This window comes from Peromyscus leucopus, chromosome 1, assembly GCF_004664715.2.
Source record: "Peromyscus leucopus breed LL Stock chromosome 1, UCI_PerLeu_2.1, whole genome shotgun sequence".
NCBI classification, from domain to species: Eukaryota; Metazoa; Chordata; class Mammalia; order Rodentia; family Cricetidae; genus Peromyscus; species Peromyscus leucopus.
This window is the reverse complement of record NC_051063.1, coordinates 184946504-185018592: the sequence shown is the minus strand read 5'-3', so window position 1 is coordinate 185018592 and position 72089 is coordinate 184946504. Positions and strand designations below refer to the sequence as shown.

Here is a 72089-nt window from a genome sequence, read left to right as displayed (position 1 = left end):
TCAGTGCTGATTTTGTGAATTTGGGTACTCTCTCTTTGCCTTTTGGTTAATTTGGCTAGGGGTTTGTCTATCTTGTTGATTTTTTCACAGAACCAACTCTTTGTTTCATTGATTTTTTTTTGTATTGTTCTCTTGCTTTCTATTTCATTGATTTCAGCCCTCAATTTGATTATTTCCTGGCATCTATTTCTCCTGGGTGAGTTTGTTTCTTTTTGTTCTAGAGCTTTCAGTTGTGCTGTTAATTCATTGGTATGGGATTGCTCCATCTTCTTTATGTGTGCATTTAGAGCTATGAATTTTCCCCTTAGCACTGCTTTCATAGTGTCCCATAAGTTTGGGTATGTTGTACTTTCATTTTCATTGAATTCTAGGGACTCTTTAATTTCTTTCTTTATTTCTTCCTTGACCCATTGATGTTTCAGGTGGGCATTATTCAGTTTCCATGAGTTTGTGGATTTTCTATAATTTTTGTTGTTGAGGTCTAACTTTAAAGCATGGTGGTCTTATAAGATACAGGAGGTTATTCCAATTTTTTGTATCTGTTGAGATTTGATTTGTGTCCAAGCATGTGGTCAATTTTTGAGAAGGTTCCATGGGGTGCTGAAAAGAAGGTATATTCTTTTGTGTTAGAATGGAATGTTCTGTAGATATCTATTAAGTCCATTTGAGTCATAACATCTGTTAGGTCCTTTATTTCTTTGTTAAGTTTCAGTCTGGTAGATCTGTCTTTTGGTGAGAGTGGTGTGTTAAAATCTCCCACTACTAATGTGTGGGGTTTGATGTGCGTTTTAAACTTTAGTAGTGTTTCTTTTATGAATGTGGGTGCTTTTGTATTTTGGAGCATAAATGTTTAGAATCGAGACTTCATCTTGGTGGATTTTTCCTGTGATAAATATGTAATGTCCATCCTGATCGCTTTTGATTGATTTTAGTTTGAAGTCTATTTTGTTAGATATTAGGATAGCTACACCAGCTTGTTTCTTAGGTCCATTTGCTTGGAAAGCCTTTTCCCAGCCATTTACTTGGAGGTTATCTGTGAAGTTAAGGTGTGTTTCTTGTATGCAGCAGATGGATGGGTCCTGTTTTCTTATCCATTCTGTTAGCCTGTGTCTTTTTAAAGGTGAGTTGATACCATTGATATTGATGGATATTATTGACCAGTGATTGTTAATTCCTGTTATTTTTTGTGGTTGTGTTGTGTTGTCCTTCTTTGGTGTATGTTGGTGTGGGATTATCTATTGCTTGATTTTTCATGGATGTGTTTAGCTTCTTTGGGTTGGATTTTCCCTTCTAGTGCTTTCTGTAGGGCTGGGTTTGTGGACAGGTATTGATTAAATCTGGTTTTATCCTGGAATATTTTGTTTACTCTGCCTATGGTGATTGAGAGTTTTGCTGGGTATAATAGTCTGGGTTGGCATCCGTGGTCTCTTAGTGTCTGCATAAGATTTGTCCATGATCTTCTAGCTTTCATAGTTTCTATTGAGAAGTCTGGTGTTATTCTGATGGGTTTGCCTTTATATGTTACTTGGTCTTTTTCCTTTATGGCTCTTAATATTTTTTCTCTGTTCTGTGTGTTTAGTGTTTTGATTATTATGTGGTGAGGGAACTTTTTTTTTTGGATCCAGCCGATTCGGTAAGCTTCTTGTATCTTCATAGGTATTCCTTTCTTTAGGTTAGGAAAGTTTTCTTCTATGACTTTGTTGAATATATTTTCTGTGCCTTTGAGTTGTTATTCTTCTCCTTCTTCTATCCCTATTATTCTTAGGTTTGGTCTTTTCATGGTGTCCCAAATTTCTTGGACGTTTTGTGTTACGACTTTTTTGTCTTTAGTGTTTTCTTTGACTGACAAATCTATTTTCTCTATTGTGTCTTCAGTGTCAGAGGTTCTCTGTTCCATCTCTTGCAATCAGTTGGTTATGCTTGTTTCTGTAGTTCCTGTTCGTTTAGTCAGGATTTCTATTTCCAGCATTCCCTCAGCATGTGTTTTCTTTATTGTCTCAAATTCATTTTTCAGATCTTGGAATGTTTCTTTCATCTGTTTAATTGCTTTTTCATGGCTTTCTTTGACTTCTTCCCATTTTTTGTTCATTTTTTTCTTCCATTTCTTTAAGGGAGTTTTTTATTTCCTCTTTAATGGAGTTTTTCATTTCCTCTTTAAGTGAAGTTTTTATTTCCTCTTTAATGGAATGCTTTATTTCTTCTTTAAGGGCCTCTATCATCTTCTTAAAGTCATTTTTGGAGTTGATTTATTCTGTTTCTTCTGTCTTGGTATGTTCAGGTCTTGCAGGTGTAGAATCACTACATTCTGATGTTGCCATATAGGTCTTTATGTTGTTGCCTGGTATCTACTCATCTCTTCCTCTGCTCGGTGCAGGTGGTGTCTGTGTCTGAGAGCGCCTCTCTTGTTCTAATTTTTAGTCTTGGTTTAGTAGGAGTTCTTGGTTAAATTGGTGATATTGGGCTATTTCTTTAGGGGAAGCTGATCTCAGTCGGTGAAGTATATACTTATGATTCTGGTGATCTGGTTTGGTGGCTGGGCAGCACCTTCTTTTGTGTTCCCAGGTCACATTTTGTCAAAGAATGTGGGTTTTAGCCCTTGTCCAAAATAATCTGCCTGAGGATAAATTAAGGACTTTTGGAGTTTGTCCTGTTGGTTTTAATTCTTGCCTTGGTCTAGTATTTCCTTACTCTGGTCTCTTTTCTCTCTTTGAGAATGTTAATGTGTATTCTGTGCCATTGTATGTTGGACGTATATGATCTGATTTTTTATTTAAGTTAAGAGATTACCATGCATTTCAGAAGAGACTTTGAACTTTGGACTTTTAAACAATGCTGAGACTGTTAAAGACTGTGAGGACCATTGGAGTTGGATTGAATGCATTTTTGAATTGTGATATGGCTACAAGCATACATACAAGAGACAATGCAGAAGTCCAGCTCCAGTGGAGTTCAGGTTCCCAAAGAGGAAGTGTGGTGTCCATAAAGTGAAGGAGAAGACTGACAGGATCTGATGGGGGAATCAGAATGGCTGCTCATTTATTGAAAAAAAAGGCTATACTTTTTTTTTCTCTTCTCTGGGTTTTATTGATTATGTTATTTTATGACAGCAACAGAAAATAACTGAAACAGCTGTCCAGCCACATGGTTTTTAGTAGTCAAGAGAAATAGTAATAGCCATTTGACAAACAGAGAATCGATGAACAAACACCTCTTCGAAACCACTGATAAGCATAGTAAAATTGCCAATAGCAAACAGGCAAGCTCGATTTAATAGGCATATATAAACTTCTCTGGTGAACAGAGAAAACACTTTCAAGAATTGACTCCAGGTTGGGCTGCAGAGCAAACTTGTTGGCCTCAAAGTTTCACCTTCATATAAAACATTTAAATTTTTTTTTCCCCTTTGGGCCTGATGTGATTTTTTTCCCATCACAGGCAATTTATTTTGTTCTAGTCATTCACAGTTAATACAGAAGATACTTGGAAACATTTCCATATAATGTTTGACACAGAAATCATCAAATAGAAGTATACAATGTTGACAGGAGGCAGTACATTTATAATTTATAACCCCAAATGTATTTATAAATTAGAAATGGAAAGATCTACAAATGAAATTATGAAGGTTCACCAAAGTCATTTAATCTGTCAGTTTCTCATTCATTTTTATGTCTTAATAATATTCTATTGTATGAATAAGCCAAACCAGATCACCAGAATCATAAGTATATAATTCACTGACTGAAATCAGCTGTCCCTGAAGAAACAGCCCAATAGCACCAATTTAACCAAGAACCCCTACTAAACCAAGACTAGAAATTAGAACAAGAGAGGCATTCTCAGACACAGACACCACCTGCACCGCACAGAGGAAAAGATGAGTAGACGCCAGTGCAAAAATACATGCAACAACATAAAGACCTATATGGCAACATCAGAACCTAGTGATTCTACACCTGCAAGACCTAAACATACCATGACAGAAGAAACAGAAGAAATCAACCCTAAAAATGACTTTAAGAAGATGATAGAGGCCCTTAAAGAAGAAATAAAACATTCCCTCAATGAGGAAATAAAAACTTTCCTTAAAGAGGAAATGAAAAACTACCTTAAAGAGGAAATAAAAACTTTCCTTAAAAAGGAAATGAAAAACTCTCTTAAAGAAGAAATAAAAACTTCCCTTAAAGAGGAAATGAAAAACTCCATTAAAGAGGAAATAAAAAACTACCTTAAAGAAATGGAAGAAAGGCCGGGCGGTGGTGGCGCACGCCTTTAATCCCAGCACTCGGGAGGCAGAGGCAGGCGGATCTTTGTGAGTTCGAGGCCAGCCTGGGCTACCAAGTGAGTTCCAGGAAAGGCGCAAAGCTACACAGAGAAACCCTGTCTCGAAAAACCAAAAAAAAAAAAAAAAAAAAAGAAATGGAAGAAAAAACTAACAAAAATGGGAAGAAATCAAATCAAGCCAAGAAAAAGCAATTAAACAGATGAAAGAAACATTCCAAGATCTGAAAAATGAATTTGAACAATAAAGAAAACACATGCTGAGGGAATGCTGGAAATAGAAATCCTGACAAAACGAACAGGAACTACAGAAACTACAGAAAAGTATAAAAGAGTATACTTTTATACTCTATAATTGCACAATAGTTTAGCCACAGGCAATATTGAAAACAGACTCAGTGTATTACAACATCTTTCCTGAGACAAAAGCAATAAGTTCAGCAAGTATCTAAATGTCTATTGTATTCTCAAGTTCAGCTACTCCACCAGGCACCCTCTTACATCAATGGAAGGGCCACATGTTCCTCCTACCAGAGATTAAAAAAAAGAATGACTGCTTTAGGAACAGGAAATTTCCTCAAGCCCCTGAAGGAATGGAGGCCCTTTCCAAATGCCTGACCTTAGGAAAAGGACTTCCTCTGGGATCAGAGACTCCACTACAATTTAAGAGCAATATCCATTCCCCAAGAGGCATGATGCAGCATAAGAACTGAGCTGTTTCCTGATGGTCTTCCTTTTGGTCTTAGTCTTGCCATTTGGGCCTGTCCCCCTCATAGGCTCCCAAAAGAGAAGGTCATGCTGTCTTACCCTTTTTCCATTATAGCATACCATTCTAGATAATGTGCTTTTTCATTGTGGTCAGATGTGTCCACTTAGTAAATCTTTAACTTTTCTGTTCTTGGTGTAATGGAGGAGTCACAATTGGGAGTCCTGTGTGCAGAGTCATCATGCTATATGGTTCCACAGTGGTGGGGAATTTTTCCAAAACATTTTATTTAAAGAGGTTGCCATTTGGGCCAAGATACACTTCAAGAACTGTTCAACATCCTTAGGCATCAGGGAAATAGAAAATCAAAACTACTCTGAGATCTGATACATGTCAGAATGGCTAAGATCAAAAACACTAATCACAGCTTTTGTTGGAGAGGATGTGGAGCAAGGGGAACACTCCTCCACTGTTGGTGAAAGTGAAAACTTGTACAGCTGCTTTGGAAATCAGTATGGCGCTTTCTCAGAAAACTGAAAATTAATCTACTTGAAGACCCAGCTATACCACTTTTGGGCATATACCCAAGGAATGCTCAATCTTACCACAAGGACATATGCTCAACTATGTTCATAGCAACATTGTTCATCACAGCAAGAACCTGGAAACAACCTAGATGCCCAGCAACTGAAGAATGGACAAAGAAAATGTGGTACCAAGGACACATGCTCAACTATGTTCATGTCAGCATTATTTATACTAGCCAGAACCTGGAAACAACCTAGATTCCCCTCAACTGAAGAATGGATAAAGAAAATGTGGTACATATACACAATGGATTACTACTCTGCAGTAAAAAAACAATGATATCATGAAATTTGTAGGCAAATGGATGGAACTAGAAGATATCATCTTGAGTGAGGTAACCCAGACTCAGAAGAACAAACATAGTATGTACTCACTCATAAGTGGATACTAGATGTGAGGGAAGGGATGGCCAGACTGCAACCCACAACTCCAGAGAGGCTAGCTAACAGGGAAAGACCCTAGGAGGGACACATGGATGACACTAAGAAGGAGAAGTGGATGAGATCTACATGAGCAGACTGGGCAGGGGGGTTGGCGGAGGGCGAGGAGTGGGGATGAGAACATAGGAAAATGGGAGGATCAAGCTGGAACAGGGACAGAGTGGGAGGGCAGGGAGAAAGATGCCATGATATGTGAGGATATCATTGGACAGGAAGAGGCAGGGTGCTGGGGGGGCTCTCAGGAATCCACAAGGTTGACCCCACCTTGATCTGCTGGCAGTGGTCCAGGGGGTGCCTGGACTGGTCTACTCTGGTGACTGGCCTAGCAAATAACCTAGCTGTCACCATAGAGCATTTGTCCAGTGATTGATGGAGGCAGATGCAGAGATCCACGGACAGGCACCAGGCTGACTTCTGGGAATCCAATTGATGAGAGAGAGGAGAGACACTGCAGGTGAGAGACATCGAGATCATGATGGAAGGATGTGCAGAGATGACCAGCCACACTAGTGGAAGCCCAGGAACTGTGGACTGGTGGCTGTGGAGCCCCCATTGGACTGGACTAAGCCCTCTGGATATGCAAGATGGTTGTTTGCCTCAAACTTTTTCGGGGACATCCAGGCAGGGGGATTGGAATCTGTCCCTGGTCTATGGGTAGGCTTCTGGGAATCCAGTGCCTGTGGTGAGACGCCTTGCACACCCTTGGTGCAGTGGGAAGGGGCTTGGACCTGCCTAGGCTCATTGTGCTGGGATCTTCTGACTCCCCATTGGAGATCTTGATTTGGGGGATGTGGGGATGTAGGGTGGCTTGGGAAAGAGGGCTGGGGGTGGGAGGAGGGAAGAAGGGGAATATGGGGATGGTATATGGAGTGAGTAGAAAATTTCTTAATAAAGAAAAATGAGAAAATAAAATGTGGCACATTTACACCATGGAATATTACTCATCTGTAAAAACAATGACATGATGAAATTTGCAGGCAAAGGAATGGGACAAGAAAAAAATCATCCTGAGTGAGATAACCCAGATGCAGAAAGATAAGCATGGTATGTACTCACTCATGATATAGTTAGTGTAAAGTAAAGGATAACCAGGCTACAATCCACAGCCCCAGAGAGGCTAGGTAACAAGGAAGACCTAAAGAGGGATTCATGGATTTCCCTGGGAACAAGAAATGTAAGAGATGACTGGGCGGTGGTGGTACACAACTTTAATTCTAGCATTTGGGAAGCAGAGGCAGGTGGAACTCTGAGTTCGAGGACAGTCTGGGCTACAGAGTGAGTTCCAGGAAAGGTACCAAAGCTACACAGAGAAGCCCTGTCTTGAAAAACCAAAAAAAGAAAAAAGAAAAGAAAAGAAAAACCAAAATCAAAAATCAAAAAAAGATCCCCTGGGTAAACTGAGGATACACAAGGTGGAGGGGTGGGTATGGGAAGGATGGGGACAAGAGATTGAGGTGAGCAGATTACGGTGGGATGGAGGGGGAAAGTAATAAGAGATGTCTTGATTGGGGTGGGGGGGAGGCATTTCCAGGTTAGAGAGAAACCTCGTGCTAGGGAAACTCTCAGGAATCCATAAGGATGACCTCAACCAAGACTCCTAGCAATGGTGGTGAGTGTCCTGAACTGGCCGTCTCCTGTAATCAGATTGGTGACTGCCCAAATTGTCATAGAGATCCTTTATCTAGTAACTTATGGAAGGCGATGCAGAGATACAAAACCAAGTACTGGGTCAAGCTCCTGGAGTCTTGCTGAAGTGAGGAAAGAGGGATTGTATGAGCCGGGGGTCAAGATCATGATGGGGGACCTACAGAGACAGCTGACCTCAGGTCATGTGCTGCGAGCTGCAGGAAAACATAGTGGAATTCAGCTATTATCACAAAAGCTACTACTTGGAAAAGTCAAGGACTTCTCCAAAGGTCAAGCCATGGCTTAAAAAGTCTTGGTGATATTTTAACTTTTATATATATATTAGTTGGTTCCTAAAAAGAAACATGATTTTCTTGTGTGCTTCAAAGAACTCCTAACAGTGTATTTATCTAAAATGCCTATCAAGCATCCTAGGCCAAGAGAAAAAACACATGTCTCCTAGGTCAGGTGGATAGCTTTATTTCTTGTGCAATTTGGGGTGAGACCCTCCTTTCTTGTACAACCTTACTAATAGACCCCTAACTTCTTACCTAACCACTTCTCAGAAAGTAGACTGAGTACATAGATCCCCTTTTTGATGTACTAACCAGACATTAACACTCAGTTGACGTCTTTTATCACTCCCATTTTGAATGTAAAAGAAAACCTGGTGGTCACTGCCTGAGGACACTTCTTATGACCCCGTAAAATTCAAGCCTGGTGACCTTGCTCAGCCAGAGGATTGCTATTGCTTGGGTTTATTACTGTATTCCAGGGAGACTTAGGAGGAACATAGAGAACTGAGAGAATAAGGAGACAGAGAATAGAAAAGAGAATGGAAGAACTAGATGGGTAAGAACCTGTGAGGTACAAACTGAGAGGGGGAAGAACTAGATTGAAGGGCTAAAAGAGAATACTAGAGGGACGAGATGGAAGATGAGGAAGAGCCAGATGGGGAGGAACAAGATGAGAGAGAAGGAGATGGGAGAGGAGCTGAGATGGGAAAGAACTAGGTGGATGAGAACCTAGAAGGGGCAGAACTAGATGAAGGAATTTAGATAGAACCTAGAGGGGACAGCAGATAAATATAGAGAGAAATCAGGCAAGAAAGGAGCTAAAAATGAGAGCAGAACAGAAGCTGTGTAGAGAGAGAACTGACACAGAATAATAAAGTGCATGGACTAAGGAGTTTCGTGTACATAGATCCATGTCTTTTCATCAAAGATTAATTATCATCTGATTGTAGATTCTTCCCAAACCCTGGGAGACAACTATCGAGGGGCTGGACCCACAGAGTCCTCAATACTCATGGCAGCTCAGGAACTCTCCACTGACAGCTAGGGAGCCAGCATGGGACCAAACTAGGCCCTCTGCATGTGTGTGACACTTGTATAGATTAGTCTTTTTGTGGGACTCCTACCAGTGGAACTAGGACCTGTCCCTGGTGCTTGAAATGGCTTTGGGGAACCCATTCCCCATGCTGGGTTACCTCGCCCAGCCTTGATGCAGGGGTAGGAGCTTGGTCCTGCCTCAACTTGATGTGCCATGCTTTGTTCACACCCATGGGAGGCCTCCCCTTTCTGAATGGAGACTGAAGAGGAATGGATAGAGGTGTAGAGCGGAGGTGGGTGTGGGGACAAGAGGGGAGAGCAACAGGAAACTTAAGGCAGGATGTAAAATAAGTGGAAAATTAATAATTATTTTAATAATAATTTTCAAAAAAGAATCTGCCATTTTATACAATTTCATCCTTCAAAACCTACACAAAATTTCCCAAAGAAAATGCATAAGGAAACCCCCATAACACATCAGGAGAACCACTGAAAATGAAACTTGAAAGGTGATGGAGAATTGTGATCACAAGGTCAGAGTGCTGCAGCTTTGCACAGCCTCGGTGACAGCCATGTGGACAAATGCCAAGAGAAGGGAATGGATGTGCTGTTTGAATAAAAACAGTCAGCATGGGGGGCTCAAAAGATGGCTCAGCGGTTAAGGGCACTGACTGCTTTCCCAAATGACCTGGGTTCAAATCCCAGCACCCACATGGCAGGCAACAACTGTCTGTAACTCCAACCTCTGACACTCTCACACAGACATGCATGCAGGCAAAAAAAAATTTAAAAATTAAAAAAAAAAAACAGTCAGCATAGGCTCATCAGTTTGAAAGCTCAGTCACCAGGAAGTAGCATTCTTTGAAAGGATAAGGAGCTATGGCCTTGTGGGAGGAAGTATGGAGTAGGCTTTGAGGTTTCAAAGGCCAGGCCAAGCCCAGAGTCTCCCTCTCTGCATACAGATGAGGATCTAGTGCTCAGCTGCTGCTCCCACGCCTCCCTGTGTAGCACCATGCTTCTGTGCCAGGAGGACAATGGACCAAACTCTGAAACTGTAAGTAAGCCGCCAATCAAAAGTTCCCCTTCAGAAGAGTTCCTTTGGTCATGTTGTCTCTTCACAGCGATAAAACAGTGACTAAACACAGATACCTGCAGACGATGGGATTTCACTCAGCTGCAACCTAGAAAACTGCAATTTGCAAGTGTGCGGTAGAAGGCGGTAAACATTGTACTGAGTGAAGCAGGGCAGACCCGAAAAGACACATGTTGCATGTTCTCCCTCACAGGTGGATCTCAGTGCTGAGTATTTAAATTTGTGTGTATTTATTTTGAAGAACCTGAAAAATCCAGAAAACAAGAAGGGGGCCATTGGTAGAGTGAAGAGGAAAAACCTTAAGGGAGACAGCACAGTAGAACACAGGTGATATTAAAGGGAACATGGAGGAAAGAGGAGGGAGGTCTGACCAGGGAGAGCATGGGAACATGGGGCAGAAGCAGAGCAGGGGAGCGGATAGCTAACAATAAGGATGTCCTTAAAAGCCACATGGAAATCAGCTATTTTATATGCTTGCTAAATATTTTGTGTATATAGGCATGTGTATAGACATGTGTGCATGTATATGTACACATATTCATATAAAAATGTGTAAGTAGAGTTACCCTACACATGGAATTATTCTAGTAGGAATTAAATGTGATCAAAACTGATAGTATGTACATCTCAAAGGTCTTAGGGGAGGGAGAAATAGGAGAGATGATAGAGGGTATGTCCTAAGATACCAGTGGAGGTAGGGAGAAAATGAGCTAGACGAGCAAGGAGGTACAGGAAAGGCACCTGAAAAGGGATCAGTCTAAAGGCCAATGCCACAGATGTAATAGAATATCTCAATTAAACACATTTTCTGATCAAAAGATAAATCAAAAGAAAGAAGATAGGTGCTGTGCTTGAGAAGGAAACATACACTGGAGGATGGATGTTGCTCACAGGGTCAGTGGTAGAGGAGCATTGTAAGAAAACAAGACAGAGTAGGGGACTCTATGTATGAGAGGGAGTAGAGATGCAGCACATGAAGCTGAGTTTCAGACTCTGACTGGGAGGAAAGACATTAAGAAAGAAAGACTCAAATGAAATAAACAAAGCTGGGATCAGGTAGATAGTTCATACTCTGTTGGAGGTGCACAAGCAGACCGGAAACTCACTTAGTTGCAGGTGTTATATATGGCAGGATGAGGGGATGGGTTAGCTTGTGCAATAGGGGGTCTTGGAGAAGTCCAATGCTGCAGTCATCATGGATGAGGAAGCTGCAAATGACACTACCCTCACTATCAATATCTACACAAGGACCAGAGGAATGCTTTGGCATTCCCTTGTGTGTAGAATCATAGTCATCCATGGCATGACTTTGCTCAAGTCAACAATTCAATTCAACTGCATTCCAAAGTAGCATGTCCACAGGCTCACAGGGAAAATGAACAGGGAAACAACCATATGCAGAGAAATAAGAAATGAGGGATGGGCACTACACAGAGATATCCCACAGGAGACAGAAGAGAGAAATAGGAATCTACTACTTGGGGACTACGCCTACAAAACCACAAAAAGAATTGGGAAATTCCAGTCACATCACAGATGTTGCACCACATCCACAGGCACTGAATACTCAGCAGAGAGATCACAACACCTTCTAGACTCTTCATTGCCGGCATGTCCCAGCCAGCGGAATCTTCAGCAGAGACACTAGAAGGGGGAATGGCGAATGAAAGGGACAAGAGACACAAAGAATTGACAGCAAGACAGTATTCTGATCAAGCTGCAAAATTTTTTATTTTGCTCAGGCAGGTTTTATAGTAAGCTGATCAGGGAGCTTTCTTTCGGAAAAGATCAAGGGACTCTTGAGTTGCGAAGCAATCCAACCAACAACCCAACCACAAAAACATTGTTACTCATGGTCACTGTAGCAGAAAGATAAGGAAGTGTAAAGTTATTTTCTAATAACTCAGGACTTGTCCAGGCATGTCAAAAGTTTCTGGTTAGTGGCTAAATTCTGGAGAACAGAAACTTAACTCAGGCAGGCAATATGGCATGGCTCTTGCAATGGTCCTAGGCATCTCCTCCCTTTATTTTATTTTATGAGGAAGTGTGCCCACCTGAGGTGGCAGACCTTAACCAGCTGGAGCTGACTCCTCCTAGAGCTGCTGCGGGCTTGAGAAAAAGGGTACCTTTTGGGGAGGAGAGGGCTTAGGCATTTTGGTGCCTCTAGATACCAACCTCAATGCAAGTCAGGTTTGTCTCTCAGGGAATCTGAACCAAGGGCTATTCAATCAGCCTTCCCCTGCAGTGGTTGGCCTTGCACCCAGTGGTGTCCATACTGGCTGATGCCAATAAGCATAGGTTCGGGCTTTATGCTGCTCCTAAAGGAGAAGGGGACTGAGAAATATCATAGGGACCACATCCTCGATCCAGCATTTCGAGCCGATGGTAATGAACCTGTATAGGTTTTGATGCCAGGGAGTCTATTTGTTTTTGTTTTTGTTTTTTTTGTTTTTGTTTTTTTTTTTGATGAATCAGATTAGCCTGCCAATTATAAAGGGACCCAAAGTTACTAATAACAAAAGGCTGACTAATGGTCCTGTGAGAGCCATCAAAAGGGAGAACATGGATGATCTCCACCAATCATCTGCTGTGGCAGAGAATTGCTGCTTATGTAGCTCTAGGATAAGTTTATGTACCCTATTTATCTGAGTTTCTACAATTCCAGACTCATTAATATAATAACAACATTCTTCCCTCAGAAAAAGGCATGTCCCACCCTTTTCTGCTGTCAGCAGGTCCAAGGCCCATCATTTTTGTGGGGCAACCTGTTCAAGGGAAGTTAACTGCCTCTGGAGGGAGGATGGGTGGGTGTGGGGATGAAGGATGCAAGAGGGAAGGTAAATCCTGGAAAAGCAAAAATCAAACTAGGAGCGGCCTTGATCAAGAAACGAGGGTACTTAGGGATGGGGTGGATGTCATGAGAATTATCAGTGGTGGTGCAATTAAGGGCTCGAGGCAGGGGTACTGCTATCAGGGGAGGATGTCCCAGGGCAACACTAGGAAGCATGATGATAGATTCCCAATGCCAGTAACAGACCTTCTCAGAGGAGGGAAAGCCAAGAAAATGGACAGGAGGGGGATGATAGTTGTGCCATTAAATTTTTTTCTTGTATAAGGATATTATGATGGACCACAGATTGTACTTGTACATAAGAGTTCCAAATGCAGAGTCTGGAGCTAAGTCATATGGCCGTTCAGACCATATACATGGCTCCTTCTACTGAATTAGTCCCACGGGTCCCAAACCACTAGGGAATATCCTGCAGATGTCTTATAAAATTTAGAGCCATTCCATTCTCTCCCATTACCTGTCCCTTAGCAGGAGGAATGGCATCATGAATTTTGCAGTAAGAATAGGAGCATCCTACGCTTTTCTCCTTCAAGTAAGTTTTCCAATTGTGGACAGTCTGACCGTACAAAAAACAGATAGCAGGGACCACCTTGCAGGGGGAATTATGGAAATCAGTAAAGTTGAGTAAAATGGGATTCTGACATCCTTGCAAGGGGCAGTCAGAGGCAGCCAACAGGTGGCCAAAGGTCTGCTTTTTAGCATAAATAATATAATTTTCGGTCAAATAAAAGCACCATGCAAACGGGGATGTGTTGACTGGTCTCTGGTCCTGATAAGAAGGTACAGGCAGCTGCAAGATCCAGAATAGCCAGGGAAATTCTCCCAGTTCTTTCTTCATTAGCATCTGTAAAGGAGAGGGAAAGGGAAACACCTCAGGGGCTATCCTTTTCCCTGTGTGATTGGTTAGAGTTGACTTGTTTAACTAATCTCTCAGGGAGCCAACCAGGGCCTCCCTCTGTTTGGTCATAGATGCATGCTGACCCTCGACCTTTTCAGGACCAAAGGTCTGAAAATCATTTAAACACTCACCAACCCATCTCCAGTGCTTTTCATCTATGGTCCCTTCTTGGGGTAACCAAGGGCAGACATCTCCAATATAGTCAAGAAAGTTTTTAAGTCTTTCTTTTTGACCCTAGTTCCTCATGTCCTGAGAGACTGTTTCAGTCCCGAAATAAACAAATCCTGCTTACTAAATGCTTGTTCCGTGGTAAACTTACCTTGCGTCATCATGTTGCAATTCCTCCGGATCTGTCTCACGGCCGGGCATTTCTGTGGTGATCACTGACCGGACCTTCGCTCGTGAAGCCGTTTTCCATGGTGCCGTGGTGTGTGACAACGTTCAGTGCTCCTCCACATCCTTGAGTCTCACTTGTCCTGGCCAGCGAGATCTTCAGCAGAGACCCTAGAAGGGGGGATGGTGAATAAAAGGGACAAGAGACACAAAGAATTGACAGCAAGACAGTATTCTGATCAAGCAAAAATGTTTATTTTTCTTAGGCAGGTTTTATAGTTAGCAGAACAGGAAGCTTTCTTTGGGAAAAAATCAGGGGACTCTTGAGTTGCCAAGCAACCCAACCAAGCAACCCAACCACAAAACATTGTTACTAATGGTCAGTATAGCAGAAAGACAAGGAAATGTTATTTTCTAATAACTCAGGACTTGTCCAGGCATGTCAAAAGTTTCTGGTTAGTGGCTCAATGCTGGACAACAGAAACTTAACTCAGGCAGGCAATATGGCAAGGCTCACAATTGTCCCTGGCACCGGCCTTTAGATGAGATCTGAGAAGGGGTAGCTAGGCTCTCAGCTTAGGGCTCCTGAAGGCCCCATAGGCTCTCTTCTGCTCTTCCAAGCATGCAGCAATAGAGCGCCAAGGCCCAACAGGATGATGATAGCCATGATAAGCCGGATTAAATTCTCTAAACTGTTACCTAACAGATTAGGAGGTTCTGTGGAGAAAAAAAAAAAGCAAACTTTAAAGTGTTTATATCAACAAATATCAATTTTTGGCTGTTTTTTATAAGACCACTACATTTTGGTCTCAGAATCAAATGCATCTCTACATGAAATATAGAAAGACCCCTTCTGACAAATACACAGAACTGTAAGGAAAGCAAAGGAGGCTTTTTGGTTGGATGAGCTATGGCCAAATAGATATCAAAATGCAGCTACTGCACTTTCTACAATGTCAGATTCATACAAGGATCATTTTTCTTTGAAACAAAGCACAAAAAGAGATGCATGCTGAAGCTGTACCTAAATCATTACAGACTATACAGATATATGTTTTGTCTCCTGTGTGGAATTAGTGTATACATATATGTGTGTCTGTCTGTCTTTGTCTGTATGTATGTGTCTATGTGTGTCCGTGTCTGTGTGTGTCTGTGCTTGTGTTGTGTGTGTGTGTGTGTGTGTGTGTGTGTGTGTGTGTATTTAATACACATATTCATCAGATAAAGAAGAAAGAGACTAGGTTAGAATTGAAGACTGGTGGGAGTGAGAACAGAGGCAAAAGAGTAACAGAGGTGAACATGGTCACAGTACAGGATGTACCTGAGGAACATGTCATTGTAAACTCATCACTTTGTGCAATGGACAGAAACTTACAAAAATGTTTGATGTGAATTTTGTGGGATGAACAGATATAAAATATCAGGTAGAAAGAAGAAAAATAATAAGAAGGCTGGGTGAAAGGTGATCTTGGGGTGACAGAGATGATGTAACAAAGAAGGAACAAGACTTGAAAAGTGTTTTCAGGACACAAATGAGAGTTTGATAATGAGCCATGTGAGAACTGAGGGCAAAAGAGGACCCTGAAGAATTCTGGTTCAAAGGGGACAGATGCACTCTCTGTTGATACAAGGACTTATGTGAGGAGAATGCAAGGATGCTTTCCAATCTGGGGCTTTGTTGAGATGTGTGATAAATGTCTTCAAAGATAAATTTCAAATATCCCATTGGATATATAGTTCTGAAGATCATAGAGGATTTCTCAGGTGCAGCAGTAAAATTAAAATCCATCATCAAATTGTTGCATAGAAGTGGATGTCTAAGTATGAGCAGACCCCTCTAAGTATGAGCAGACCCTACCAGCACTCCTGTATGCCACCTGCTCACATAAAAGCTCATCATGGGCCATCCCATTTTCTACCCTACACGGGATTTTTTCCTCCTGCCTCCTCATGTCCATCTTCCCATCTTTAACCCATGCACACTTGATGTTTTCTATGCCAAGTTTTCTATCTCAACTATGTTCCCAACTGGAAGTTCCATGGCCCTGTGCCCTTTGTTCCCCACACCTGAAACATGTCCCAACTCTTAAAACCCCAAGACATCCCTAAGGACCAGAAGTTCTAAGATATAAAGAAATAAGTCCCCTCCACCAAGAAATCTGGCACTGCTGTTTCAGAGTTCTCTTGTGTTAATGTTTCCTGCATTCTCCACTGGACTGATGGCTGTTCAGAGGGGGCACTCTGATGACAAAGGCTGATGGGACAGATAAGAGTAGTACTCGTCCCTCACCAAGGAAACTTCATGACACAACAGATGAAGACCATTACACATCACATCACATCACATTATCTCATCACATCACATCACATATGACATTACAAACACAACAAACCAAAATGCAGACAACCAATTACAAAACAACAAACCAAAATGCAGACAACCAATTACAAAACAACAAACCAAAATGCAGACGTGTGAAAGTGGATGGGAGAAAGTCCACGAGGCCTCGACCGTACATAAATAACTACAGGGAACTAGGAATGCTGAGAGTGAGAGAAATGGTCTTCCCCAGGGAGGAGAACACCAGTTGGTTATCCAATGCCAAACGGTCAGCACTGGAAACACACAACAACATTATACAGACTAAGGAGGGTATATTAGAAATATATACATGCATCTACATATACATAAATGCATGTAGCAACAATTCATGTAAAAGGAAGCCATGGATTTGAAAGAGAAAAAAGGGGTACATGGGAACATTTAGAGGAAGAAAAAGGAGGGATGAAATGACATATTATATGATAATCTAAATATCTTCATCCTATTAGAGTTACAAGGTGAGACCCTGTCTCAAAAAGTTTACAAAAAGACCCTTGTCTTAGTTAGGGCTTATGTTGCTGTGATGAAAGACCATTACCAAAAAACAAGTTGGGGAGCAAATGTTTTATTTGGCTTCCCCTTCACCATTACTGTTCATCACCAAAGGAAGTCAGGACAGGAACTCAAACAGGACAGGATCCTGGAGGTAGGAGCAGATGCAGAAGCCATGGCGTGGTGCTGCTTACTGACTTACTGGCTTCCCATGGCTTGCTTAGCCTGCATTCTCATAGAATCCAGGATCCAGGGTGCCTCCAGCCCAGTAATGGCACCACCCACCATGTACTAGGCCCTCCCCCATGATAACTACCTGAGAAAATTTCTTACAACTGGATCTTATGGAGGCATTTCCTCAACTGAGTCTCCTTCATCTCTGATGACTCTAACTTGTGTCAAGTTGACACCAAACCAGACAGTGCAGCCCTGTTGTTTAAAACATGATGAAAGATAAGCCTACAACTCACAGAGTCTGACCAGAGAGAAGAAAAGATGAAGAGAAAGGAGACTCATGCATGGCCGATCTATACAGATCACAAAGTATGTTTGAATTATTCCATGAACAAAGACCATAGAGACCATCTATGTATGACAGGAGGCTGCTGTCAGTTTCCATGAACTCCAGCCCTTACGGGCTATAATCACCATTCTGGAGGGAGCCTAGAACAAGGTCAGCACCGAGGGAGGGTCATAAAGCAAAAACAGAGGGTCTGGGGATGAATCATAGATGGTGGAATTCTTCCCTAATATACACAGTTCCCTGTGCTCTATGCCCATCACCATATGAATGGTGTCATTGTCCAGGTCAACAGTGCTAGTACTAGGAGAGTAGAAGCAGAGGGAACATAAACTCAAGATTATGTTTGGATACACAGCAAGTTCAAGGCCGTACTGAAATGTTTGTCACACACAAAAAATCAAGAAAAATGGAAATTGAAAAGGAAAGGATTAAATGAGAGAAGAGGAGGAGAGGAGGGGAGGGGAGAGGAGGGGAGGGGGAGCAGAGAGGAGAGGGGAGAGAAAGAGAGGAAAGGAAGTGAGAGGAGAGGAGAAGAGAAGGCAGGGGAGGGGAGTAGAGGGGAGAGGAGAGAGGGAAGAGATGAATATATGGGAGCGGAGATACAGGGCAGGGCCTGTGATAGGGCAAATGTGGTTCAGTGAGATAGGCATCAGAGGCTGAGTCTGAAGGACAGTGTGCTTGGGCAGTTTACTCACCTGTCACCACCAGCTCCAGTGTGTCATTATTTTGTAACCATTCACTTCCGTTGAAGTAGTCACAGTAGTAAAATCCAGCATTTCTGTGTGTAATATTCTGCAGATTGAATTCAAACACCTCCTGGGCTCCTTGTGGGGTGCAATCAAACCAATTTCCACCCGGTACATAATGGATTAGACACACTCTGATCACTCCTGGAGGAGCCCTGCAGAAGATGGTCACAGCACTGCCTGTGGAAATCACAGCTCCTGGAACTGCCCAGATGGAAGGCTGGGGTGGTGGCCCTGGAGAGACACAGGAAAAGAGAGCTAGTCATTTGATGTCGAGAGGACCAGGTTCCCAAAGAGCTATAGAGTAGCTCCCACAACAATTACTAACTAAGAAAATGTCCCACAGACATGACCACAGGCCAATATGGTGGGGACAATTCCTCAGTTGATGTTTCTTCTTCCCAAATGACTCTAGTTTGTGCCATGTTGAAAGAAAACTAACCAGCACACCTCCAGAGAGAAGTCTCACTGCTTTCACAATTGTTATTGTGCCACAGTTCCAATGGCCTAATCATCTTTACTGTCCCCCAACAATGTCAGAATAACTCACATACCTTAATGCTATGAGTGGCTTCATTCCTTGTTTCCTGCCAGCCCAGGAATGGAACCCTGTAGGTTGCCATTCTTATCACCAAATCTTTCCACTTCCTTGGGTCAATCAACATGAAATCCCATTAAATCATTGACCTATTTCTTAGTTTGTCTCTTATTTCCACGTAAAACCCAACCTCTTCACTCACTTCCAACACACACAGACTCGAAGCCTGTGAAAATAAATGAATCCCACCTGTACTGAACCCACACAGACAGCATTTGCTTGGACTCTGTCTCATGAGTGATGTGTCTCCCCAAGGGCAGAACTCAGTAAGAAAGCCAGACACAGCCCAGGTGAGAAGAGATGGGAAGAAAAGGAAAACAAACTTGAAAGCAAATGTCTGTATCCTCAGGAGGAACCATGTGTGTGAATGTCACCCCCTCTGTGCCCTTGTTTCCAAATCCTTTGAGCCAGATCTCATGTGGACATTACTGGAGCACAGTCAAGAATCCCACCCCAAAGATGGCTGCAATAGTAAGGACGAATCATTAAGTAAGTGTGTCAGTGGCTGCCAATGAATATCTCATCTCCGGATCTGCTCAAGAGACTTCAGGCTCCTCCCATGCTATTCCCAGCCAAACTCAGTTTCCCATGGCTAATACAAAGAACAGACTCACCATATTGTGCCCAAATCTCCTGTGCCATTAAAAACCCTGAAAATAAAACAAATGATCTGATAAGAGAAGTCTATCCTGTTATACACTGATCTCGACCCCAGAGCTCAGATCAAAAGACCAAGACCAGACAAACAGTCTGAGGCCATGGAAAACTCCTCTGATGCCACCAGGCCAGGTCTTCAGAGAGGGAGAGTTCTATGAGAGGATCCTAGGTTAAAAATCTGGGATTCTGTATTCATTACCACTCTGACTAAAATAATGACACCTGTCTCACTTACCAAGTCCAAGAAGAGCAGCGCCAAGGACCATGGCAGAGCCTCATACCAGATCTCCACATAAACAGCAAACAGAACTGGTGATACAGTCTGCACAGCAGGACACACCCATGGGATAGACCAGACTGCAACCCGGAACCCCTGTCAAGGATGAAGACATCCAGTACAAAACAGAAAGAGGATATGCTCTTGCTCAAGACTTGTCTCTGGCAACTCAATTCTATACCAAAGCTCTGGACAAGGCAATGCTTCCTCCATATACTTCCTGTAACTGGCTTCAATTCTCAAAGATATTGTGGGTAGGAGTGATGCTGTTTCCTGCTGAACCCAAATCCTATGTAAGAGACTTGTGGCCAGTGTTTCAGAGAAAACAGTGAGATGCACCCAGAAAACACTGAGCCCAGCAGAATCTCCTGGATCAGTTAGATTTTTTTGATGTACACAGGCTAACATCATATCTGACAACATGGAAGATGGGAGAGGAGGACCAGGGAAGATGCTGGGAACCTGTAGTATGTGGATGGATGCTCTCAGTAAATTCCCCTGACCATCTAACTACATAACCAAGTGCCTACAACTGACTGACAATACAAAAAAATGATTTAAAAGCAGGTTATACATAAGGTCTTTCCAGAATCTTCTGGCTTTCAGAGTCTATATTGAGAAGTTGCTTGTTATTCTGATGGATCTGCCTTTATAAGTTACTCAGCCATTTTCCCATGAAGCGCATAATATTATTCTTTATTCTGTATGATTAGTGGTTTGATTATTATGTGTTGAGGAGATTTGGAGGGGGGGTGTTCCAGTCTATTTGATGATCTGTAAGCTTCATGTATCTTCATAGGCATTTCCTTCTTTAGGTTGGGAAAGTTTTCTTCTATGGTTTTGTTGAATATATTTTCTGTGCCTTTTGAGCTGATGTTCTACTCCTTCTTCTATCCCTATTATTCTTAGGTTTGGTCTTTTCATGGTGTCCCATTACAGCCCATTTGAAGGCCAGCACGTTATTCCCTGGTATCCCCTTTTCTGATGGAGGAGACATGTGGCTGATGTTTAAGCAAAAACAGTGAAGTGCAGCCAGAAATCATGGAACATAAACTACTGGGACAGTTAGACTGTTTTAAAAGGGACACAGCAGGCACCAAATATGACAACACAGATGGGAGGGAGGACCACGGAAGATGCTGGGGAACCATGCTTCTGTAGTATGTGGGTGCTCTCAACAAATTCCCCCAACCAGACAACTACAAACCCAAATCCCTACCTCTGACTGACCAAGCAAAAACAAAAAAGTAAAAGCAGGCTGTGGAACTAAACACAGAGTCTCAGAAGAAGAAATACAACATGGCTATGGGATATTTTCAAAAGTGTGCACTATCTTGAGCCATCACAGAAATTCAAATTGAAACTACTTTGAAATATCATTTTGAGCCAGGCAGTGGTGGCAAACACCTTTAATCCCAGCACTCAGGAGGCAGAGCCAGTCAGATCTCTGTAAATTCGAGCCCAGCCTGGGATACAGAGTGAGTTCCAGGAAAGGCACAAAACTACACAGAGAAACCCTGTCTCAAAAAAACAAAAAAAAATTCATTTTACTATAGTCAGAATGACTAATTAAGAAAACAAAAGTTGCCATCCAAGCCTCATGGAACATGTGCTAGGGACAGAGAAAGAACTGGAGATGATAGGTGAGAGACAAGGCTGAGGTCTACATACTGTCATTGTCAAGTAGGGTCAGCAAGATTGTATACAACACTCTGGAGCTTATGCACAGACTCAGCCCCCAAACCTGCAAGCCAGCCATGGGATCCCCCTGGCTCTGGGCAATGATGGAGGCCTGAAATGGGGAAAGGTTCACTTTCTGGATTGTACCTCCTTAAAGGTCCACCGTGGTCTGAGATGACTCAGGAGGCCATGTTGTTATTGGTTATCCATGCTTCTGCCCCAAGCTACAATAAAGCCTGAGATCTATGTGAGAACATTTGCAGTCTGTTCCATTGACTAGTGCCTTGGTCCTCAGGCTTTGCTGCCTCAGGGAGCCATGCTGATGTGAGTGGTATGTGAAACCACCTTAGACCATGTCGTGGTCTCTGCAGCCACTGAGAGTCATGACGGCTCAGTAATCCATGTTTATGGCTGTGGTCCATATTACCACCAAAGCTCAAACAGATGCCTCTGTTGAGACTGGCCCCTGAAGCCACATTGATGCCTCTGGGTGAGGGAGAGCAGGTTCCAGCAGGACCCTTTTCAGTTGATGGCTTCTGGAGTAATGCAGGCAGAGACTTACCCTCCCTTGAGAAGTTTGCCATTGGAAATCTATGTTCCAGTGAATATATGGGCAACACAAAATGTATTTTTTTCCTTTTATTTGGGGGCAGAGGTCACAGGGGAGGGGTCAAACATGGGAAGACTGGGAGGTGAGCACAATCATGGCTTATTATTATATGAGATTCCCAATTTATCAATGAAAACATAATTTAAAAAAAAAAAGAAAACAAAGGACATTCACTGGAAACACACCAGGCTAGCAGAACAAGAAAGCAGCCCCCAATTTCAGCTGACAGCCCCAAGCTGACCCACAGGCCATGCTTGCCATAAAACTACATAGGCTACCCACAAAACTTCTCTCTCTCTTCCCCCAGATTGAATCCTCCAGTCTTATCCCCAGCTCTGGAGCAGAACACCCTTGGCAATGTTCCATTCCCAGCATGCTCCCATCTCCTGTGAATGCTACAAAGCTTCCCCTTCTAACCTCCCTCCACCAACTGATCATTCTAGACCAACTCACAACTCCAGCAGCCTCCCCCTGGTAACCTACAATCTATGCCTATCAAAAAAAAACAGATAGGCTGTTTCCTCAGCTCCAATCCCCCAGGCTCATCCCCAACTCTGTAGCAGAACACCAGTGGCAGCTTTCCCTGCCAATCCCCCACCTGACTCCCATCTCCTGGGGATCCCACAGACTTCCTTTTCTATCATACCTCCCCCATTGCTTTTTACCAGACCCCAACAACAGCAGGCATTTCCTGCTAACTCACAGGCCACACATGCAGAAATCCAGGGAGGTTGCACTCAGAACTTATTCTCTCTCTCTCTCTCTCTCTCTCTCTCTCTCTCTCTCTCTCTCTCTCTCTCTCTCTTCCCCAGTTCCAATCCCCCAGTCTCATCCCCAGCTCTACAGCAGAACACCCTTAGCAACCCAACCCATGCCTCCATCTCCCTTAGATCCCAAAGATCTCCCCCCTTATAATTACCCTCTTCCCACTCATTGCCTTGTCCAAGACCCAACCCAAATGGTGCCCCTGCTAATACAAGGGCATCTCCTCACAGAGCAACAAGTAGACTGAAGGTAGACCCATACCTCTCCTACTTCTGCTGAGATCCCATTCCCCCAGTTTTATTTCAAGCCCAGTGGCAGGAAATCTACTATGGCTTCCCTTTCCTCTCTGACCTCATCCATAATGGATCACAAAGACCTTCTCCTCCAACCTACCTTCTCCTAACTAATCCCACTACCCAAGCCTTCTACATGAGCAGCAATTCCCTGTGAAGATATCAGCTAAGCAGGCCAGAAAAAGAGGCAAAGGAGCCATCACACTCTCCAAAATTCTAGACAGGAGACAGAAACCAAGGAAAAAAACACTCACCAAAAAAAAGACAAATAGAAATTATCACCTAGAACTACCTCCCCAAATTCAAATGCCTAGATATGAATGTAAAAAACACAATCAATAACAGCCAGGACAACATGTTACCACCAGAGCCTAGCTATACGACCACAGTAAGCCCTAAACGTTCCAAGACAAACTATGAAGATGATAGAGCTCTTTAAAGAAGAAGTGAATCCATTCTAAAAAGCCAAGCAAAAAAAAAAAACAGTTGCAGGAAACAAATAAAACTGCTCAAGACCTGAAAATGGAAATAGAATCAAGAAAGAAAACTCAAATTGAGGGAATCCTAGAAATGAAAAACTTAGGAATATGAACAGGAACTAGAGAGGCAAACTTCACCATCAGAATGCAAAAGACGGAAGAGAAAAATTTGGGCATTGAAGATGCAAAAGAAGAAATGGATATATTGCTCAAATAAAATGTTATATCTAAAAAATTCCTGACATGAAACATCTTGAAATCTGGGACACTTTGAAAAGACCAAACCTAAAAATATAGGAATAGAAAGAAGGAGAAGAATCCAGCTCAAAGGCTCAGAAAATATTTTCAAAGAAATCACAGGAGAAAATTTCCATAACCTAAAGAAGATGCCTATGAAGGTACAAGAGACTTACAGAGGCCAAATAGATTGGACCAGGAAAGAAAGTCCCTTTTCTGTATAATAATCAAAACATTAAACATACAGAACAAAAAATATTAAAAAGGTACAAGGGGAAAAAAAACAAGTAACATATAAAGGTAGGCCTATTGGAATTATACCCAACTTCACAAAGGAGAATCTAAAATCCAGAAGGGCTTGAACAGATGCTCTGCAGATACTAAGAGAAGATGGATACCAGCCCAGACTACTATATCCAGCAAAAATTTTAATCACCATTAAGGGAAAAAACAAGATATTCCATGATAAAGTCAAATTTAAACAATATCTATATATAAAATCAGTCCTACAGAAGGTACTAGAAGGAAAACTCCAACTAAAAAAGGTTAACTACACCCAGTAAAACAGGAAATAACCTCACACCAGTGAAACAAAAGAAAGGAAACACACACACACACACACACACACACACACACACACACACACGCACACGCACACGCACACACACCCATACATACACACGCAACACCATCAACAACAACAAAATAATAGGAATTAGCAATCATTGGTATTTGATATTGCTCAATATCAATTTGACTCAGTTCACCAATAAAAACACATAGACTAACACAATGGATGCAAAAACAGGATAAATACTTTGCTGCATGAAAGAAACACACCTCAACATCAAAGATAAAGATTATCTCAGAATAAAATAAGAAAAAGTATTTCCAAGCAAGTGAACCTAAGAAGCAAGCAGGTATAGCCATTCTGATATATAACAAAATAGACTTCAAACCAAAATTAATCTAGAGATAAAGACACATTTCATACTTATCAAAGGAAAAATCCACCAAGATGGCATTTCAATTCTTAACATCTGTGCCTCAAATGCAAGAGTACACGTTTGTAAAAGAAACAAAGTTTATTACACATTGATAGTGTAAGACTTTATAATTCCACTGTCCCCAACAGAAATGTCAACCAAGCAAAAACTAAACAGAGAAGTACTGGAGCTAGCAGACTTATAAACCAAATGGACCTAACAGATATCTACAGAATATTTCACCCAAACAAAAAAAAAATAATATACCTTCTCAGAAACTCATGGAACCTTCTCCAAAACTGACCATATGCTCAGTCACAAAGCTAGTCTTAAGAGATAAGAGAAAGCTGAAATAATACCCTGTATCCTATCAGACCACCATGGATTAAAGCTGGATTTCAACAACAACAGAAATACTGCAAACTCGTGGAAACTGAACAACACTCTACTGAATTACCAATGGGTCAAGGAAGAAGTACAGAAAGAAATTAAAGACCTCCTAGAATTCAAGGAAAAAGAATGCACAACATTCCCAAATTTATGGGACACAATGAAAGTGATGCTAAAAGGAAAAATCATAGCACGAAGTCCTGCATAAAGAAATTAGAGAATTCTCATACCCGTGACTTAACAACACACTTGAAAGCTCTAGAACAAAAAAAAAGCAGACATGCTAAAAAGTAGTAGAAGGCAGGAAATACTCAAATTCAGGGCTGAAATCAGCAAAATGGAGGAAACAAAGATAACAATACAAATAATCAATGAAACAGAGCTGGTTCTTTGAAAAATCAACAAGACAAACCCTTATCCAAAATACCTAAAAGGCAGAGAAAAAATACCCAAATTAAAAAGAAAATAGGAAATGAAAGGGAGAATAACATCAGACACTGGGGAAATCCAGAGAATCATGAGGACATGCTCTAAAAACTTGTAATGCTCTTAATTGGAAAATCTAAAAGAAATGGATGATTTTCTCAATAAGTACCACTTAACAAGATAAATCAAGATAAGATAAGTATTTTGATACATCTATAAGCAAAGGGACACATGGTTTCAGTGTAAAATTCTACCAGACTTTCAAATAAGAATGGACTAAACTTCTGAAACTGTAGGTAAGCTCCCAATGAAATACTTCACTTTGTCATGAGCTATTGCGGGCCATAATGCAAATACAGCTTATAGCAAATGATAATTCAGATGTCAACCCAACAGATGAATGATTCTCTGATGGAGAATCCCATTCAGGAAGGCTAATGGAACCACTGACTCTGAACATTTTTGCTCCTGTCTGCAATGTCACATGTACAGAAACAGCTCCGGTATCTCCCCTGTATCTGCACTAATTTCATATAACATGTATATTAATCTCACAATTACATCTCAATTTAATGGGCACATACATTTGTGGGTGATCAGGAAGGTGACTTCTCATCCAACTGTATAATTTTGATGAGCAGAAATATAATAAAATATGCTTCATAACTAGATCTGTTGTTCCATGTGGACTGTAAGACACTAGTTAGCTTACTGACAGGGCAACTTAGCCAGATGAAGAGACTCTGAAGATAGATCACAAGCAAGACTTTCACAGATTATACACAAGTACAAAATTATAAGTGTCTGGCTTTGTTGAATTAAGGTCCTTCAGAGACTAAATTGCACTGAGCTTCCCCTGCCAGAAGCTGATAATGAGACTCACAGAGTTCACCTGCTCTGACCCTTCACCAATTAACACTTTGTATGAACATTCTAACCTCAGTTCATGATACAAGCTTCAAGGCTCAGTTAACCAACTGTCTAGGTTGAAGTCTTGAAATTTATGTGACTAACTGGCTAACCAAGTCCAGAGAGAAACAGTTTTTGTTCAGCTAACTGTGGATGCCACTGCCCAAGAAAGTGCCAAGCAGCATGTCCCCACCTGTGCCTTGCCATGGTAAATGGCTTTGCTCCTTATCATCTCTCAAGGAAGGTGCTACTGACCGTGAGAGGGCTTTGTAACTTTTCTGAGTATTGCAAAGAGGCTCCTATTAGAAGTGTGTATACAACCAGATAGAGAGGGGAGCTGAGAAGAATGAGAGCTGAGAAAAACTAGAGGGAAAAAATAGAACTTAGGTAAAATCAGAGCTAAAAACAAGCTGTAAAATTAGAGCTGAGAAAAGAAGCTGCAGAAATAGAGCAGAAGAATAAATAAGAACAAGACCAGAGCTGGAGAGATGGCTCAGCAGTTAAGAGCACTGACTGCTCTTCCAGAGGTCCTGAGTTCAATTCCCAGCAACCACATGGTGGCTCACAACCATCTGTAATGAGATCTGGTGCCCTCTTCTGGCCTTCAGGGATACATGTAGACAGAACACTGTATACATAGCAAATAAACCAATCTTTAAAAAAAAAAAAAAAAAAAAGAACAAGACCCAAACAGTTTGTATGTAAATTTATTTAGTTTCTGAAAATACCCTCAGATTAATAAAAAGGTTCTTAATTAGATTTCAATATGCTGTGCTTTATTCTATGAACCTTGTGTATAACCTTGGAGCTGGATTTCATGGCATACATTATTGCTTCATAAGAGTTCCACTGGTCATGGTATCTCTTCACAGCAATGGAACAGAGACTAAGACAGATGCCTATACAAAATGGGATTTTATTCAGCTGTAAAGAAAACTGCAAGTTGCAGGTAATCAGTAGGAGTTGGAAAACTTTATACTGAGTGAGGTAATCAGACCCAGAAAGACAAAGGTTGCATATATGGATCTCAGTGCTAAGTATTTAGATGCGTGTGTGTGTGTGTGTGTGTGTGTGTGTGTGTGTGTGTGTGTGTGTGTGTTTAATTTGAAGCACCAGAAGAATCCAGAAAAGTATAAAGGAACCATTGGTAGAGTGAGGGAAGAAAGATCTTAAGGGAAGCAGAATAGTAGAACAGAGGTGATATTAAAGAGAAACATGCAATCATTGGGACTAAGGTTGGATCACAGTGAAGGCAACATTGTAGGACAAAAGAAGAATAGTTAAAGCATAGCTGAAAATAAAATGTGAAAGCTGCATGGAAACCTACTATTTGATAAAGCTTCCTAAATATTTCATATATGAATGAATGTACATGTGTATGTATATGTATGTACATGTATCCATATGAAAGAATTTAACTGGAGTTACCCTACATGGGCAATTATGCTCTTCTGGCAGTAATTAAATGTGATCAAAATTCATTGTATGTTACACTTAAAGATGTTAGGGGAGGGAGTAACAGACAGGATGATGGAGTGTATGTGCTAAGATATCAGTGGGGGTAAGAGGAAATGAGCTGGAGGAGTGAGGAGGTATGGGAAAGGCTCTGGGAAAGGGATGAGTCTAAAGTCTCATGTCACCAATGTAGTAAAATATCTCAATTAAACACAGTTGCTGATCAAAAAATAAATCTAAAGAAAAAAGATATGAGCTCTGCTTGACAAGGAAACTCATGTTGAAGTACGGAAGTTGCTCACAGGGTCAGCGGTAGAGGAGCTTAGTGAGAGGACAAGACAATGGGGGACTCCTTGCATGAGATGGGGTAGAGATGCAGCACATACAGATGAGTTTGAAAATCTGACTGGGGCAAAAAGACATTAAGAAAAAAGACTCATGTGAAAGAAGCAAAGCTGGAGTCAGATGGACAGTTCATACTCTGTAGGAGGTGCACAAGCAAACTGGGAACTCACTGAGTTGCTGGTGGTATACATAGCAGGAATGAGCGGTTGGGTTAACTCGTGTCATATGGGGTCTTGGAGAACAGTCTAAGGCTGCAGTCATCATGGATGAGGATGCTGCAAATGATACGACACTCACTTTCAGTATCTACACAAGGACCAGGGAAGGCTTTGGCATTCCCTTGTTTCTAGAGTGTTGGCCTCCATGGCAGGGCTATGCTCACATCAACAATGCAATTCAGTCACATTCCAAAATAGGATGTCCACAGGGCAGGAGGGAAAAACAAAGAAGAAAGAAATCATATGCAGAGAAATAAGAAATGAGGGATGGGTACCACACAGAGATGTCCCACAGGAGACAGAAGAGAGAAACAGGAATCTACTAAATGGGGATCTTGCCTACAAAACCACACAAAGAATTCTGAAATTCCAATCACATCAAATGTATTGTACCACAACTCCAGACACTGAGTACTCTGCAGAGAGATCACAACTCCTTTTAGACTCTTATTGCAAGCATTTTGATGAGGTATAGAAAGAGGTATCTAGGCTCTCAGTTTAAGATTCCATGAAGGGCCCATGGGCCCTCTTCTGCTCTTCCACGCATCTAGCAATAGAGCCCCAAGGCCTAACAGGAGGATGATTGCCAGGATAAGCCGAATGGAATTCTCTAATCTGTAATCTGATGTAGAAGACTCTGTGGAGGAAAAAAAAAGCAACATTTAAAGTTTTTATGTCAATAAATATTAACTTTATTTTCAGCTATTTTTTCAATAACGACCACTGTATTTGGTCTTAGAATAAAATACATCTCTACATGGGTTATAGAAAGACCACTTCTGACAAACAGAACTGTATGAAAAGCTAAGGAAGCTTTTTGGTTGGATGAGCTAGGGGCAAGTTATATTACAAAATGGGACTAATGCACTTTCTACAATGTGAGACTCATGCAAGGATCATATTTCTTTGGAACAAAGCATAAAAAGAGATGCATGTTCAAGCTGTACCAAAATCATTATAGACTAAATAGATTTGAATTGCTGACTATTAGGATAATGTTTTGGTGGCTTTTCTGGTTCTAGTATATTCACTAGAATCAGTGGTACAACCCAAACAATTAACTACTTAGGACCCAGTTTGTATTTACAAAGTGAAAGTTCACACTTCTGCAAATATGTCTCTTAGCTTCAATTTCACAATACACATAGCAATAATTTACTCAGTTTGATCAATATTAGATGTCTCTCTGTACTTGATTCTTGGACAATGCATTCTGATTATTCTGGCTTTCTATACTTCCCTATCACCTTCCAACCTCTACCCACACTCATCCTCTCCATAAGTCCCTTTTCTATAATCATATGTTTGATATTCTTTAGTTTTGAGACCCAATGTGTTTGACCAGGGACATCTGTGTGACCACGAGTGTGCAAATCTCCATGAAAGACTAGTGGGCTCACAAATGGTTACACAGTCAATGGCAGTGATGCCTCAATTTCCAGAATCAATCAGTGGTGACTAGCTCATCAGGGGAGTGTCAGGAACTCTTGAGCCCTTCTCCCAATCAGAGTTGGCTGTTGACAAGCTCAGTCTGAGGCAGCCTCAGTGGCCAGTGCAGTTTCACTGAGTTCATAATGGAATGAATATATCGTGTCCAAAAGTGGCATTCTACACCCCTTCTAACCATCCCCAGCTTACTTTCTCTTCCCATCTGTTTCATCACACACAGCATGAGCATATGAGCATGGGTTGAATACAAATCAAACTTCAGAATATGCTTGAAGGAAAACATCACTTTGTACGATGAATACACACTCATATAAAATTCTATGTGCTAGACAAAGAGCTATAGGCAACTAGGGAAAAGGAGAGCAAGACAGGTGGTATTTCAGAGGGAAGAGCACATCAACTGATTGTCCAGTGGCAGGGAGTCAACCTGAAAACATACATACAAATAACATTCTACAGACTTGCGGGTTATACTTAGACATATATACAACCATAATAAAAAAAAATTGGTGAAGATAGAGACCATGAATTTGAAGGAGGGCAGATATAAGAGGGTTTGGAGGGAAGAATGAACTTGCTGGGTGATAAATGGACATGAGAGGCCAGAAGAAAATGGAGAGACAACTAGTGACCGTGATAGAAGGAGAAAGGTGATGTTGGCATGATGGGCAAAGAAGGGAAGGAGTCTGAGGGAAGTTTTAAGAAAGGATGGGATATGGTGAAGAACCATGTAGAAATGGCACAAAAGACACCCAATAAATAATACATGTAAGAAGGCAAATGACATCTCCTGCAATGGGAACATAAGGATGAGAGGGATGCTTGGATATTAGTCAACCAGGAGCTCTACTGAAATGTTACCAGGTGTCTGAGCTGAGAGCTGTTGAATACTCCTTTAGCTACACAACCCAGGCTCATGCAGGTGTCTTCACTACAGCAGCACAATTAATGGCCATCAATCAGAACATAGTGCACTTGAGCAAGTGTCTAAATATGTTTATCACTATTCCGGTTTCTTTTCTGTCGCTGTAATGACATGATATGACCAATCCCAACTTGGAGAGAAATGCTAATTTATCTTAGACTTCTAAGTCACATTCTGTCTTTGAGGGAGGTTGGTCAGGAACACAAGCAGGAATCGGAAGCTGAACTGTGTATGGATGCTTTAGCTGCCTCCCTAACTGGAGTCTTGCTTAGCTAGTGTTAATGGGGGTACTGGCAGTCATACAGGGGACTGCTAAACTCATTCCATGACACTGACCAAGAACTGAATGACATCTAGGCATAGCAGTGCCCACACCTCTCATCACAGCACTTGGGAAACAGAAGCAGGTAGATCTCTATGAGTTTGGGGCCAGACTGGTCTACTTACAGGGTTCCAGGACAGCCAGAGCTGCACAGTGAGGTCATGTCTCAAAAAAGAATGTTGAAAGACAGATCAAGTATCAGATAAAGAGAAATTGACAGCTTTACCCATTCTGGATAAGAGAAATCTAATGCTGGAAGTCCCTTAAATGGACACTGGCTTGGGTATTTTATAAAGCCTCTGGGTCATCTCTTTACCTTTCCATCCTGTTTGGATACCCACCTATGCCTTCCCACCTTCTCTCCTCCTAATGCCTTTGGAGAATAAGAAGCCACCATCTAAGGGAGCCTGCTCTCATTTCCTTTTCTACCATTGTCCTTCTAACATTCAATAACATTCTGCCACCTGCTAATTAATGGAACTGAGGACAGTAGGCTGGGCTCTCCCACATCGGCTAATGATCAAGAGACTACCCCACAAACATGCCTACAGGCCAATCTGATCTAGACAATTCCTCACTCAGGGCTTTCCTCTCAGATGACTCTAGGCTATGTCAAGTTGACGATCAAGCTAACTGGTGCAATCACCAGAGACTCCCATTTGATGACTGATTACACACAAGCTCATCACACACCGTCCCCTTCCTAGCTCTACCTGGGACATTCACATTCAGTGTTCTGCTGTTGTATTTAGCTGCCTGACTTAGTGGAAGCAGGGTTGTGCACTTGGGTAAAGGAAGCATGCTATTAGTTTGGTTTGGCTTATTTCTTAAATGTTTTTTCTTTGAAGTTTCATAGATATATTCAATGTGCTTTGATTCTTTTCATATCTCATTTCCCACGCTCATCCCACGCCCAGCAATACCAACTCCCTCTTTATCCAACAAGTCTCACTGTATCTTTCATGTGACATTTCTTCTTTCTGCCTCCTCAGGTCTACCCTTCCATCCCTAACCCATGAGCATCCACAATGTCCCATAGTTCTTAAAGAACACATTTGTGCCCCTCATCTCCTTACCTAGAAGATATCACCTCCACTGGAACTCTGAAACATACAAATAACTGAATGAGCTAAGGATACAAAACTGAATCTTAACCATCATGGAGGCTGGATTTGCTCTCTCCCTACATAATCCTACAAGGTCCTGATTAAAATTCCCCTTGTTCTCTTCAGAAAATGTCTTCATGCTTTCTCCACTAGTGTGATGGCGATTCAGACACAGCACTGCGCTCACAAAATACGTTGTGAGGCAAAAATCCAAGTCTTCCTGAAGGAAGAAACTCGCATAGATCCTTTTAAATTCTCCATCACTATTAGCTAGCAAGGGGTATGTGTGTTTCTGCATGTGCAAGCATGCACACACCACAGTAGGTTACATGGCCAGAAACTGTGTGGAACACCACATATCATGATGGGTAATGACATCTCTTCTCCAAAAGAATACACCTGCATATGCCCTCATTTCACACAATTAGCAGATAATGTTCAGATTCCAGAATGCAAATGAAGTGACTCAAGACAGCAGAGTGATGCAGTGTGGAACAGTCAGCACACCGCTGACACACAGTGGAATTGCTGCATCCCACCTGACACATTTTTGAGGCTTCTCTGAGCATGGACTTAAAGACATAGTATAAGACAGGAACTCACCTGTGGGCTCCAGAGGATCACTAGGCAGTGACCACAAGTAGGAATTCTGTTTGTAAGAACCAAAACATACGTAGGTCCTCCTGTGCCCTGGGCTCACGGAGATGAGGAATGTGTTGTGGTCCTGATGGGAGCAGTTCTGGTTCAAGGAAGCATTTCCACCTCTGCAGAGGATGAAGAGGTCAAACAAATGATGTGTGTGACAGAGGAGAGTCACTTTTCTTTCTAAGAATCCCTTGGGTCTTGAATCAACAGTAAGGGATGGCTTGATTTTGTAAACACCTAGAAGAGAAAAGACCCTGTTATTATCTGGTTGTGGTGGCACTCAGGATCAGAGGGAGATGGATCTCTGTTAGTTTAAAACCATCCTTATATATACCTGGATTTCCAGGCCACAGAGGTAAATGATCAGAGTCTGTCTCTTAAAATATCACAGAAAAATGTTATTTAAAATATTATTAGTGTACAATTCAGAGTCTGACCACAGAGTAGAAAATATAAAGGAAAGTAAAAATTTATCCATTGCTAATCGACAGGGATCACAAAACATGTTTGTATTCTTTTCCACGAACCAGGACAATAGAGATGTTCTACGTGTGTACAGAAGGCTGCTGTCAGTTCTCATGAACTCCATCCCCTAGGGGCTATAGTCACATTTCCAAAGAGAGCCTAGAACATGGTCAGCACAGAGGGAGGGTCACAAACCAAAACAGAGGGTCTGGGGATGAATCCTAGTTGGGCAAGTTCCTACCTACTATACACAATGCCCTATGTTCTATGCCCATCACCATATGAACGGTGTCACCTTTCATGTCTATAATGATATTATTAGGATAGTACAAGCAGAATGATCAGAAGTTCAAGATTATGTTTGGATACACAGTAAGTTCAAGGCCAGACAGAGATATTTGAGAACCTGTCTCAAAAACAGTCAAGAAAAAATGGGAATTGAAAAAAGGATGAGATGAGAGAAAAGGAAAATAGTAGAAGAAAGGAGAGGAGAGGAGAGGAGAGGAGAGGAGAGGAGAGGAGAGGAGAGGAGAGGAGAGGAGAGGAGAGGAGAGGAGAGGAGAGGAGAGGAGAGGAGAGGGGAGAGATCCATATATGGGAGCAGAGATACAGGGCAGGGCCTGTGATGGGGCAAATGTGGTTCAGTGAGGTAGGCATCAGAGACTGAGTCTGAAGAACAGTGTGCTTGGGCAGTTACTCACCTGTCACCACCAGCTCCAGTTTGTCATTATTTTGTAACCATGCACTTCCGTTGAAGTAGTCACAGTGGTAAGCCCCAGCACTGCCTTGTGTCATATTCTGCAGACTGAATTCAAACACCTCCTGGGCTCCCTGTGGGATGCAATCAAACCACTTTCCATCCTGCACATAATGGGTTAGACGCACATAAGTCACTCCTGGAGGGGTCCTGCAGAAGATGGTCACAGCACTGCCTGTGGAAATCACAGCTCCTGGAACTGCCCAGATGGAAGGCTGGGGTGGTGGCCCTGAAGAGACACAGGAAAAGATTGCTAGTCATCTGATGTCAAGAGGATCAGGTTCCCAAAGAGCTATAGAGTAGCTCCCACAACAATTACTAACTAAGAAAATGCCCCACAGACATGCCCACAGGCCAATATGGTGGGGACAATTCCTCAGCTGATGTTTCTTCTTCCCAGAGGACTCTAGCTTGTGCCATGTTGAAAGAAAACTAACCAGCACACCTCCAGAGAGAAGTCTCATTGTTTTCAGAATGGAGCCTATGGCATAGTTCCAATGGCCTACTCATCTTTACTGTTCCCAAACAATGTCAGAATAACTTTTAAACCTTAATGCTATCAGTGGCTTCTCTCCTTGTCTCCTAGCAGCACATGAATGGACCCTGTGGGTTGCTAATTCTCATCATTAAACCTCCCCACTTCTCTGGGCCAATCAACATGAAATCCCGGTTAAATCACTGACCTACAACTTACTTTGTCTCTTGCTTCCAAGTAAAACCCGACCTCTATGCCCCTCTCCAATATCACACAAAGACTTGGAGCCTCCAAAAATAAATGAATCCTGTCTGTGCCACACCCACATTAAATAGCATTTACTTCAATTCTATCTCCTGGATGATGTGTCTTCCCAAGGGCAGAACACAGTAAGAAAATCAGACACAGCCCAGGTGAGACGAAATGGGAAGAAAGGGAAAACAAATTCAAAATCAAACGTCTGTATTCTCAGAAGGAAACATGTGTCCAGGTGCCCCCTCCTCTATAACATTCATTTCAGTGTCCTTCTAAGCCAGATACCATGTGGGCATTACTTGCTCTTGGTGGAGAATCCCCATCACAAAGATGGCTGCAATAGTAAGGACGAATCATTAAGTAAGTGTGCTAGTGGCTGCCAATGAAAATTCCATCTCAGGATCTACTCAAGATGTCTCAAGCTCCTCCCCTGCTACTCCCAGCCAAATATAGTTTCCCATGGCCAAAACAGAGAACAGACTCACCATGCTGTGCCCAGATCCTCTGTTCCATTAAACACACTGAAATAGAAAAGAAAAATAGTTGGTGAGAGAAGTCTGCCCTCTTTTACACTGATCCCAACCCCAGAGCTCAGATCAAAACCCGCGGGCCAAATGGGCAGCCTGAGACCAGAGAGCACTCCTCTGATACCACTAGGCCAGGTCTTCATAGAGGGAGAGTTCTGTGAGTGGAGCCCAGATTATAAATCTTGGATTCTGTATTCATTACCACTCTGTAATGATCACTATCTCACTTACCAAGTGCAAGAAGAGCAGCTCCAAGGACCATGGCAGTGCCTCATGCCAGACCATCACATAAACAGCAAACAGAACTAGTGATACAGTCCACACAGTGGGACCCACCCATGGGATAGAGCAGGGTAGAGGCCAGGATGATGACATCCCATACAAAAGAGGAAGAAGATATGTTTTTGCACAAGACCTATCTCTGACTCCATTCTACCACACAGCTCTAGGCTTGGCAACAGTTCCTCTAAGCACTTACTATTCTTGTTTTAAATTTTCACAGATGTCACGGGGTTGGGATGATGCTGTTCCCTGGAATCCCAATGTCTGACGTAAGAGATGTATGGACAATGTTTCACAGGAAACAGTAAGATGCAGCTAGAAATCATGAAGCACAAATTCATAATTGACTGGAACAGTTAGACTATTCTTGATGTGACACAGGCAAACAACAAATATGCCAACATAGATGGGAGCGGATAACCAGAGAAGATGCTGGTGACCAAGGCTTCTGTAGCATGTGGATGCTCTCAATAAATTCCCCCTACCATCTAACTACACTGACTCCCTACAACTCCTAACCAACTCCCTACAACACAAAAAAATTGAATTAAAAGCAGGTTATGGAATAAACACAGAGTTCTCAGAAGAAGAAATACAAATGGTGAATACAGCAGTGGTGGCACACCCCTTTATTCCCAGTACTCAGGAGGTAGAGCCAGTCGGATCTCTAAGTTCAAGGCCAGCCTGGTCTATGGAGTGAGATCCAGGATAGGCACTAAAAACAACACAGAAAAACCCTGTCTCAAAAAAAGAAAAGGAAATACAAATGGTGAGTGTTATTGGTTGTTTACTTATTCATTTGTTCTTTGGGGTCCACTACCAGGTTCCAAATAAACCACACAGAGGTTTATTCTTTCTTACGAATGCCTGGTCTTAGCTTAGCTTATTTGTATCCAGCTTTTCTTTTCACTTTATTTTATTTTATTTAAATAACATTGTTTTCATTGATTTTATATATCGACCACAGTTTCCCCTGATATTGAAGAAGATATCAGAAAATGGAAAGATCTCCCATGCTCATAGATAGGTAGAATCAACATAGTAAAAATGGCAATCTTACCAAAAGCAATATACAGATTCAGTGCAATCCCCATCCAAATCCCAACACAATTCTTCACAGACTTGGAAAGAACAATACTTAACTTTCTATGGAAAAACAGAAAACCTAGGATAGTTAAAGAATCCTGTATAATAAAGCAACCTCTGGGGCCATCACGATCCCTGACCTCAAGCTCTACTATAGAGCTATAGTAATAAAAACAGCTTGGTACTGGCATAAAAACTGACACATGGACCAATGGAATCAAATTGAAGACCCTGATATTAATCCACACACCTATGAACATATGATTTTAGACAAAGAAGCCAAAACTGTACCATGGAAAAAGAAATAATCTTCAACAAATGGGGCTGGCATAACTGGATGTCAACATGCAGAAGATTGCAAATAGATCCATATCTGTCACCATGCACAAAACTCAAGTCCAAGTGGATCAAAGACCTCAACATAAGTCCAGTTACACTGAACTTGATAGAAGAGAAAGTAGGAAGTAGTCTGGAACACTTTGGCACAGGAGATTGCTTCCTAAATATAACTCCAGTAGCACAGACACTGAGAGCAACAATTAATGAATGGGACCTCCTGAAACTGAGAAGCTTTTTTAAAGCAAAGTACATGGTCAATAAGACAAAGCAACAGCCTACAGAATGGGAAAATATCTTCACCAACCCCACATCTGACTGAGGGCTGATCTCCAAAATATATAAAGAACTCAAAAAGCTAAACTTAAAAATGCTGAACAACCCAATTAAAAAATGGGCTACAGAGCTTAACAGAGAATTCTCAACAGAAGAATCTCAAATGGCCAATTTAAGGAATTGCTCAGCATCCTTAGTCATCAGGGAAATGCAAATCAAAACAGCTCTGAGATACCATCTTACACCTGTCAGAATGGCTAAGATCAAAAACACTGAAGACAGCTTGTGTTGGAGAGGATGTGGAGCAAGGGGAACATTCCTACACTGTTGGTGGGAGTACAAACTTGTACAGCCACTTTGGAAATCAGTATGACAGTTTTTCAGAAAATTGGGAATCAATCTACCTCAACACCCATCTATACCCCTCTTGGGCATACACCCAAGGAATGCTCAATCTTACCACAAAGACACATGCTCAACTATGTTCAAATCAGCATTATTCATAATAGCAAGAACCTGGAAACAACCTAGATGCCCCTCAACTGAAGAATGGATAAAGAAAATGTGGCACATATACACAATGGAGTACTACTCAGCAGTAAAAAACAATGATATCATGAAATTTGCAGGCAAATGGATAGAACTAGAAAATATCATTTTGAGTAAGGTAACCCAGACTCAGAAGGACAAACATAGTATATACTCACTCATAAGTGGATACTAGATGTGAGGGAAGGGATGGCCAGACTGCAACCCACAACTCCAGAGAGGCTAGCTAACAGGGAAAGACCCTAGGAGGGACACATGAATGACCCTGAGAAGAAGAAGTGGATAAGATCTATAGGAGTGGACTGGGTGTTGGGTGAGGAGTGGGGAATGAGAACTTAGAGAAATGGGAGGGTCAAGCTGGAACAGGGACAGAGTGGGGGGCAGGGAGGAAGATACCATGATAGATGAGAACATCATGGGAATAGAAAGAGGCAGGGTACTGGGGAGGCTCTCAGGAATCGACAAGGATGACCCCACCTTGGTCTTCTGGCAGTAGTCCAGAGGGTGCCTGGACTGGTCTACTCTGGTGACTGGTCTAGTGAATACCTAACTGTCATCATAGAGCCTTTGTCCAGTGACTGATGGAGGCAGATGCAGAGATCCACGGCATGGCACCAGGCTGAGCTCTGGGAATCTAATTGATGAGAGAGAGGAGGGATTCTGCAGGTGAGGGACGTTGAGATCATGATGGGAGGATATACAGAGATGACTGGCCACACTAGTGGAAGCCCATGAACTGTGGACTGGTGGCTGTGGAGCCACCATGGGACTGGACTAGGCCCTCTAGATATAGAAGATGGTTGTTTGGCTCAAAATGTTTGAGGGGCACCCAAGCAGGGGGATCAGGATATGTCCCTGGTGCATGGGCAGGTTTCTGGGAATCCAGTGCCTGTGGTGTGACACCTTGCACAGCTTTGGTGCAGTGGGAAGGGGCTTGGACCTGCATAGGCTCAGTGTGCCAGGCTCTGCTGACTCACCATCGGAGACCTTGATTTGGGGGATGTGGGGATGTAGGGTGGCTTGGGAGAGAGGGGTGGGATGAGAGGAAGGAGGAGGGGGATCTGTGGGTGGTATGTGGAGTGAGTAGAAAATTTCTTAATAGAGAAAAATGAAAAAATAAAATAAAATAAAAAATAAATAAATAAAAAGCTCAAACAAAAGAAATCTGGAAAATGGAGAATGGTGACTGATTTAAGAACTGTTAATAAAGTGAATCAGCAAATGGGCTCTCTACAGTTTGGAATTCCTTTGCCTCCTCTATTACATAAAGGATGGCCTCTTATAGTTATTGATTTAAAAGACTGTTTCTTCACTATACTTTTACAAGAAAAAGACAGAGAAAAATCTGCCTTCATGGTGCCTACTTATAATAATTCTCAGCCTGTTAAGAGTTATCAATGGAAGGTTCTCCCACAGGGAATATTAAATAGCCCTATCCTGCGCCATATTTTGTATGTCAGCCATTGGAAATGATACATAAGCAGTTTCCTTTATCTATAGTTAACCATTACACATAGATGACATCTTACTAGCTGATTCAAATGTAGATACTTTAGAGAAAATGTTTGAAGAAGTAAAGAAAATTTTGCCTTGTTGGAGATTACAAATTTCTCCTGAAAAACTACAAAGAGAAGATTCTATTAATTATTTAGGATATAAAATAGGCCTAAAAAATTAGATCCCAAAAGGTGCAAATTAGGACAGATCAGTTGTGAACTCTAAATGACTTTCAAATATTGCTAGGAGACATTTCCAATCTATGGCCCATTATTAGGGTAAAAAATGATGAACTGAGTAATTTGTTCAAAACTGTAAATGGTAACAAGGACTTAAATAGTCCAAGAGAATTATCAGCTGAGGCTGAGAGAGAATTGGCTTTGGTGGAAAAGAAATTACAGGATGAATATGTGGACTATTTGGATCCAGAGCTTGATTTCATTCTGGTTATTTTACCTTCTATGCATTCGTCTACAGGAATAGTAATGCAGAGGGAAGATATTAATTTAGAATGGATCTTTTTACCACATAAACAGGGTAAAAAATTAAATACTTATCTAGAAAAGGTCTCTGAGTTGATTCTAAAAGGAAAGTTGACAGTTCATCAATTAGCAGGAATACACCCAGCAGAAATTATAGTACCTTTTATGAATGATGAAATTGACTCATTATGGGCAGAAGATGAACATTGGCAAAGAGCTTGCAGTGATTTTTTGGGAGAGATTAACAACAAAAATCCCAAAAGCAATAGAATTAAATTTATAAAGAGAACTAACTGGGTTCTTCTAAATATTGTATGGGGAACACCAATTTCTGGAGCCCCTACATTTTAAACTGATGCAGACAAATCAAGAAAGGCAGATTATACATCAGGAAATTTAAGTAAAATGTCTCAAAGCCCTTATGATTCTGTCCAAAAGTCAGAATTATATGGTATTCTGATGGTATTAATGGATTTTATAGAACCTCTTAACATAATTACTGACTCTCGGTATGCTGAAAAGTTATTTTACACATTAAAACTGCTGAATTTATTCCTGATAAGTCAGAATTAACTTTGTTATTTATTTAGTTACAAGAAATAATCAGGAATAGGAATCATCCCTTATCTATAACACATATCCAATCCCATATGGGTCTGCCAGGCCTCTAGCACAAGATAGTGATGAAATTGATAAACTATTGATAGGAAATATGCTGGAGGCCTCAGAGTTTCATTTTTAAAAAAGCATCATATCAATAGCAAGGGTTTGAAAAAGGATTTTTCACCAATTGGCAACAAGCCACGGAAATTGAAAGGAAATGTCCTACTTGTTCTTTATGCAACCAAACCCCACTATCTGTAGGAAGTAACCCAAAGAGTACTCAAAGGAATAAAATCTAGCAGCTGGATGTGTTTCATTTTGTAGAATTTGGAAAATTAAAATATGTACACCACACCATTGATACTTATGCAGGATTTCAATGGGCAACTGCTTTGAGTTCTTAAAAGACTGATTCTGTAATTACTCATTTGCTAGAAGTTATGGCCATCATGGGAATACTTGTACAAATTAAGACTGACAGTGCTCCAGCATATGTCTCTAGTAAAATGAAACAGTGTTTTGCTTATTACAATATAAAGTATATTACAGGTATATCACACAATCCTACAGGGCAAGCAGCTATAGAAAGATCAAATCAAACTATAAAAGACATGCTAAATAAACAGAAAGGGATAATCAAGACCCCCCAAAGAGAGATTTCATAATCCTTTATTAACTTTGAATTTTCTAAATGCTGGCGAGAAAGGGACAACAGCTGCAGAGAGACATTGAACAGTATAAAAAGAAACTACAGAATTAAATCAGCCTATATACTTTAAAGATGTGTTGACCTCAAAATAGAAGCCAGGATATGTGTTACCTTGGGGAAGAGGTTTTGCTTTTGTTTCCACAGGAGAAGAAAGGCTATGGATACCATCAAAATTGATAAAGGTGCCATTTGAACAAGAGAGAGCTCTTAATTACAAGAGATGATAGTTCACCAAACAGCATGACCATTCAATCTAAACTAACCTATAAAACTAACAAATATTCTTAACTGATCAGATATAACTTGCCAAAAGGGAACCTCCCCAAAATTAGGGTTGGGGAAGGGTTCTGTTTTTGTCTTTTCAGGAGAATGAAAGCATCCAGATAAGGAATCTGAAGACCACTGGACAAATGAGACATGTGAAGAAAAAGGATAGATCATCCAGAAAAAATTAATTTACAATTAAACTTGTAGTCATGTTAGGTTTGTTTTCAAGGCCAAACATATACTTTAGGTAGATAGGTGGTCTTCAAACACTTCAGAGATCTACAGAATATGGAATTTAAGATGTTTTAATAACATAGGTTCTTTTTTTATGACAATGAGACATGTCTGCTCCTAGCAGCACCAATCTACTTCAGAGAAGATCATGGGCATCCGTATGGAGTTCACTTTCTTTATAGCAAAAGTTAGCCACTGGGCAAGAAAATGCCCTTGCCTCAACTGCTGACAGTATGTTGTCCAAATGGGACAAGGAGGACACAAAAGAAAGGACTGCCAAACTTTGCCAAGACAAGGTAGGACAAAAAATCCTGCTTCACAGATAAGTCTTTCAGATATGCTAGGCCTGTAGGCCAAAGATGGATGCCCCGATGTTGCAAAGTAACACTGGATACAGGCAGCCAGCTGTTTCTGTCATTTCTCACAACTTTTGGAAGTCACTTGCTTGCACTTCCTCTTACCCAGGTAATATTGTTTCCTTCCTGAGTCTCTGGTGGAGTTGAAGACTTTATAGTTATAGTTTTCCTTGTGGTGGCACACACCTTTAATCCCAGCACTTGGAGGAGGAAGCAGGAATATCAGGAGTTCGAGGCCACCTTGGGCTACACGAAATTGATCTAGTCTAAAAGAAAAACAGCCAGGCAATGGAGGCTCACACCTTTAAATCTAGCACGTAGGATCTCATGCTTTTAATCCCAGTACTTGGGAGGCACAAACCTTTAATCCCAGAATGAGGGAGCTGGAGACAGGAAGTGATAAATCTGGAGGAAGAGAGGAATATAAGGTAGGAGGAGGTAAGAGCTAAGGCCCTTTTTGGCTGAGGCGTTGTCAAGGTAAGAGGTAGCTGTGGCTGGCTTCTCTGTCTCTCTGATCTTTCAGCATTGACCCCGATATCTGATGCCAGGTTTTTATTGTTAAGACTAATTTGAAATCATGCTACACCCCCACCCACTCCACCTCCTCTGTCTCCATTCAGGAAGGGGCAGGCCTCCTGTGGGCTTGAACAAAGCATGGCCCATCAAGTTGAGGCAGGACTGAGCTCCTCCCCTTGTGTCAAGACTGGGCAAGATAATCCAGCATGGGGAACAGGTTCCCAAAAGCCAGCCAAGTACCAGGTACAGGTCCTGGTCTCACTGCTAGGAGCCTTGCAAACAGACTAAGCTACACAACTGTCACACACACACACAAGCAGAAGGCCTAGGCTGGTCCCATGCAGGCTCCCCAGCTGTTGGTCCAGAGTCCATTACAGCTGTTGGTCCAGAGTCCATTAGCTCCCATGAGCTCAGGTCAGCTGTCTCTGTGGGTTCCCTTGTCATGACCCCCCTGGCTCATACAATCCCTCCTCCCTTTCTTCATCAAGATTCCTGGAGCTCAGACCAGTGCTTGTCTGTGGATCTCTGCATCTGCTTCCATTAGTTACTGGGTAGAATATCTCTAATGACAATTGTGGTAGTCACCAATCCTACTACAGTAGTTGGCCAATTCAGGAACCCTCTCCACTATTTAGCCAACTTTTCTTTTTTGTTTATTTACTTTTTTTTATTATTAAGAAATTTTCTATTCATTTTACATACCAACCTCTCCTTCCTCTTCCCACCACCCAGTCTTTTCCCCTAATACACCCCCCATTTCCACTTCCTCCAAGGCACGGTCTCCCATGGGGAGTCAACAGAGCCTGGTACATTCAGTTGAGGCAAGTCCAAGCCCTTCCCTCCCTGCACCAAGGCTGTGCAAGGTGTTCCACCATAGGCACTGGGCTCCAAAAAGCCTACTCATGTACCAGAGACAGATCCCTATCCCACTGCCTGGGGGCCCTTACACAGTTCAAGCTAAGCAAATGTCTCACCTATCCAGAGGGCCTAGTCCAGTACCATGGGGGTTCCTCATCTATTGGTCCACAGTTCATGCATTTCCACTAGTTTGGCTGGCTGTCTCTGTACATTTTCCCATCATGATCTTGATGTCCTTTGCTCATAGAATCCCTCCTCTCTCTCATCAGCTGTACTCCTGGACTCAGCTGGCACCTGGCCATGGATCTCTGCATCTGCTTCCATCAGTCACTGGATGAAGGTTCCATGATGACAGAGTATTCATCCATCTGATCACCAGAGTAGGTCAGTTCATAGCCAACTTTTCTTAGCCTACATTATCCTGTCTGTCTTTCATCTCTGGGCTTTTACCTTTCTCTATTTCTGTCTGTATACGATATCTTTCCTTCTTATTCTGTGTGTGGCTGTTTGGCTGGCCCCTTCTTTTCTCACTCCTCAATCTTCCTTTCTCTTTTATTCTCCTTCTATTTATTCTCTCTGCCTGCCAACCTCACCTATCCTTTCTCCTGCCTTGGCCATTCAGCTCTTTATTAGACCAACTAGGTGTTTTAGACAGGCAAAGTAACACAGCTTTACAGAGTTTAACAAATGCAACATAAAAAATGCAACACATCTTTGCATCATAAAACAAATGTTCCATAGCATAAACAAATGTGACACATCTTAAAATAATATTCCACAACAGACTAAGAAACATTTTCAAAAGTGTTCACCATTCTTAGTCATCACAGAAATTCAAGTTAAAACTACTTTGACATTTCATCTTACTGTGAGTTTGAGGCCAGACTGATCTACTTACAGAGTTCCAGGACAGCCAAGACTACACATGAGGTTGTGTCTTAATAAAAAAGAAATGTTGAATGACAGAGAAAGACAGAAGATCAAGCCTCAGATAAAGAGAAATTGACAGCTTTACCCATTCTGGATAAAAGAAATCTAATGCTGGAAGCCCCTTAGATGGACGATGGCTTGGATATTTTATAGAGCCTCTGGGTTGTCTCTTTGCTCTTCCATCCTGTTTGGATACCCACCTATGCCTTCCCACCTTCTCTCCTCCCAATACACCATCTGGGGTAGCCTACCCTCACTTACTTTTCTACCACTGTCCCTCTAACTCTCCTTCATGAGCGTTCTTATACATCTCAGAACCACCTGCCAAATAATGGTACTGAGGACAGAAGGCTGGGCTCTCCCACATCAGCTAGTGATCAAGAGACTACCCACAAACATGCCTACAGGTCAATCTGATCTAGACAATTCCTCACTCAGGGCTTTCCTCTCAGATGACTCTAGGCTATGTCAAGTTAGCAATTAAGCTAGCTGGTGCAACCACCAGACACTCCCACCTGGTGACTGATTATACACAAGCTCATCATACACAGTTCCATTCTAAGCTCTACCTGGGATATTCATATTCAGTGTTCTGTTGTTGCTGTATTTAGCTGTCTGACTTAGTGCAAGCCAGTTTTCCACTTGGGTAAAAGAAACATTCTATTTGTTTTGGTTTGCTTTATTTCTTAATTGCTTTAGACTTTAAAATTTCAGAGATGTATGAAATGTATCTTTTCATGTTCCATTTCCTACTCTCATCCCATGCCCAGCTACATCAACTTCCTCTTTATCCAACAAGTCTCACTCCACCTTTCACAATGCTCTTACTGGTAACACTGCTTCTTCCTACATTCTCAGGTCCACCCTTCCATCCTTAACCCATGAGCATTCACAGTTTCCCATAGTTCTTAAAGAACACCTCTGCATCCCTAGTCTCCATACCGAGGAGATGTCACCTCCATTGAAATCCTGAAACATACCAACTAACTGGATCAGCTAAGGATACAGAACTGAATCTTAAGCATCATGGAGGCCAGATCTGCTCCCTCCCTACAAGATCCTGACTGTTAGTCCTTCTTGAGTCCTCTTCAGCAAATGTCTATACTTTCTCCACAAGTGTGATGGCGATTCAGACACAGCACTGCGCTCACAGAATATGGTGTGAGACAAAGATTCAAGTCTTCCTGAAGGAAGAAAATAACAAAGACCCTTTAACTTCTCCATCACTAATAGCTAGCAAGGGTTGTCTGTGTGTGTTTCTGTGTGTGCAAATGTGCACACACAACAATAGGTTACACAGCCAATAACTAACTGGGTGGGATACCACATATCATGATGGGTAATGACATCTCTTCTCCAAAAGAACACACCTGCATATGCCCTAATTTCACACAATTAGCAGATAATGTTCCGATTCCAGAATGCAAATGAAGTGACTCAAGACAGGACAGTGGTGCAGTGTGCAAGAGCCAGCACAGAGATGACACACAGCCGTGTCCCCTTGACACATCTTGAGGTCTCTCTGAGTACAGAGTTGAAGAGCTAGTGTAAGACGTGCACTCACATGTGGTTGACAGCACAAGGGGATCACTAGGCATGATCACAAGTAGGAATTGTGTTTGTAAGAGCCAAAGCACCTGTAGGCCTTCCTATGCCCTGGGCTCACAGGGGAGATAAGGAATGTGTTGTGGTCCTGATGTGAGCAGTTCTGGGGAAAGGAAGCATTTCCACCTCTGCAGAGGATGAAGATAATTATGTATGTGACAGAAGAGCCATATAGTTCTTGCTGTGGCCCCCTGGGGTCCTGAACGAACAGCCAGGAGTGGTTTATCCCTGTAGAAACATGGCAGTAAATAGAGTATGCTGTTTAAACCATTAATAAAATAATGGTCTGACCAAAGAGAAGAAAGAATGAAAACAAAAAGATGTCCACCCATAGCCAACCTTTGCAGATCACAAAACATGTTCGCAACATTTGCCATAAACCAGGACCATCAAGAGGCTCTATATAGGTACAGAAGGCTGCTGTCAGGTCCCATGGGCTGCATCCCCTTGTGAATTTCATTCACCATTATCAAGGGAGCTGAGACCACTGTTAACACAGAGGGAGGGTCACAACGCATCACAGACAGCCTGGGGATGTTGCTCATTGGTAGAGTGTTTTTGCCTGGTATGTATTATGAAGCCCTAAGTTTAAGTCTCAGCACAACATAGTGTGGTGGTTCATGCCCACAATGTCAGCACCTTGAGGGTACAGACAGGAGGACCAGAAGTCCAAGGTCATACTCCATTACAAAGCAAGGTAAAGGCTACCCTGAGCTGTATGAGAGTCCGTTCCAAAAAAGTAAGCAAGGAAAGGGAGAGAAGACAGAAGAGTAAAGAAAGGAAAGGAAGAGATAAAAAGGGAAAGAAAACGGAGGAGAGGAGAGGGAAAGAAAGAGACAAGAGAGAGGAGAGGGTGCATAAGTATAATACAGTGTTGTGGAATATTATTTTAACTAGGCAAGATGTGTTACATTTGCTTATGCTACAGAGCATGACTTTAACTGTGTAAAGGTGTGTTCCTGTTGTTTATGCTGCTCTCATTGAATTGTGTAAAAATGTATTGCACTTGCCTCACCTTGCCTGCCTGAGGCACCTAAAGCTGAAGACCAATAGCTAGGCAGGAAAAAGGACAGGCAGGGCTAGCAGGCCGAGGGAGGAGGAATCTAGAGGAACAAGAGGAGAAGAGAAGAGAGACTGAGGGAGAAGGAGAGGGGCATGCCCAGGGCAAGAAGCCAGGCAGCTGCTGGCCAGCAAGACACGAGAAACAGTGAAAGCAAGATATTCAGAAAGAAAAAGTAAAAATCCCCACGGCAAGAGGTAGATGAGGAGAAACAAGTTAATTTAAGTTAGAAGAGCTAGCCAGAAAAGAGCCTAAGCTAAGGCTGAGAATTCAAAACTAATAATAAGTCTCCATGTCATGATTTGGGAGCTGGTTGGTGGCCCAAAAGAAAAGGCCTGGTACAATGCAGGGCCTGTGATGAGGCGTATGTGGTGTAGTGAGGTAGTAGCAGATGTTAAGGCTAAAGTTCTTAGACAGTTACTCACCTGTCACCCCCAGCTCCAAGTTGCCACTAAGTCATGACCATTGGTCTTCCTTGTAGTATCCACAGTAGTAAACCCCCGCATTGGTGTGTGTCGTATTCTGCAGACTGAACTTAAACACTTCCTGGGATCCTTGTGGGATTCACTCATACCACTTTGCACACATACTGGGTACATAATGGGTTAGGTGCACACTGGTCACTCCCAGAGGGGTCCTGCAGAAGATGGCCACATCACTGATCATGGAAGTCACAGCTCCTGGAACTGTGCAGATGGAAGGAAGGCTGGGGTAATGGTCCTGGAGAGACAGAAAAAAAAAAGAGCTTGAGTTAGCTGATGTCAGAAAAGCCAGGTTCCCAAGGAGCTATGGGGAGTTCATCATGTGGTGATTTAGACCACAGGATTTGAGCTATAACCCTATAGCAGTGGATCTGGGCTACACTTCATCAGGATTGGTGGCTTTGGGTAGCATAGGGATGTTAGTCCTTCACCCAGATGTTGAGGTCATGTATTGTACCTCAATATACCAGCAATATGTGACACCACCCAGCCTGGACCACAATGACCTCTGTTTTTCCAGAGGTCACACTCAGTGTCGGCCCTGAAAATGCTGTCTTAGTTTCATTGGAGGTTCTCTGTCATCTTTAAACCTACACTACACCTTGGAGAGTCTCTGAGCTCAAGCCTTTTCCCTATTTCTCTTTTCTACAAATACCTTCTCTGGAGTCATCTCAATAAACTCAATACTACCATCTATCTGTCATCCATCTTTCTATGCATCTATCTGTCATTTACCTATCGATGTGCATAATCTACGTAGTTGGCTGTGTGTATCTACATATAATTCATTGATATGTCTATGTGAACACACACACATGCATACACACATGCACACGCACACACACAATCTCAATCTTTCTCTCTCTCTCTCTCTCTCTCTCTCTCTCTCTCTCTCTCTCTCTCTCTCTCTCTCTCCTAACTGAATTTCAGAACAGTTTATCCATACATAAATAATTCACTTTGAATGTAAAGATCCAACTGATCACATTCTCAATTGAGCTCACAGTATATTCAAATGACCTGACTCACACTCTGTGTTTCCTAACAATGTAGTAATAACTTTTATTCTTCACACTGAGTGGCTAGAAGTCAACCCTGTGGGTCATCATTCTTAACACCTAAACTGTCCCCATTTATCTGGGCCAGTCAGTCTTGTACCTAATTAAATCATCTACCAATGCCCTTCTTTATCTCCTTCTTTCATGTAAGTTCCAACCACTATGCCCACCTCCAATATCATATGACTCCTGAAGTCCTTTTAAAATAAATGAATCACTTCTGTACTGTCCCCATAGCCTCCAGTTACTCTGCTCCCATTGCTATGATATATGAGCACTATACCTGGTCTACAAGGTTTAGTGAGGCTTAACTGTTACTCCTCTGACTACATTCTCACCTACCACCATCACTGTACACACAATGAGCAAAGTCAAGACCATGTCAGCCTCACTGGCATCTCTACCATGCAAGCAAATGCCATGCTCCCACTGATGGCTCCAGCTTCCTCCTTCAGGATGTCTCACACAACTGGAGCATTCTCCTCTATCACAATTTTTACACCCTAAACTGTTTGCAGCACACATGCTTTGTACCCTTTCTCCTTTACATGCCTTAGAACTCACCACTTCCTAACACCCCACATGTTGAGACTGAGGCATCTGGTTAACATTGATATCAGTAGACATCATACTCTCTGTCTCCCACCAGCCTGGGAATAAATCCCTTGGGTCACCATTATTATCACATAAACTGCCCCCTCTTCTCTAGGCTGATCAGCATCATATCTAATCAACTCATTGGCTAACATTGGCTTTGTCTCCTTTTCATCTGTAGCACACACAACAATGTGGGTTTCATAGCCAGGGCCCATAAAGATCAATTAAGAACAAATTAAGCTTTTTCGGTTGGTGGCCATCAAGACAAACCAGCAGATAATCATAGTGTAAAAGATAAGTTAATGTAAAGTTCTCAGCCCTAAATAAGACATCTAATGTGCTCCCTTCCCACATGGCTCAAGGAACAATGTGATGGGGCAGGTAGAAAGATTTTAAGGGCAAAAAGTTAGGGAGGATGGCTGCAAGAAGGTGTCTTCTGGACATGTAGGTTCAATGGACTCACAGAAGCTGTGGTTGCCTGATAAGACCTGTACAAGCCCAAGCCAGTCAAAATTCCTGAGTAGTGAGGAGATAAACTCATGAAGTCCCATCCTTAGGTGAAGAACTTTGATAGTTGAAGGCTGAAGAAAAGGAGAGAGAAATTTCTTGTCGGGGAAGTGTCGTCTGTTGAGGTAGATGCCCATGCTCTACTGGCTGTCCCTAAACCCACATAAGGACAGTACTGATTAGACTCAGTGGGTCATGGAAAGAGGAGATGAAGTTGAGAAGACAATATAATGGAAGGTTCTTGTAGAAGCTGGGGGAGGGAAGGGAGGGATTGATAAAACCAAAGTATAAAAAATGAAAAAAAAAAAATAATTCCGAGTGTTGTGTGATATTTTGATTGTGTTCTGACAAATAAAGCTTGCTTGGAGTCAGAGGGCAGAGCTAGCCACTAGCTGACCAAAATTAACCATAGAGGTTTGGAGGACTGTAGACAGATGGGAGACAGGAAGTAGTAAGGCAGGGCTGAGAGAGGATCTCGGCCCTTCTGAAGGAAGGAACAGAAGAGGAAGGAAGTCACTGGTGCCTGCTCCCCTGCTTCTCTGATCTTTCAAGTTCTTACCCCAATATCTGACTCCCGATTTCCCATTGATAAAGAATAATTAGTTAAGGCTTCATCCGAGCATTGTGGATCACATCTGTAAACACAGCACTCAGATATCTGAGACAAAATAATTGCAAGTTCAATGCCAGCCTAGACTATATAGCGGAACTCTATCTTGAAAATAAGGTTTTGGGGTGAAATAATAGATTAGATGATTCTACCTGTAAGCCAGTGAACAATATAATCAGAATTAGGGGGAAGTAGACTCTGTTCCAAAAGAAAAAAAAGAAGATCTTCAGTAACTCACAAAGTAAATGAAATATACGGGGTTGGAGCAGGGAGAGCAGGACAAAGATGAGCTACACAGAGAGGCCAAATACTTCCTCCTCTGGGCAGCTCCCTAGTGACAGGATAATCAGCAAACGCTGCTTCTAAGTGGTAAAACAGGTGGAAGATAAGGAATCCTATTTTCCAGATAGACCCACAGCTGTCATAAACCTCCAATCCAGTTTCAGGATTTGGTGAGACTGTGACTCCTTCAGAAACCCAGAGTCCTGTCAGCTGCCTGACTGGGACCCTCTAGTTGCTCTGTTTAATCTTGAGATATGGGACCCACCCACACAACCAGGGGCAAATTGTTCCAAGCTACTTGACCAAACTTCTGAGGGTACCAGACATAAGCAGAGAGAGAAGTTCTGGATAGAAATATTCTCAAATACCAGAAAAACAGAAGAAATCAAGATCACAACCTTGCTATGTATTGGCCCCATCCTGAACATATAAACACCTCTGAACCAAAAAGAGAGGGGGGAAGGGAGGGAGGGAGGGAGGGAGGGAGGGAGGGAGGAGAGAGAGAGAGAGAGAGAGAGAGAGAGAGAGAGAGAGAGAAGGAGAGAGAGAGAGAAGAAAGAAGGAAGGAAGGAAGGAAGGAAGGAAGGAAGGAAGGAAGGAAGGAAGAAAGAAAGAAAGAAAGAAAGAAAGAAAGAGAGAAAGAAAGAAAGAAAGAAAAAGACATTCACCAACGAATTAATTCCAGGTGTGTAAATCCCAATGAAGAAATATAAACAAGAAAAATCAAAATAATATTTCATCTCTAAAACATGCAAATCCCATAATAATGGCTCCTAGTGAAAAATGACCTGGAAGAACTCTCAAAGAATTCAAAGGAAGATTATAAATATGGCCAAACAACTCAAAGAATACAAAAAAAAATAAAATAAGGAAGTCAATGCAAGAATGAAAATAGAGTTGAACTTTTGACAAAAATCTAAACTATAGCAATACTGGGAAAGAAAAAATCAATGAGCTGATTAAAAACCTCAATGGAGGGGCTGGAGAGATGACTCAATGGTTAATGTTATGGACTCTCCGACCCCTGGGAAAAGACCATAGACTCAGTCCAATTATAACTGAAGGATTTATTGATTAGCTGCTAGAAGAACAACAGCCTTAAAGCCAAATCTCAGGCATGTGAAGGAGGGCCATGAGGAATAGTTCTTAAAGAAGAAAACCACAGGAAGACCTTCAATATCTAGGCAAGCAAGCAAAAACTTGTCTGTTCTGCCAAGTTAAGTAGTTAAGGAAACTCAAAACAATCTGTGGGTATCTGTTTAAGCAAGTTACAGAAGCAAAAAAAAAAGCATGGGGATGGGGGTCACTGAGTCAGGGTTACTGAGAACTTATCTTCCAGGGACTGGAGTCAGAGACAAATGACTAGTGGGTACCAAGATGGATGCCTAGCATTAAATGGAGTTTCTTTAGCCATCACAGTTAAGAGCATTGACTATTCTTCCAGAGGACCCAGGTTCAATTCCCAGCACCCACAAGGTGGCTCACAACTATCTGTAACTCCAGTTCCAGGGTAACCAGTGCCTTTCTTCTGGCCTCCATGAGTTCCAAGAGTGCAAGTGGTTCACAAACATACATGCAGGCAAGACATCCATACAAATAAAATGTGCTAAGAAGAAAAGAAAAAATTCAATGTAAAACCTAACCAATAGAATGGATCAAGTCAAAAAAGAGGGTCAGAAGCTGAAGAAAAACATAGAAATTGGATCATTCAGTACAGATTGATGAGAATTTTTTTAGTTTTCTTAGATTTATTTATTTTATTTTCTGTATATGAATGCTTTGCCTGCATGTGTGGGTGTGCACCAGGTGAATGTCTGGTGCCCTCAGAAGACAGAAGAGGGTGTTAGATTCTCTGGAACTAGAATTTACAGATGGTTGTGAGCTACATGTGCGGTCCTGGGAATATAACCTGGGTCCTTTGCAATAGCAGCCAGTGCTCTAAATCACTGAGCCATCTCTCCAGCCCAATGAGACAATATTTAAAAATATAAACAGAACATGAGAGAGTTTGGGGACACCATGAAAAGACCTAACCTATGAGTTATGAGCATAGAATACCATGGCAAACACACAGAGAATATTTTCAATAAAACATAAAGAAAATTTCCCAAACCTGGAGAAATAGATACCCATGAAGATACAAGAGGTCCACAAAACATCAAATACACAAGCCCAAAAAAGAAACTCCTCATGATATCCTACACTTAAAACATTAAAAACACGAAAAATAATTTAAAAAAATAAATATTATCAAAACCAACAAGGGAGAAAAGTTAAGTCACTTTTAAAGGCAGGTCCATTAGAATAACATCTGATTTTTTGACAGAAACATTTAAAACTCAAGAGGTCCATAAATGTGTATTCCAAGTTCTGAAAGACCACAACTGTCAACCCTAAAAAGCTATCCATTAAAACTAAAGGAGATTCAGGTGTAGTGGTGCACGCCGTCATTCTCAGCTCTTGGGAGGCAAAAGCAGGCCCATCTCTATGAGTTTGAGGCCAGCCTGATCTACATAGTGAGTTCCAGGTCAGCCAGGACCACATACTGAGACCATGTCTCACAAAAACAAAATTAGTAATACTAATAATAATAATAATAATAATAATAATAATAATGGAGAAATAAAATATTTCTAGATACCAACATTAGGTATGATCACTAAGACAGTCTTTAGAGATAAAACTGGGGAAAATACTTCATGTCTGAAGAAATGAATAGATACCCTCAAGAGGGCACAAGCAATTAATAAACAATGCCAGACTAGTTAGTCAAAGATGATCTAAGACACTTCAAAATCAACAAAATTACTGGAATTAATACCTTTCTTTTAAAAATAACTCGTAATATTAATGGTCTCAACTCCCCCAGTAGAGATACAGACTAAGGCTGGAAAAATGGCTCAGCGGTTAAGATCACTTGGTCATGCAGAGGACCCAGGTTCCATCCCCAGCACCTACAATGTGGCTCCCAACCACCCATAACTCCAGTTCCAGGGGATCTGATGCTGTCTTCCAGCCTCTTTCAGCACCAAGTATGCATTTGGTGCACAGACACACATGCAAGCAAAACATTCATATGTATAAAGTAAAATATAAAATCTTTTTTAAAAAAACTAAGAACACACACTTCTCTTAGCAGCCCCTTGTGATTGGGTGTAATGGGTGACTGGGAGCTTGCTCACAGGTGTAGGGAGGGCACCTTGATAAAGTGAGCAGCTGGAGCAAAGGGTCCCAGATGAGGTGGGGAGGGTCAGAAGGAAGCCTATGGCTCTCTGATATGGGGTGCTCAGTTCCTCAGAAATGAGTGGAGTTGAGGGGCCAGCATTAAAAAAGTGGAATGATCCACATAGAAAACTGTTTAGCTTCTCTGGGAAAGGAGTAAATGATGGTAAGTAGTCCTTCATGGCCTCAGTGACTGGGACAGAGCAGCAGCCAACATCTTGAAATAGAGCGTGCGTCCATCCTCGAAGTTGGGAATGACTGGCCACACTCTACCTGCTGGGCTCTGCTCAGTCTACTGGTGTCACAAGAGTGAACTCACACAGGCCACAGGCCAGTGATCTACAGGAGGGAGGGTAGCCATCAGGGAAATGAAAATTCAAACTGCTTGGAGTTTCCACCTCAATCTGGTCAGAATGACTATCATCAAAAAAAAAAAAAAATAAATAAAAAGACAATGTTGGTAATGATGGCAGGGGAATGACCTTTATTTACCTCTTATGGCAATGTAAACTTGTGCCAGCAATATATAAATCAGTGTGGAGATACCTTAAAGGTTAAAAATAGAATTACTACTAATATTATCAATCAATTATAAACTGTGTATGACAGTATCCAGAGGAGCCAAGGACTTCTTTTTCCTTTACATGTGTTCTGACTCCACCGACCAGCACCCTACTACTTCTCCATTCAAGGAGAAGGGACTGGGTTCAGAGGCAAAACATAGTTTACAGGATGAAGTAACATGAGCAAAAGCTTGGGACTGCATTTACCTCAGTTCTGTCTCATGGATGATGTACGGTCAAGGAGCCCAGTAAGACAGCCCAAGTGAAGACAGATGGAAAAAAAGAAAGCCAATCCAAAACCTCGTCCATGTCCTCAGGAGGAAATGTGTGTGAGTGTCCCCATCCTCTGTGTTGATGGTTGCAGTGTCCTTCTGAGCCAGCTGTCTTGTTAGCATTAACACACTGTGGATAATCCCTAGCTTAATCATGGCTACAATACCAAGGAGTAAATGGGAAGTGGATGTGATCTCATTTCAGGATCACACTCTTTCCATGCTAATCCCAGACAAACTTGGACCTCCCAGGCTAAAATGGAAGACACCAGTGTGCCCAGATCCTCTGCTTCTGAAAAAAACACTGAAATAGAAAAGGACCTAGTGAGAAGTGTCCATCCTGTAACACACTGACCACAATCACGGAACTCAGGGCCAGAGATTAGGTTCAGACAGAGAGGCAGGTGCCAGGAATGATACCTACGCAGCCACCTAACAAGACTTCACAATGAAAGAACATCCTGAGAGAAGCCAAGCTTATGAATCTAGGCGTTTATATTCATTACCCTTCTGTCTAATAATGATGCCCCCTGTAGCACTTACCGAGTTCAAACACCAGATTAACCACAGGGGCCGTGGCGGTTCGTCGTGCCAGATCTCCACACACACACACAGCACCGAGAATGGGTGGCACAGTCTGCACAGGGGACACACCCGTAGGAAGGAGCAGACTGGGGTCCAGAACCCCCATAAAGATGGTGACGTCCACTGCAAAACAAGAAGGAGTTTCTCTTTGCAAGAGACCTGGCTCTGCCCTCTCAATTCTCCAATACATTTCTAGGGGTGACCAGAAGTTCCTCTCTTACACTTCCTCTTCTGACTTTCAGCCACAAAGACATGCTCACGTGTGATGCTGCCCCCGGTGTCTGTATATTTGATGTAGGAAACTTACGGAAGATGCGATAATGAGATGCAGCTGGTCAACATGGAAGGCAAATGTGGAGTTCACCACACTGACTATTCTGGGTAGAGCGCAGGAAGACACCAAATCTGAGAACGTGGAGGATGAGAAGAGAGGACCAGGGAAGGTGCAGAGGACCAACACTTCTGTACTACACAGATGCAATGCAGAGACATTCCTGTGGCCATCTAACTACACAGCCAAGTCCAAAGAGCTGACAATACTGTCCTAGCTGGCAGACAAGCTACTAGAGTAGGGCCTGAAGGTTTTTTTCTTGACTCATGAACATAGTAATCTCTTCCCACCATGGAGCACTGATATCCCTTTGTATGCACCCCACATTGTACTTCTTTCTCTGTCCCTATAGAATCTGGGTCATCCCTTCATCACCAGGGACACTGATGGACGTAAGATGATGGATGGGCGCGTCCAAGATCCTACAAAGAACATCTCACTCCTCACCTTTCTTCTTGTAATGTCAGGGGCTCTCTAGGGCCTGAAAGAGCCTGAGTCTGTAGTAAGATTCCAGACATCAGGTAAAGTTTGTGTTGGCCTCCGGGGACAGGAAAACCATATCACACCCGATCTCTGACTGACATTGTAGGATGGTCTTCTTATGGATGTCACAGAGCAGGTGATCAAAGCTGGAAGCTGTGGCTTTTCATACACTCCTAGAGAAGGAGAAAGCCAAGGTAAGTGAAAAGGATGCATCCTCTCACTACACTTAGCCCCTACACACTCTCTGGAAAGGAGTTCTCAATACGGCCACCCTAAGACTGCCATTCCTCTGCTGTGACATCTACAATCTACCACAAGCACACTCTGCTCCACCCACACTGCAATCTTGTTCTTTGCTGAATACAGCAAGCATGTCTACCCTCCAGACTTCTGCATGCTCTGTTCCCACATCATGGTGTACTTTTCCCCCCCACCAACACTCAGTGACTGCCTGTAGCGATATTTTGTTTGTGCTCTACCAAATAAAGCTTGCTGAAAGATCAGAGAGACAAAGGAGCAAGCCACAGCCACCTCTTACCTCATCAACTCCTCAACCTGAAGGGGGTCTGAGCTCCTGTCTCCTCCTGCCTTATATTCCTCTCTCCACCCAACCATATCACTTCCTGTTTCTACCTCTCCCAGTGCTGAGATTAAAGACATGTGTGCCTCCCACGTACCAGGATCAAAGGCATGAGATCCCAAGTGCTGGGATTAAAGGTGTGTGCCACCACTGCCTGGCTTCTATGGTTAACTAGTGGCTAGCTCCACACTCTGATCTCCAGGCAAGCTTTATTTGTTAAAACACAAACAAAATAACACCACAACTACCCTCTTGGTAGAGGGCTTTCCTTCCCATTGCATCAATAACGTTCCACCATCCCTCTCTACTTCATAACCTCACCCTGTTTTTCTTCAGTAACACTGACCACTATGTGACAACATATCCTCTATCCTATTTTTGGTTCAATTTGTTCTCTCCTTCCTCAGTAGAATAAGCATTCATTAAAATCTCTATGTTGAGAATGAGAAGATGGCTCAGTTCATATGCATATACATATATATAGTATGCATATACGTGCAAACACACACACACACACACACACACACACAACACATATATATATATATATATATATATATAATATATATATACATACAATGAGAATTAATCACTCAGTCAAGACAAATCTTGCCAATATGATATGACATGAAAAGAGTAAGACACAGAGGACAATGACCCCCAAGATGACCAGCTTATGAAGTCAAGGATCACCCAAAACTCTGTGTTGAGAGCCAGGCCAATCCAAGGCTTCTCAGAGGCCCTGATGAAAGGACAGAAGGAACCTAGTTATGTGTCATTGTCTAGGGATGGGCTTGAAAAGGCCAGTCTGGGGTGGGGATAGGCTTCAAAGGAATTAAGATTTTGGTTCCTGGGAACTTGGCTTTTCCCCCTGAAGAGAAGTTATCAGGCATGGAGTTATCGGTCACAAGGCCACTATGTGCTCAGGCTATAATGTTCTTGAGATATCCTGTGTTCCTTTTGTAAAACATTGCTTGGTTAGCCTACTGCTGACTTCGTCCCATTGTATAATAGTTTCTGCTGACTCCATCCAACTTCTCCCCTGAAATAGAAGATGCTGTACTTCTTAATAAGTTTGCTTGGCATAAGATATAGCCTGCACAAGACCTTCTGATCCCAAACTTTCATGTCTTCTCTACCTTCTATCCTCGTTATTTTCTGACCTCCTGGTCCTCACACTCAGGACCCTGTCACTGAAGAATGACCCACTGGTCTGGGTCAACTGTGTGTAATAGAGTCCCTGCAGATGTTATGAAGTGACCTAAAGGGAAAAGCATGTGAGTGCTGAATATGGGTCACACTAATGGTTCCCCTTGAGCTCCAAAGAGAAGCAAGCTCCTACACTGTTATGCTCATGGATGCTCATCCCAGTAATAAAGATGTGTGCAAGAAAAGCTCATTGTGAATCATGCTTTTCAAAGTCCTATTTGATGACTATTAAAAATATCAAACAAGACAGTGAGGACCAGCCCACTATCCTGTGCCTTTTACAATCCTGGTAGTGTCCTAGGACTTCACTGTGAGCAGTTAAACACTACCTTCCCTCCCCGACTCATGACAACCAACACGTCCCTAGATACGGGCATCTGACCCCTGTGCAGCAAATCATGCCCACCCCCACCCCAACCCCAGAGCTGAAAAACTGCTAACACACTCTACCTAAGAGGAAGCGCCCAGCTGCAGACGTGACTGCCCGCCCAACGGCGGACTCCTGACAACTTCCCAGTGCTGTTATCTTCCACCGCATGAGCCACCCTCCTGCCTGATGGCAGGCTAAACTGATGACCAGCGACTTCCTGACCCACATAAACCCACTCCACAAAGCCCTCCCACTTCCTGTTTCCCCCCGAAGCCCAGCAGTGTGGTTGCCCAAGTACTGTTAATACTCAGCCTTCTCTTGGCTTGCTGTTTCTGTAGTGTGGACCTGAAGATCCCCCATTCGTCCCCCTGGCCACAAACTTCTACCCATCCTTCAAAACCCACCTCACCTAGGGAACCAGTTCAGATGGCCCCAAGCTGTGTGTTCTGTGAGGGTGTAAGCTCAGAGCCTGAGATCTCCCTCCTCTCCCGCTCACTGGACGCCCTGGAAGTCACTTCTGTGACCTCGGAAATTGACTGTTTTCTTTGTTCCTATCATTCAGGAATATTGAATCCTAACTAGCCCTCTGGAGAATTCATGTCTTGGAGCTAGCTGAATCATAGATGGAGCAACCATTATACTATTCATGCCCAAACCTACCAAACCAGAGTCCACATTCTCACACACCTCCACTCAAGTCGAAAAGGACCACAGCTTCCTCACCTGTAACAGTCACCTCCAGGAGATCACTGGAATCTGACCACTTGAACTATTGACAGAACCAAAACATCTGTAGGCCCCCACATGAACCTGGGAGACAAAGGACGTATTGAATTCTTTCTGGCCTTCTTAGATAAAGTTTGGAAATAAGTGTGGTGATATTGTGTTCCCCAATATATTATGCACCCTAATAAACAGCCACTAGATAGACATAGAGGGCAGAAAATGGTGGCACACACACATTTAATCCTATCACTTGGGAGGCAGAGATGTGTGGCTCTGTGAGTTCAAGGCCACACTAGGAACAGAGCCAGGTATGGTGGCACATGCCTTTAATCCCAGCACTTGAGATCTCATGTCTTTGCTTGGGAAAGACACACGCCTTTAATCCCAGAAAGTGATGGCAGGAAGCAGAAAGGTATATAATGCATGAAGACCAGAAACTAGAAGCTTTTTAAACTTTTAGGATTTTAGCAGCAGTTCAGCTGAGATCCATTCAGATGAGGACTCAGAGGCTTCCAGTTTGAGGAAAGAGGATCAGCTGAGGAACTGATGAGGTGAGGTTAGCTGTGGCTTGTTCTGTTTCTCTGATCTTTCAGCGTTCACCTCAGTATCTAGCTCCTGAGTTTTTTTTTTATTAATAAGACCCTCTAAGATTCATGTTAAAAATAAGGTTGTTTTCTTTTTTAGGCAGAGGAAATGTGTCACAGGTGTTTGGCAAGTGACAATGAAGGATCCCATTTTCTCCTAAAGGGACCACAGCACTTGGCTGGGCAGAGAGAATGGTTTTGTCCTCATAGACACCTGGAAAAACAAGGAAACCGATCGTCACAACAAGGCCATATAGGAGTAAAGTTTCTAAAAGCTTGGACTGGAAGGGCATTCTTCTCTTCCCCCATGAAAGAGAGCAGAGTTTTCCCTGCCCCATCCAGGCTGAGATGCTCCTGAAAGGGATCCTGTTAAACTACAAATATCTGGGGATGCTCCAGAGTCTGGTCTAGGTCTGGAGGGGTAAAATCATCCTATCTCTTTTTCTTTTGTTTGTAAAGAGTTGTTATTAACTATATATGTAGGTGTGTTTCTTTGTGTGGGATTGTGGACAAGACTGCAGTACCTGTGAAGGCCAGAAGAGGGCGATGGATCCCCTGGAAGCTAGAGTTACAGGCAGCTGTGAGCTGTCTTTTGTGGGTGCTGGGAACTAAACTTGGCTTTCCTGGAAAAGCACCAACCATGCTTAGCCCGCTAACTCTCCCTTCTTTCCCTTTAGGTGAAATTCCAAGAGCATAAGATTAATTGCTTGGCAGAAGTACTCACAAGGCCCCATCTCTCCCTAAGAAACTGTCGTCATAGTTGCTGGGGAAAGAGACGTCCCTCTCTTTACTGGTGTAGCCACTGGCAAGTTGCCCTGCCCCAGTAAATGATGCCCCCAGATGTGTCCTTTCAAGCAATCCTATTTAAGTCATTGGGATGGGGACACACACACACACACACACACGCACACGCACATGCACACGCACACACACACACACACACACACTAATATATTATAATATTATTATTATATCTTATATAAGGCATAAGATATAATAATATTATAATAATAAATAATAATAATAAAATTACTTTAAAAATTAAAAATTGAGCCCAATGTGGTGGCGCACACCTTTAATCCCAGCACTCAAGGGGCAAAGGCAGGTGGATCTCTGAGTTTGAGGCCAGCCTAGTCTGCAGAGGGAGTTCCAGGACAGCCAAGTCTACACAGAGAAACTCTGTCTCAAAAAAACATAAATAAAATAAAAATAAAAGTAAAATAAATAAAAGTTGTAGAAATTGTAATTGAGGTTTGTTTTCAACCCCCAGTACTATCATATCAAAATAATAATAGCCATTTTAGCACCAGTCACAGAGACTCACACCTCTAGTCTCAGCACTTACAGGGATGAGTCAAAAAGAGCATGAGTTTACGGACAGCTTGAGCTACATATGAAAGACTCTGCCTCTGAGATAAGAGGAAAGAGTTAGAGAGTGAGAAAGGTTAAAAAATAAAAGGTGAGGAGAGAGGAAGTAAAGGGAAGAGGGGAAAAATTAAAAATTTAAAAGGAAATAGTTCAGTGGTGTTTACTATAGCCATGATAATCTACAAACACCACCTTTTGCAATCCAAATATTTTCATCAACCAAAAAGGAAACCCAGAGCCCACAGAGTGATCACTGTCAGCCACTAATCTGCTTCCTGTCTCTGTGATGTGTCTACTCGGGGTGTTCCTGTGAATGGAATCACACGTGTCATCTTGAATCCACCTTCCTTCACTTCCAGGTTCATCTGTTGTGGAATATCTGTTTATGCTGTGGAACGTTTGTGTTAATGATGCAAAGATGTGTTGCATTCTTTTACATTGCATTTGCTTAACTCTGTGAAGCTGCGTTACTCTGCCTGTCTAAAACACCTGATTGGTCTAAAAAAGAGCTGAATGGCCAACAGCAAGGCAAGAGAAAGGATAGGTGGGTCTAGTGGGCAAAGAAAATAAATGGGAAGAGAAATCTGAGAGGAAATAGAAGCAAGAGAACAAGGAGAGGATGACACTAGGGGCCAGCCACAGAGTAAGAGTGAAAGTAAGATATACAGAAGTAAGAAAAGGAAAAGGCCCAGAGGCAAAAGGTAGATGGAATAATTTAAGTTAAGGAAAGCTGGGTAGAAATAAGCCAAGCTAAAGTCAGGCATTCATAAGTAATAATAAGACTTCGTGTGTGATTTATTTGGGAGCTGAGTGCCCCCCCCAAAGAGTAAAAACAACCAACAACATTCATCTATATTTGAGCACATGTCAATACTTCATTCCTTTTTATGGCCATAAAGTACATCACCACCTAGACTTATTTGTCCATTTATTCAGTGATGGATACAGAAGTTGTTTCTACTTTATAGAACCTTGCCTTGATGCCCACCAATGTATGAGCATTTGAGTGACTGAGTGAGCTTCTGCTTCCAATTCTTTGGGGCTTATAAAAAGCATTTTCATGTATTTACAAGCTCCCTATGATGATAATGATGGATGTGATGGTAGTGGTAGTGATGATGGTGGTCCTCATGGTGATTATGGTAGAAATGGTGTGATGGCCGTGGTGATGGTGGTGATGATGATGGTGATGGTGAGGATGACAATCATGGTGCCAATGATGACAGTGCTGATGATGGTCATGATGATAGTGATGGTGATGATGATATGGTGACCATACTCCAGGAACCACTGCTCAAAAGGGCTAGAGTGGTCCAGGAAATTCCCTTGCTTGCCTTCATTGGTTCAAGACCCAGATTCTAGTCCTATCTCCAAGAAGCTGAAATTCAAATGATTACAGGCATGTGTCATGATGCTTAGATAAGCCAAGGAGATTGATATCAACATCCTTTTCTACTAGATTGCATTGTTCACAGGCACCAGAATTATGGCCATACTCTTCAGGAGCCACCATCCAACTGACCACAGAGACCCACCTGGGATGAAGTTGACTTTGCCAATGGACAAACAGACAGGGAGAATCTCGAAGATATCACAGAACCAGTGTCTGCCCCACAGCTGAACTTCTACTGCCTTAAAGAAAGTTCCTTGCTACTTAAGCCTAGGGTGATTTCCAGCATTCTACTGTCCACATGAGGTGGGCCCTGCCCTGTCCAAGGAGATGATGGCCCAAGGACTAGATCAGTTTACCTGTCACTGCTGGGAATTAACTCCTCAGTTGCTGGATCCTGCAGTGCCTAGGAAGACCTGAGAAGGGATCCAATGGAGGAAGATGTTGGATACATCAGGAAAACAGCTCTTTACCCACTCGCTCCCACTGTGTTTTGATGTTTTCACAGTTGATGAGGCCGTGTGGGTACAGATCCATCTGACATTGTGTCAGCCCTACAGTGTTTGAAAACCTGTAATCCCACCACTCGGGAGGTGCAGGCAGGAGGAGCCATAGCTGAAGGCCATCCTCTGCTACTTGAGTAAGTTTGAGGCCAGCCTGGGCAACAAGAGCCTGTCTCAAAAAATAAGTATCAGCCCAGTTTGTACCCTTTCAGCATTCTATTCCCGTGGGTCACCAAAGGCAACAGGACAAAATTCCCCAGCTCCAAAGAGCAGTACATACAATCCATCAAAAGTTCAATTCCTGCCATGTTGAGCCACCACACAAAGCAAATTTTTGTGGCTGTTTCTCTGGTCTAATTTTTTTTATTTTTATCTTTATTCATTGTGGTTTGACTTTCAGTTTTTTGAGATAGAATCTCACTATTGTAGTCCAAACTAGACTCAAATTCAAGATCCTCCCATCTCAGACTCCCCAAGGGTAGGATTACAGGTATAAGCTGCCATGTCCAGCTTCTTTAGTTGACTTAATTATCTGCCCACAAATTCTTCTCTGGGCTGTTTTTTCAAGTAGATTTTGTCATCTTTCATATATCTTGGGGTCCTGATGTTTTTGAGCCATTTCAGCCCTCAGGATTAGTAGCATTTGTGGTACTTGAGGTATCTTGATTTTGAAGAGGAAGTAGATGTTGGTCATGAGGGTTTGTGGATAGAAGCAGCCACAGCCATCTGTAAGAAAGACAAATCCCCCTAGCATGAAAAACATCCCCATTGAAAATGTACAGAGATGACCAGCGGAACCAGTGGAAATACATGAACTGTGGAGCAATAGCTGTGGAGCCCTCATGGTACTGGACCAGGCTCTCTGGATAGGCAAGACAGTTGTTTAGCTTGAACTGTTTGGGGAGTCCCCAGACCGAAGGATCGGGATCCGTCCCTAGTGCATGAGCCGGCTTTTTGGAGCCTAGTGTCTATGGTGGGACACCTTACACAGCCTTGGTGCAGGGGGGAAGGGCTTGGACCTGCCTCAACTCAATGTACCAGGCTCTGATGACTCCCCATGGGAGACCTTGCCTTGGAGGAGGTGGGAATGGGGGGTGTGGGTTGGGGGGAAAGGCTGGGAGGCAGGAAGAGGGAGGAGGGGGAATCTGTGGTTGGTATATAAAATGAATAAAAAAAATTTAATAATAAAAAAAAGAAAAAGAAAAATATCCTCATTGATCAGCCACCTTGGTAGCCTGGGCTCCACATACATTTAGACTTTTGATTCCTTCAGGATGAATTCTGCCTCCCAAGAAGACACCCTGCGGTGGTTCATATTGCCAACTTGGCGGTATCTAGTGTCACCTAAGGGACAAACCTCTGGACACATCTGTGCGGGGTTTTCTAGGTTGAGTGCACTGCAATGGGAGGACCGACAATGAGTGTGGGCAGCGCTGCACTATGGGTTGGGACCCGAGACTGAGTAAAAAGAACACAGAGGCTGGCGAGAGGGCTCAGCGGGGAAAGGCCTGTGCCACAAAAGCCTGACAACCGGAGTTCGATCCCCAGAACGCATGTAATGGTGGCAGGAAAGAACTGGTTCCATGGAAGGTGTTCTCTCACCGACACACACGGTGTGGTATTCATGCGCCGCCGCCACCATACACTAACAATAATAGTAAAGAAGGGAGCTGGCAAGGGAGCGTATTGAGTAAAAGGAGAACTTGTCACCAAACATCCCACAAGTTTTCCTCTGGCTTCCACAAGTACACCAAGATGCATGCACAACACGCACACGCGCACACGCACGCACGCACTCACGCACGCACGTGCACGCACATGCACGAACACACACGCCCCAGCATTCCTTCCTCCATTTCCCGCCTGAAGATGCAGTGTGGGTGAGCTTCCCCCAGCTCCCGCCATCATGCCTTCCCCAACATGAGGGATCGCTCCCTGGAGCTGCCATCCAGACGAGACCCTTCCTTCCTTAAGGGGCTTTGTCCCAGCAAGAGAATTTTATCACAGCACACGCCAAATAACACACAAGGACAATGACGAATTAGTGGCAGAAATGTGTATTTCCGTTTATTTGGTTGCAAACATTGAGAGTTGGCAGGGTGTGGTGGGCCTGTAATCTCTGGGCTCAGGACCTAGGGTTCAAGTTTAGCCTAAAGTACATAATGAAACTGTCAAAAAGAAAAAGAAAAGCCGGGCAGTGGTGGCGCACACCCTTAATCCCAGCACTCGGGAGGCAGAGCCAAGAGGATCTCTGTGAGTTCGAGGCCAGCCTGGTCTACAGAGCAAGATCCAGGATAGCACCAAAACTACACAGAGAAACCCTGTCTTGGGAAAAAAAAAAAAAAGAAAGAAAGAAAGAAGGAAGGGAGGAAGGAAGGAAAAAAAAGTGAGGTGAGATCCAGACTAATTTAAGAGGAACAGAATATATGAGAAATATGTGGGAGTCGTTGGAAAATCTTAAGAGCCAGATTTTACGAAGGGGAATATAGTTAGCAGAGCAACAGCCTTACCCTAGATCCCATCACCAGAACCCGGGACACCAGAACACAGGACCAGATAACAGACAGAGTTAAGCCTACCTTACTGATTTGTTTTGAATTATGCTGATGGTCTTATATGGCCACGGGGGTCACTAAACGGGGAGAGGAAAGCAGGAGAATCTAACAGCCCAAGGATCCCAGCTCTAAAGATGAAGAGAGATGGCTCATCAGTTAAGAGCACCAGCTTGCTCCTCCAGAGGACATGGGTTCAATTCCCAGCACCCACATGAAGGCTCACAATCATCTGTAACTCCAGTTCCAAGGGATTTGGAGTCCTCTTCTGCCTTCTCAGGCACTGCATGCACATGGGTAAACAGATATGCATGAAATACAAATAAATAAATGACTAAATAAATAAAATGCTATCCATGTTGTGCATCCAAGGACACCTTGATATATATGATTTGGTTGCAAAATATACTCTACTAGAACAGTGCTGTAAAGGCTGTGGGGGGGGCGGGTACTTTCAGGGTGGACGCCAGAGCTTCCAATTCTGACCTCTAGTGGCTGCCGTGTGCTCTGCACCACTTACGAAGGTACAGCTTGGTGTCTCTGTGCTGGCAGAGCAGGGTAGCTGGCTGGGCTCTGCAGTGACAATTCTAGGCCAGTCCTGCTGTAAGCACCCAGGGATCTACTGAGCTTTGGGGTGGAGGGGGAGGCGTTCTGAGACAGGCTTTTTTGTGTAGTCGTGGCTCTCCTGGAACTAGTTCTGTACCCCAGGCTGGCCTCGAACTCAAGAGATCCGCCTGCCTCTGCCTCCCAAGTGCTGAGATGAAAGACATGCACCACCACTCCACGGCTCTCTACTGAGCTTTCTGAGGCGCCATCAATTCTGTCCCCGCTGAGTGTCACATTTCTGAAGCAGACATTTCCAAGGACTCCCCGACCTCTGAGATCGAGGCCATGGGGTGAGCTGTGCCTCCATCCCTACAAAGTCTGAAGCTGCTTGCCTCACTGCCTTGGTGACAACTGAACATCTTAGATTCTTAAAAGGAATAAATTCCACATACAACAGATAATAAAACCTATGGCTCAGGTTCAGAATCATATGGCAATATGATTCAGAAGGAAAAGGTCCTTGGCACCAAGCCTGACAAACTGAGTTGGATCCCCAGGACTCACAAGACTCGAGCAGATTCCCACAAGCTGTCCTCTGAACTCCATCATGGAAAGCAGACACACAAAGGCACACCTGTGCACATGCACACACATACACACTAAGTAAAAGTTTGTTTTTATTTAAATCTATGACTCAGCTACATTTGGAGATGTCATTATTTTGACTTGTTTTCACCGGACCTTTTATAGCCCAGGCTGGTGGAGGATGACCTTGAACTCATGACCTCTTCCGTGCTGGTGTTACGGATCTGTGCAACTACACTCAACAAGTTATTATAATCAAACAACAAGCATGAGAGTCTGAGGTACTGGAGAGATCATGATCCCAGGTCATGCTGGTCTTCAGCGGCAGCAGCCAGCAGCATTTCACTCCATTCCATCCTGAGCAATTCAGAGCTAACAAAAGCAAGGCCTACGCCAGGTTCTCCACAGAACCCCAGCACCTCAGCCAGGGCCCAGGACACAAGAGGGCCACAGCGGCCCTTTACTGAGCCAGGCAAGAGCTTAATGCCCACACCATCCCGTGAGGTAGCAGTTATCCTTTGCAGTCTGCAATCGAGAGCTGTCCTGGTTTGTTCGGTTATCAACTTGACACACCTAGAAGGGGGTCGAACTGCTTGGACCAGGCTGCCCTGGGGGAATGTCTGGATTGCTAACTGATGTAGAAGGGACAAACCCACTGTGGGTGGTGCCATCCCTGGGCAGTTAGCCCTGGCTGGCACCTGGCCCAAGCATGGTGACACATGTCTTTAATCCCAGCAGGCAGATCTCTGTGAATTCAAGGCCAGCCTGGTCTTGAACTGAAACATAGCAAGTTCCAGGAAAGCCAGAGTTACAGAGTAAGAACCTCTCTGTAAAAAGATAATAATAAAAATAAAAGAAAGGTATCTGAACGTAGGCCTGGGAGCAAACCTCCACTGGCATCTGCTTCAAGCTCGTGCCTTGAGTTCCTGCCTCAGCTTCCCTCCTCCATGATGGACAAGAACCTATAAGCCAAAAATAAGCCCTTTTCCTCCCCCAGTTGCTTTCCTGAAACAACTGCCAAGTCTCGGAGAGGAATGAGAAGTTTGCAAAGGCCCACAAAGAGCCATGACTGGCCGAATCTGTCTGATTTCCCGATCTTTAACAGTAGACCCATCCGTCCACCACCACGGCTACCGCTGTCTTTGGACACTGCCCAAAACCATTCCCAAGGGAGACCCCTCATAGACCAGCTCCCCAGTAACCAACAGAGTACATTGTACCTGTCCTCCTCCCCAATGCTCAGCTGTGGTCCAACTGAATGGGGCCGGCTAACAATAAACGCTAGGGCCAACACTGCCCCTAGAGGATGATGAGGGCATGGCGGCCAGCATCCATGGTCTTGAGAGTCTGACAGTGTCAACACTGCCCCTAAAGGATGATGAGGGCATGGCAGCCAGCAGTCATGGACTTGAGAGTCTAACCGTGCCAACACTGCCCCTAGAGGATGATGAGGGCATGGCGGCCAGCATCCATGGTCGAGAGTCTGACCGTGTCAACACTGCCCCTAGAGGATGATGAGGGCATGGCGGCCAGCATCCATGCTCTTGAGAGTCTGACAGTGCCAACACTGCCCCTAAAGGATGATGAGGGCATGGCAGCCAGCAGTTGTGATGAAGCTCCATCTGGATATTTGAAGGTTATCTGGGGAGGGAATGTCCCCTCCCAGCGGACCCCTGAGCCATGCCCAAGCCCACCAAGTGGGCACTTTCAGCCCAAAGCCTCCGGGCTACTTCCTCATCTTCTGCCTCGGGAGATGGAGCCTTCTCCCTGAGTCCATCAAAGTACTTCCCAGAAACACTCTCCAGTTCCTCTGCCACCGCCAAGTACGTGCTGGGCTGCGCCGCCAGCTGGGGAGTCTTGAACAGCAGCCAGAAGAAGGGCCCTACAATCAACCACAGAACATTCAGTCAAAAAAGAAAAAGAAAAATTCCCTGTTCTATCCTCAGGAAACCCCAATCCCTGAGGCTGGAACCTGCCCTGAAGTCCCACGGAGCCACCTCCAGGCTTTGTCCTTGCAGCTCCCTCGACCTAAAGGTCCCTTCCTGGCAACATCCCCACAAACCCCTCCAAACAGAGGGATGAATCCAAAAGCTGCCTCCTACAGGAAGCCTCCCTGGAGGTTCCCAGAAAAATCAAAGTACGTTTTCCCCTATTCTATCCTTCCTGAAAATAATCTTCTTTCTTCTCAGACAGGAACACATTAGCCCAGGCTGGCCCTGAACTCACTATAGAGCCAAAGATTATCTTAAATTTCTTATCCTCCTGCCTCCACCTCCCAAGTACTGGATAGCATATACCATCATGTTTGATTTTATGTCATGCTGGGGATCAAACCCAGAGCTTCGTGGCATGCTAGCCAAGCAGTCTGCCAACTGAGCTACATCTCCAGCCCTCAGTTTACCAAATGTATCTCGTGGTACTCTTATGTTAAAATTCTTGATACTTGCTCACTCCGTGGTTCTCAAGGATTATAAATGCCAGTTATAATGATCTACTGACTCAGATTACACTCTTGGTTTTTTTTTTAATTCTTCTCTCATACTATACATCCTGACCACAGTTTCCCCTCCCTGCACTCCTCCTAGTCCCCCCCAACACACACACACTCTCTCCCCCAGATCCACTCCTCCATTTCCCTTCAGAAAAGAGCAGACCTCCCGGGGATACCAGCTGGATATAACAAGATACAGTAAGACTAGGCACAAACCCTCACATCAAGGCTGGACATGGCGCCTCAGTAGGAGGAAAAGGGTCCCACGAGCAGGCAAGAGTCAGAGACACCTCCCACTCCTATTGTTAGGAGTCCCATTATTTAAAAAAAAAAAAAAAAAAAAAAAAAAAAGCAAACTAACAACCATAACATACATAAAGAGGACCTAGCACAGACCCAAGCAGGCTCTGTGATTGCCAGTCCAGTCTCTGTGAGCCCCTATGAGCCCTGCTTAGTTGACTCTGTGGACCATGATCTCATGGTGTCCTCGACCCCTCTGGCTCCTACAATCCTTCCTCCTCCTTTCCTGCAGGGTTCCCTGAGCTCCAAGGGGCGGGCTCCAATGGAGACCTCCAGTTTTGGTTCTCTCCTCCTAATGTTTGGCTGTGGGTTAAACCACATTCTTGGCCAGGCACTGCACAGGCCGATTTACGGGCGCTCTCACCTCGTCTCCCGTGACTGAGGGCAGCCCTACCGTGGACCTCGCTACACAGAGGAGGAAACTGACTCAAAGCGACAGGCATGGGGAGAAGTGTCTGTGGTCCCAGCACTCAGGAGGCAGGGGCAGGAGGATCACAGGTCCATGGCCATCCTGGTCCACACAGTAAGATGCCGTGAAAACTGGGAGATGTGTTTCCCTGGGTGACTCAGTTCTGAGGGAAGCTGAGCACAGCCTCACTCTAGGAGTCAGCTCAAGACTTAGCCTCTAGAACAGTTTTCTTTTTTTTTGTTTTGTTTGTTTGTTTTGCGTTTTTTTTTTTTAATTAAATTTTTTTTCATTTATTTTATATACCGGCCACAGTTCCCCTTCCTCCTCTCCTCCCGTTCCCTCCCCCCACCTCCCTTCTTCCCGCCCCATCCACTCCTCCCCTGCCAAGATGGTTTTCTTATTTATCAATGGGGCTCTGGCCTGTTTTCTGTCAATCCAAGACCAGAACCACATAGAACAATGGCCCATCTTCTACCCCAGGAAGACCTGGGAGGGAGCAGAGAGAGGAAAAGCCAGCAGGCAGGCATGGTGACACACACTACAATCCCAGCACTCAGAAGGTGGGAGGGTCAAAAGTCTAAGACTAGCCTTATCTACATAATGAGTTCAAGTCCAGCCTGGTCTATATAAGGCCATGTTGAGAGGGGAAAAATTGCCTGGCATGATGACACAGTTATTTAATCCCAGCACTGGAGAGGTGGAAGCAGCAGATCTCTGTGAGTTCAAGGCCAGTCTGGTCTACACACCAAGTTCCAAGCCAGTCAGAAATATACAGTGAGACCCAGTCAGAGAGAGACAGAATCAACAAAAAGTGACAGTCTCTGAGGGACAGTCCTGGATCCCCAGCTAGGAGGGCACAGGGACAGGGCTCTGTGAGGGGGCACCACGCTGGAAGGGGACTCACCAAGTGTGAAGCTGGAGAAGGCAGAGTTGTGTATGTCTGTATGCCTTCCCAGCTCTGTCCTGGCCACACCGGGGTGCAGAGCATTGGCAGTCACGCCTGTGCCTGGGAAAAGCAGAGATTGGTGAGTGGCAGGAAGATGGCTCAGCTGTTAAAAAGCTTGCCACGCGAGCAGGAGGTCCTGAGTGTGACGCCCAGGACACAGATCAAAGCGCATGTCTGTGGTGGTGCAGGCTTGTGGTCCCTAGTGAGTGCTGAGGACAGAGACAGGTAGATCCCGGGGACTCACTGAAGTGAGCTCCGGGCCTAGCAGAGATGCTGTCTCAAATAAAAAACAAAGTGGATGGCACCCAACATTGTCCACTGACTTACACACACACCACACCACGTGCATGTATGTGCACACAAACAAACAGGCACACACAAGACTAGTGAAAAAAAGACCAGGTTGCCCCTTGCCTGGAAGGCTGCTGTAGCCACCACTACACTCCAAGTCTTCCCTATCCTAGGCTGTTTCCCACGCTTGAACCCACATTACCCTCCGTGTTCTGAAAACTCCTTCTCAAGTGGCTTCCTCTTACAACGTGGCTCTGTCATGTGGCTTGAGGACATGACAGATCCACAGTTCTGAGCTCCACCACCCCCACCGGAGTCTAGAGCAGGGGACTGGAGTAGGATATAAGATGTTACAATCATGACTGTCTCCCAAAGGTGGCTGGAACTGTTGGCCACAGACAACTTTTGAGAAGCAAGGAACAACTTCTCAATAACCCAGTTGTTACAGGCATGTCTGCAAACATTGACACATGTCCCCTGGAAACCAAAAACACTCCAAGTTCACAACAACTGGCTTAGAACACCAGAGGCTCAGAAAGCTATCCAAGATAAATATGTCTGATCAAGGCAGGCTGAATGAGACTAAAGAGCAATCAGTAGAACTATGATTGATTAGTGATGTCTGCCTCCGGCACTGGAAAGGGGCATGGTGGTACAGATGCCATCCTTTTGACCACAGTGTCCAAAGCTACTTCTTGCCCACCAGCTCAGGGCTATAGAACTATTCCAGACACCGAGAGGAAGGAAGGAGAACAGAAAAGATCACAGCATGCACACCTTGTAGCCGGCGACTCAGCTCCTTGGTGAAGAGGACAACAGCCAACTTGCTCTGGCAGTAGGCTGCCTTGGTGTCATACTTTTTCGTCTTCCAGTTCAAGTCATCAAAGTCTATGTGCCCAGCAACGTGAGCCAGGGATGAGAGGTTGATGATACGTGAAGGGGCTGAGGCCTTCAGCTTCTCTAACAGCAAGTTTGTCAACAGAAAGTGACCTGTATAAAGTATGACAAGAAAACACTTTTCTCCAATGGCTATTCTATTTTACTTTTTTAAAAAATATG

The 72089-nt window shown here is 43.2% G+C and overlaps 3 protein-coding genes across 8 annotated transcripts in view; all 3 read right to left on the bottom strand.

Annotated features, from left to right (window-relative positions):
* LOC114687921 (leukocyte immunoglobulin-like receptor subfamily A member 3) overlaps positions 1 to 20680 on the bottom strand; it is a 62314-nt gene extending 41634 nt beyond the window's left edge. Inside the window, exon 1 of the mRNA XM_037202160.1 lies at positions 19782 to 20680. Coding sequence (XP_037058055.1) covers positions 19782 to 19812 — 31 coding nt within the window. The 5' untranslated portion in view covers positions 19813 to 20680. The remainder of the gene's footprint in view (positions 1 to 19781) is intronic.
* A 6607-nt stretch (positions 20681 to 27287) lies between these two features.
* LOC114688725 (leukocyte immunoglobulin-like receptor subfamily A member 5) lies at positions 27288 to 55577 on the bottom strand. Of its 3 annotated transcripts, none has more exons than XM_037202156.1 (6): positions 55325 to 55577; positions 47614 to 47908; positions 35501 to 35536; positions 34230 to 34514; positions 33022 to 33300; positions 27288 to 29253 (listed from the first exon to the last, which is right to left on the bottom strand). In XM_037202156.1, the coding sequence occupies exons 3-6, from the start codon at positions 35526 to 35528 to the stop codon at positions 29102 to 29104; spliced, it is 744 nt and encodes a 247-aa protein (XP_037058051.1). In that variant the 5' UTR covers positions 35529 to 35536; positions 47614 to 47908; positions 55325 to 55577; the 3' UTR covers positions 27288 to 29101. The 3 variants fall into 3 exon arrangements, with proteins under 3 accessions (XP_037058051.1, XP_037058050.1, XP_037058049.1); XM_037202155.1 differs by lacking the exon at positions 55325 to 55577 and adding an exon at positions 55051 to 55085; XM_037202154.1 differs by lacking the exons at positions 47614 to 47908; positions 55325 to 55577 and adding an exon at positions 35774 to 35892.
* Positions 55578 to 67325: 11748 nt separating this feature from the next.
* Positions 67326 to 72089, bottom strand: part of LOC114688722 (retinol dehydrogenase 13) — a 19865-nt gene continuing 15101 nt past the window's right edge. For 3 of the 4 annotated variants that reach the window (XM_028863248.2, XM_028863250.2, XM_037202153.1), the window contains 3 exons: positions 71808 to 72020; positions 70698 to 70799; positions 67326 to 68475 (listed from right to left, as the gene is read on the bottom strand). In XM_028863248.2, the coding sequence (XP_028719081.1) occupies positions 68231 to 68475; positions 70698 to 70799; positions 71808 to 72020 (560 nt within the window). In that variant the 3' untranslated portion in view covers positions 67326 to 68230. The remainder of the gene's footprint in view (positions 68476 to 70697; positions 70800 to 71807; positions 72021 to 72089) is intronic. The other variant, XM_028863249.2, reaches the window with a different exon arrangement.

What these genes read in the sequence shown, in the direction of transcription:
- LOC114688725 (XM_037202154.1), bottom strand. Translation starts at nt 35,804, where the DNA reads ATGGTCCTTGGAGCTGCTCTTCTTGCACTTG. An exon ending in GAGGATCTGGGCACAGCATG is followed by an intron (nt 34,515 to 35,500) that starts GTGAGTCTGTTC and finishes GTGTCTCTTCAG; the next exon opens with GGCCACCACCCCAGCCTTCC. An exon ending in ACTGGAGCTGGTGGTGACAG is followed by an intron (nt 33,301 to 34,229) that starts GTGAGTAACTGC and finishes TTTCTCTTCTAG; the next exon opens with GTGTTTACAAAATCAAGCCA.